Here is a 72,089-nt window from a genome sequence, read left to right as displayed (position 1 = left end):
ATCTGCAGTGTCAGCTCGCGTTAACGCCGCACCGCCAAATCTGAGGGCGCACAGGGCCGTGGAATATTAAAAACCCCACCGGCAGAATTCCTCCGGAGGAGGGCGGGGCAGGGGACACCAGGGGTCAGCTAAGGTTGAGAGCAGGCTCTACTGTAACGATCTGATCCACTGGACAGCAGGCGGGGGGGGGCCAGGCTAGGCAGGAGAGAACACATCAAAGAAAATGTCTTCCTTGTCTCGACTCACTTGCACTGGACTAAATGAGCATTGTTGGGGGGTTTTTCTCCTCCAGTCAGTCAACACAGAGAATCGAGGGATGACGCTGCTTGGGACAGCAGGTGATGCGGACGGTTAATTACCCCAATCTGTCTCTGTAGACTACCCCAAATAACCTCTGTCTTAGTTACAAGGGATAAACAGTATCCAGGTAAATGTTATGGAATGTTTCGGGGCATGTTAGTTCAGCTCAATACCTCTCATACACTACCATGTATTACATGTATTACTCATACACTACAATGTAGTACATTGTAGTATTACCGATACACTACCACCCCCCCTCTCTCTGGTTACCACTAGCCCACTGGGCCACAGGGTGAGTATGCGGTGACAGACTGAGTGACTCATCGTCAGGTTAGTGTCACCATTTACAAAAGGTGGCATCCTGCTTAGTGGTTCAACCACACCAGGTTCATCCAACTATCTGTGTATCTGTAAGATGTCTGTCTGTCTGTAAGATGTCTGTCTGTCTGTAAGATGTCTGTCTGCGTACAGGTTGTTTGTTTTCCACAGGGACCATATATACTGAAACATGTTATGCACTCACTGCAATGTAAGTCACTTTGGAAAAAAGCGTCAGCTACATGGCATATATAATATATAATTGTTTCTTCCCCTTACCGCCAAACTATACGCTGTCATGCCACCATAACGTCTCCGTACCGCGAGCTGCAGTTTACCAACACAGTGATCTATGAGACATTCTTAAACTCATGCAAAAACAGCATGCCTGCGAAGCGAGGCTTGCTTGAAGCAGTGTAGATTTAAGCTTTGAGTCTATTTTCCTCAGCAATGAGAGTGTTGCAGAGTCATAGATGCAGAGAAATAAGCACATAATATCAAATATAAATTTGGAATAATCTCAATCCTAAAAGTAAGTAGACAAAATGCTAAAATCACCCCGCACATTGAAAGGTCCTGTATCGCATTTTAGGCTTGTATTAAAACAACAACATGACAACAAGTTCAACAGTGTTGAAGCAATTGTCCTGCAAGTATAAGCTGCAGATTAGTTGTTGAGGTTTCAAGAATATAGCCCTGTTATGAAGTTTAGCCTAAATAATATAATTTTAATTTACAAAAGAAAAATAAGGTTTCCTTTGTGAAATATAGCTGATGTTGTTATCAGATTAATGTTTGTGGCAGCGCACTTCATCTCGCTCTTGGTGCAGCATCCTGAAAACTGTACTCTAAATTAAGATGTACTGTATAACTGAAATAAAATGGTAAACTCTCATTTTGATGTTGGTGTAGTTTCAGCGTTAGTGTCTCTCTGACATATGAGAGAACCAAGGATTGAACCTCACAGTCTGAACATACTATGCTTTATGAGAGGGTGATCATGTTTGCTCAACACATGCAATTGATCCTCCTTGTTCAGGGTGTATTCCAGATCTAGGAATACTAACTGATTTAAGTAGGTATTATCAAAAAGTGATAAACAAAAGCCCAGTTACAGTATAAGCCTTTTTCAGAAAAGGTCTGTAAGACGTCACTACCATGGAGACTCAATGCATTCTTTGGCTCTGAGGCATCATCATTGACACTGAGGCCCAGAGCTCAGCAATCACCTGGCTCTCACCAAATGTTAGGCCCTTTCACCAAGCAGAAATAGTATACACAACATACTGTATTTAACACAAGATAGGGCCAGCTGATAAGACAAATCAGTGCCACAAACCAAAAGCAACAGCAAAGATCCCATCAGGAGAGTAGCCATTCCCCCCCCCCCCCCCCCCCCCCCCCACCAGTGCGTAGGATGAGTGATAGCTTGTCTCTAGGCCTGTGGTATGTTTGGCAGCACACACAGTATCTAGCACATGGAAGTACAGTACATAGAAGATAGCTTCACACACACACTGACACACATTATAAAAGAGGTGAAAAGGACCTGCTGACACACTAACAGGGATCCATATTGGTGTGGACTTGATTTACCAGCCAAAACACATGAACACATGACAGGGGCCCATGGTACAGTATGCCAAGGCAGGCTTCCAGCAAGTGTCCTTGTCTCCCAACTCACAGTGGGAAACGACATGCAGGCAGAGTTGTGGGGCCAATTTACCATGATGAAAGTCATCTGCTGTAGCCTGGCAACAGGTGCTGTAGAATAGCTTTAGCCATGTTGTGGATGCCGGGACACCCAGCAGTCAGCAGTGAGCAGTGGTACTACCCTTTTGGGTTTTGTCCATATGTTTCTTAATTGAATATTTCCAGAGGCAATCATTATAGTTGCCAAGTGGGTGCTATCAGCAGTTCAAGAACACTTTAAAAGCAAGCATTAAAAAGCAGGAATAAGGGGTTAAATCAGAAGGCCCTCGCAGAGTTATTTCTATTTTATTTTATTCACTGGGGCATATTTTTTGGGGGCCAGATGTTACAAACCAAAAATGAAACACCAAGTGAGCTGCAAACGTAACCTGCGTAGTGAAAGAGAGAGAGGTCTCAAACTGTACAAGGTTGGCCGCGTCTCGGGGAAGTGATAGCCCTGTGCCGGAGCATTCCTCCTGCTTCCTCAGAGGGGCCCCGCCAAGCAGCTCTCTGTGAGGTCAACGAGTTTAGACCATTACCCACAATTCCCCCGTGCAGCCTAGATTTAAATATGTAGGGCTGCTCCTTTAAGACGATGAAACAAGAGTCGAGTGAATGCACTGGGAGACAGAGACCAGGGAGGGAGAGAAAGAGAGAGAGAGAGGGACCATCTAGTGGGGAGGGAGGGAGGAAAAATAAAAACTCATTGCTTCCCTGCCCCCCACTACAAAGCTGTTAAGTTGCCATTATTCATGTCGTAATATTATGGGTGTCGGTTTGCTCACTGCACCGCTTAGAGAGAAAAGGAGTCTTGTTGCTAGGAGAGGCAAGGCACAGCGTTCTCTCATTGGCCACTAGGAAGCGTTAGATGGCCCAATGGAAGCCCTCCCCTAGCAGCAGTAGGACAGTAGAGCAGCCCGCACATGCAGACCTGATTAATATGTCAGACATGTTTTATGGGTTAAAGTGAATCAGAGAGATATTGGAAAGACTGCGGTAGGGACTGAGTGTGTGGGTGTTCGCACAAATGTGCATTATGATTGTATGTTTGACATGCATACGTGTGGGTACAGTATGTGTGTTTGCCTGTATATACTATGTGTGCCAGTGGAGAAAGTTTTCATACCACATGTGCCACTGGAGTGCCACACACACACACACACACGCACACACACACACACACACACACACACACACACACACACACACACACACACACACACACACACACACACACAGAGACTACTACTGTATAAGGACTCTTATAAGGCTGGAATCCTCACATGAGCTAAGTCATAAGGATCTAGTACACAAAGAGACACAGACGTCAACTTGAGCATTAGGAAGTCATGTGTCTCTTGGTAATTGAGTTAGTATTACCACACCGTGATGTTTGAGATTCCTCTGCCTGAAGGAGAAAGGATGAATATGGGGTCAAACTGCTTTGTAGGTTATTCATATGCCTAATTTAGAAAAGTTCAATTTATACTCAAAATTATTTCGGTTTGGCACCTTTCTCTTGGAGCCCACATCCGTCTGGGCTGCTCTGGTCTCTGTCCATTCCCTAGCTCAGAAGACGCCATATGGCCAGCTGGCTGCGTCTCTGGCCTAGCCCTCAGTACAGACTCTCTCTCACCCCCGTCATTCACTCTGTCCTGCAACAACACTAGTATAACTTTTGATCTTTTGCGATTCACAGTTTGGAAATATCAAAATCAATGTTACTTAATGGACATTTTTCTCTTTGTATATCCGCCCCCACCCAAGACACACACACATCGTTTTTAACATACACATGCATATATAGAGAGAGCACAGAGTCAGCCACTTTGCAGCACCCCTGGAGCACCAGGGATCAAACCAGCGACCTTCCAGTTACTATATGCAAGTGTGTATTAAGCACTATGTAGACATAGATGTACCGTATTTCATATCATATCGTCTCTCCTCAAGTTGATCCTTAGTCTGGCCAATTATCCCCCTCTAGATCACCACAGCAACGCCACCCCAGTCTGAGACCGCACTGACTGTTGGAAGGGTCAGGGTCAAGGTTAAAAGGTCATGAGATCACACAAAATTCTGGATACCATTCTAGGCTGGTACAGTACATTTTGCCTGTTTACTTTGTTGTGCCAGTAGTTTTTTTACTGACAATAGTCAGTCTTGTTAGTGTTGTGATACCACGATTGTATAACTGCAACATGACTGTATCATGGCAGTATAACAGCAATAGAATCACTCACAGACAAAACCTGGAATCCCATTATCGATAATCACACCTATAACAATGTGTATGTTCTGTTAAGCTGCAGTCTACGCACATGAACTCCAAAGCACTCCAAAAAGTTTGAATGCCTGATTTGGTTATTTGCTAGAAAAGATGCAGTCAGCGTTAATAGCTAGATTTAGAGCTTTCATCCTAAATAGCCGGTTCCTGGAGCTTACCAGAAATGAGAAAACGAGAGAAAGCACTCAATCCCTTCTCTGCCTCTTTTGTTCTCTCTTCTGTGGACATGCGCTTCCGCTCTGTGTGGCGGCGCGCGTTTGATGTGGTGGCAGGACAGCGGTAGGGGGCTCCGAGTGCAGGTGTTTGGCTGGGATTTAGAGGGCAGCAGGGCAATAACACACACAAGCACGCACACACACACACACACGCATGCACGCACGCACGCACACACACATACACGCACACACGCACGCACACACACGCACGCACACACACACACACACACACACATTCACATTCTATGTGAAATGGCCACACAGCTATTTGTCTCCCACTTCAATTCATCAGTGGTTCTAGCTATTTCCTTTTTGACTCATTCCTTCATTCTTTCATTTATGTTTTGTTACTCTCTCATTCATCTTCAGTGTCATCATCCCCGTCCATCAATTACCTGCATACACTGGTAAGTGTATCTTAAAGGTAGACTCAGTTAGATGGAAGGGGCAACTTCTTGTTTGCAGACATCAACAATAACAGAATTTTCAAATCTGCCTAGACTTCCATCATTGGTTCTTCTAATTTCAGGAACGCCCACATTGTGAAGACGAGGGCGTGCCTCGGCACATTTGGATGCTGCTGTTGTTGACTTGACCTTTTACTTTGAAGGCTACTGTTCTTTGATATGTGTCCTCACTCCACATTCCAAATATTGAAAGTTTTGGTTTCATACTGTTCAGACTTTCAGTCACTAACTGATCCCCTCCAACAGGTGCAGTACTCCACTTCAGTCCTGCAGATCTGCCCTCCCACCCTGACCTCTAGTGGCTGATCTGTGAATCACTCTGTGGAGAGGAACATGATGTTTGATTCAGGTTTTGATTGTGGTCTTCTTACCCAATTAGTTCATGAGCAACCCACAGCCGGATCAGAGCGAATAGGATATTTGATATGCTGATGATATCTAATAAGGCAAGAGAGAGGCAAAGTGTGACTGTGTACATTAGTATCTAACTAGTCACTATCTAGCAACAAAACCAGTTTCTGAACTGGGCGTCCAAGCACTGACTGCTTTGTGAGACGTTCACCCTTCTTGCCTAGTTTCCTATCACCTAGACATATCTTCACTTTCTTAACCAGACCATCTCTATCCACTGTAGTTTCCGAAACTCTACCCAACCTCCACTCATTTCTAGGCAGATTATCATCTTTCATCATCACTATATCCCCTATCTGCAGGTTTCTCTTTGGGATGATCGCAGGGTGTTTGACTGAGTGAGGAAGATTTGAATCACAGAGCCTTCCTCCCACCTTGATTACACCATCTTTGTCTAGAAAGGCATTGAGGCGATGTAACTTGTTATGGAGTGGCAGCCGAGAGCCTTTCTTCAGTAAATTCAGCTCATCTGGATATGTCAGTCTCTGTACATCTTTGATTATGTGGCGCTCCGCGTCCTCCCGTTCCCTTACTGTGGAGAGACCATTTGATTTGTCCTTGTTAATTCGTCGAAGGATGCGCGCTACTGCTCTAACAGCCCGAGACCAGGATGAGAGCACAGACAGCCGATCTGCCAGGGAGTGTTGCTCTGTGGTTTCTGTGTTAAGTGTCTGAGCCCCTTTCACTTCCGGGTCTCCTACTGGCAGCCCTGGGATCTTCTCTTTAAAGGGTAAGGGCATTTCGTAATGTCCTTGACCGTTTCTCTTAATGTGGCTCCCTAGTTTGTCTAGGAACAGTATGTCTTCTTGGGACACTGTTATTCCATCTTCCTTGGCATCCTTGAAGTCGGACTCCAGAATGCGAATGGCATCTGCTGGAGTGACTGGTGGGAGTTCCTTGACAGCGACCCTGAAACACCGTCTCGCTACACTTGGAGTGTCGAGGCATGGCGAGGAACACCCTACAATGCTCCATCCTAAGTCGGTTCGAACCGCGTACGGTTCATCATTTCCTCCTGCTATAACTTGTCTTGGTGCCATTGCCCTTGAACAGTTGTATCCTATCAAAAGACCAACCTCACAATCCTTCAGTGGTGGAATCTCGTCTACGACTGTGGAGAGATGATTCCATTGTCTGGCCGTTTCACTTGTGGGAATGTGGGTGCGGTTCACCGGTATACAATCCTTAGTATAGGTAGGGGGAAGGTCAATGTGGAGGGAGGAGCTGTAACCTCGCACACAAAGCCCTGATACTCTTTCACTTTTTATGACTGTGTCGCGTCCGGTCATAGTGGTTAACTTCAGTTTAACTGGACAGGAGTCTGCTTTTAGAGTGCTGCTCACTTCCTGGTCGATGAATGTGGTGTCACTTTGTGTGTCCAGCAGGGCGTAGACTAGTTTTTCTGTTCCTGCATTGTTCTTTGACGACACCCATACTGGCACAATCACTGACGTGTTAGTAGATTGTTCTTCTCCTGCAGTAGTGACTGACATTGAAGTTACAGCAGTTTCTGTCTCCTCTACATTGCTTTGAGAGGTATTTTCCCGAGGTGTAGCCCTCTCCCTTTTGACATATTTGTCATCATGAAGACAAGTGGGATGTTTACCTTTACAGGTGTTGCATGAATGTCGATGGCGGCAGTCCTTTGCACTATGACCAGGTTTGGTGCAGCCATAGCAAAGCTTGTTTTCTTTCACGTATTCCCGTCACTCCTCCAGAGCCTTAGCCATGAACTTGGGACAGCCATGTAGCATATGCTGATTGTCTTGACAGAATGCACAAGGAGGCCTTGCATTTCCCTTGGCTGGCCTTTGCTTGTCACTAGTGGCTTCAGTTTGAGTGCTAAGAACACTGGCCTTGTTCCTCTTGAGGTCCCTGTTATTTGGTTTTTCTGTGCTGGACTCTGAGGGACGGAGAGCATGGAATGAGGTGATCGGATTGCAAGCTATCTCTGACTCCATCGTCATGAAAGTAGCAAAGTTCTGGAAGCTAGGGAACTCTTGACTCTTGTTCAAGGCTTTTGTAGCCTTTCTGTTCCAACGAGAGGCTACCCAGTCTGGCAGCTTTTGGACTAGCTTCCTATTCTCTTTACAGTCATTCAGTATTTCGAGACTCTTCACGTGTGACATCGCATCTTGACAGGCGTTCAAGAAATCTGAAAGGTCTCTAAGTCCCACGGCGTCCTTTGGTTGGATTTTTGGCCAATCTGCGAGCCTGTCTCTAAAGGCTCTCTGTATGACGAATAGGGCTGCAACGATCAGTCGACTAGCCACGACTAATCGACAACGAAAATTCGTCGACGTGAACTGTTGTTGTCGACTAATCGCATAAAAAATGTTATTTAAAAAAACTTTTTTTTTTTTTTTTTTTTTTTTTTTAGGGAGCCATGCAAGAATCAGCTGGGTAAGTTTTAGCTAACGTTGTTAGCCAACTGGCTAACGTTATATTGTTAGGGTCGTAATGTTTATGTTAGCTTTACTGTTACATGTTGGAAAACAACGTCTCATGGACAGGGCTGTACATGCTATGAGCGTTTGTGCTATTAATTTATTTGCCCTGTGCGCATGTGACAGACAGAGGCGCTTGTATGTAACGTTACGTAGCAGGGGTTTTCCATGTTGAAGCCAGGAGAACGCGAGATGAAATGAAGTGAGGGGTGGTCGCTATTAAAATACCAGGTAGTCATGGTGGATGATCATGAATGATGCTTGATAAGTGAATGCTATTTCAATTATGTTGAGTCCACCAGCGAGCTGTCTGTAAGATAAACAGCGCCAAGCGTAGCCTACTAACGTGAGCTGTCTGTAGTCTAGCCAGCAATGCTAGCTAGCCAGTCAACTAGCTCTGTGAGCAGCTGTAGCTTGGCGTAACGTTAGGTTAGATAGCTAGTTAAGCCGGCTTTATGCTTCTGCGTCGCCATTTACGCGCAGCGAAAAGCCACACGACTAATCGCGACTAATCGAAAAAATAATCGACAGATTAGTCGACTACCAAAATAATCGTTAGTTGCAGCCCTAATGACGAAGGCCTGGCCATATCTGTGATCCAGTTTGTTCCATGCGTCCTTGTAAGCCTCGTCGTCATTTCTATAGAATGTTCCTTCCAGAGTCTTACGAGCAGGGCCTCCTACATACCTTCTCAAATAATAGAGTTTGTCAGCTGAGGAGATGGCTCTTGTGTCAATGAGAGACATAAATGAGGATTTCCATTCGAGGAACTGGATTGGATCGCCGTTAAATACCGATGGCTCTGGTACTGGTAGTCTATTAAGAGCCATACTAATTTGGAAGGCCTGGGCTAGGGACGACACATTTACCTCAGTTGATGATGCTGGAACATTGGGGGGTTGTCTGCTAGTAGCTGGGGGAGCATGGTGCTCTTCCTTGGGAATGACGGAGGTAGGGGGGCTAGCTTCCTGTTTGTAGACCTGCAGCCTGGCCCGAGCTGTCCTTACTTCCTTCTCTGCCTGTAGGCGGTCCAGTTCGCGCTTCTCATCTCCAAGCTGCTTCTCCATATCTTGCACCCTTTCCCTTTGTTTCCCCTCCTCCAGCAACGCTTCGTACCCAGCTTCCTTTGCTGCTAGCTCTGCTGCAGCGTCCACGTGTTTGTTTGTCATACTGTTACATGAGCCGCTGTGATGACTGGTGACTGAGTCACGACTCATTCTTGAGACCGTAGACCCATAGATGGAGCGAGCATAGCTCCTTTGAAGTAGCTCCTTGAGAGGACTTTGTGCTTGCTCTGCATCATAATCTCCATCGATCCCTGTAAGCCTCTCGTAGGCAATTTTCCTGATATCTGTTGTAACTGCCTCACATGCATCGACACAACGTCTCAATTCAGTTGACGGTGTGATGTGACCTCGTAGTTCCTCGTACCTGCTCATCACAGCCTCTTTCTCTTCTTCCAGAGTATCGACTAGAGATGCCAGCTCACTTTCTTTAAGGTCAGACTTGAGCTGCTCTCTTGACTTACGGTCTTGAACCTTCCACTGTTCGTACATTGAGCTAAGCCTTCTTTCCTTCCTCTGTGCCTCTTCCCTTTGCAGTTCAAGCATCTTGGTAGTCGGGTTCTTTGGCCGGGTTGAGCGTCGGAGGCCTTCCCCTCTGTACTCCTGAAGTTGACTATGGAGGCTATTTAGAGTTTCTTCTTTGAGTTGAATATCCTTCTCTATGTGTTCTATCTCAGTAGTCTCTAATGTTTCTGAGAGAGCCTCTTTAAGACTTTGAATGTTATGCTGCAATTTAGTTATCTGCTTCTCTAGCTCTAATTCAGGAGGAGGGTTACTTGGCTCTGTCATTTTTAAATTTAATTTAATTTAATTTATTAAATTTGGCTTAAAAAACCTGATCTAATGAATCTGACCCTCAATAGCATTGGAAAACAAACATATATATGACATCTAAGCAGCAAAATATCAAGATGATAATGCATCAACATTCAGTATGTTAAATCCCAGTATATAGACCTACTGTATATCTTAACTGTATAACTGTAATATTAAATAAACAAATGGCAATATACAGCAAACATAGGCTACTTAAGAAAATAAAAGATACCTTTTGTTGTCCAGTTGTTGACGTCCGTTTCTTCTTAAACCGTAAATGAAGATGAAGACATTAATGTTCTTGATGAAGATGAATTGTTCCTTTCGAGTGAATGTCCACCGTATCTGACCGTTGCATCAAATCCTTTGGCCAGCTGCCCGTTGACCGTAGTCCTTGTCTAGACCCACAAGATGGCGTCGCACTGTAGTAGCAACGTTGCCCCGCGGTTTGTCGTCGTAGACACTCCTTAATGCAGCGTGGCGGCAGGATAGATGAGGGGGACGCGCTCTTACTGTAGCATTCCAGCCGGACTTAGTATAGACGGTGACTCCTTATTAATAACTGATGGTCAATGATGCAGTTTAACCTTTTATTTACACGCACCAAATGCACCATAGACACACCGTAAGAGCTGAAAGTAGAACAACACACAGCTACAATCAGCATCCATCCGCTAGCATTCAGTATACTTTGCTAATTCCAGAGCGTTTTCCACAGCATTGAATCAATACATTCAAATCATACACAACAATGAAATTAAATTGACAGTCAATACAAACATACCTCTTCGCCTTCCAGCTAGTTGCTATAAAACGATAATGAGACGATAATTCTTCACAAATCCGTATACCAATTTAACCGTCTTTCTTAACCACCTTGCCTTCTTCTCCGTTCTCTCGCGCATGCGCAGTAACACAGGGAGAATATACTTGTGTTCTTCAAATTAAAGGCGGTAGGCTATAATAACATGTTGATATTCAAATAATATGTGGTATACAAAGCACCATCAATAAAAGTCCTTATCTTAACTTGTTATAAAATATATGGGTCATTTACAGGCAGAGTTCCTGGAGTTGGTCATGGCTCAGACTGTTGGAAAATATCCTTTTATGTATATGTTCTTCATGAATGTTTTAATGACAACAAGCAATAATCAACATAATCATACTTGTTGGGGATTTGTATTAACATAACTGAAAGTGATAAATCAGGTACTATGTGTTCATTTTAATAAATATGTGACTGAAGTCAGTGGAGAGAAATGAGAAGGTCAGATAAGAGGTTCTGTGTTTGACGACAAGGAGAAGCAAAAGCTCCTGACTTAAAGAAAGAATGATGCTTTAAACTGCTTATTATAAATGCCTTTATTACATTGGAAGATGCTCATTTCTGCAGATGAAGACGGGTGTGTTTCGGGAATGCATGGTGTGTGAGATGTGGCAGGATGCGCAAAGGTCACAGGCTCGAGCTGAGAGGAGCAGGTGCTTCACCTCAGCTTCAACTCAGACATACAAGCGCAGGAAACCGTCTGAGTTCGTTTCCTGCATAGATGCTAGCTGTTTATGGTGTGTGTGTGTCAACCAAGATTAACCCCTTGTCAAGGCAGATAACCCCAAGATGAAGACACGACTCGGAACCTGCACGACGACCAGGAGCCAATCAGTGAAGATGATACATTCTTGTAGAAAACCTCTGTCTAGATTGTATAAATATGGGATCAAGGCAAAGACAGGTTGTCAGACTGTGGACTGACCCCGAGTTGTTGATTGCTAGGGCAAGATACAATCTGATCCAGAATTCTGTAATACTGCTTAATGCTTGGCTAATTTTACTATATAACTAAAAGACATTAATTTGAACTTGATCTGACGTGTGGACAATCGACTTCTTTCTAAAGGGATCTCTTGACCATTCTGAAGTACGCATTCACCCACAGGGGTGGGTGAGAGTTAATTGAAATAATATAACTTCCTTCAAGACACAGCTCCTCTCTCTGTCTATGCTCTAGAACGGCAGTGTGTGACCAATGCTTTCTCACTCATCCCAGTGCATTGTGTTCTGCCTGCCACCTGCAGTTGGCTGATGGATGAGAATTCTAAATAACTCAAAAGACTCTCTCTCTCTCTCTCTCACACACACACACACACACACACACACACACACACACACACACACACACACACACACACACACACACACACACACACACACTAGGGCTGCACGATTTGGGGGGGGAAATCGAATTGCGATTATTTGGACAGATATTGCGATTGCGATTTAATTTGCGATTATTATTTTTTTAAATAGAAGAAGAAAAAAAAGAAGAAAAAAAGAGTAAGTTTTTGTAAAGTGTGGCCATATCTCCGGCTAGGAAGGTCGTATCAACGTGCAGTTTGTTTGTACGTCTTCAGGGGACTTAGAGGCTCCCTCCTCTAGCACCCCCACAGCCCGAGCTACGAGTGAAAGAACTAAACTTACGTTGGGTTGCTTTAAAATCAAGCTTCAGATTAAAACATGTGATGGAGCATTACTAACCTGACTCAGGTGGTTTGTTTCACACAACCATCTAGGAAAGCTTAATTGGGAGCTGTTTGGAAAAGGGCAGGTACTTTCAAAAAATACTTGGCAGGTGATTGGATGAATCTGTCTATCACCTATTTTCAGAGAGCATTACCACATGATACCATCAAACTATTAACTGCTCTAATTCTAATGCAAGGATGAGAACTTAAAAGATATGAATTGTATATATGATAACCTCATCTCATCTAGACAGGTGGCTACTTTCTAAGATGATCCAGCTATTAAAATGATCATTTGGGGATACACTGTGACTATAACTGAAAGGACCACATCTAGATGACTCGGTCAACAGTCGAACTGATGAATGATAGAATGGTGGTCTCTGACTATGGAGCACAGACACACGTCACCTTGACTTAGGAATCTGTGACATACTTCAGCCCAAGGCTAGGCTAGGCTAACCTCTGCGTCTTTAAAGCCGGCTGGTATGAACGAATGGTATGAGGTTATGCATACAGGACACATTCATGTTTGACAACAGTTAACTTCCATGTATCCATAAGCCTGCTATACTATATAAACACCAACCCGCAGGTTGCTGAGACTGTCAACTCTGTGTCTGTACTTTAACGCCGGGTTAGCATGAGTAGCTAAGCTAAGCTACCGTCTCGAAGACTACAAGTTAGCTAAGCTAAGTTTAAGGCTGGACTAACAGCACCGACATGCACTTGGCTGGTACAGTTAGTATAGTGAAATTGTACACTTACCTGTCGCAATTATAACATACTAACGTTTATCATACGTCCAGTAAGCCATGTGGTGTCTAATTGTCTCCGTTACGTTAGCCCAAAGTCTCATAATAATTGGACTGACTGTCGTGAAACAACCTATGCCTGCGTTCGTAAATTCGCTCTGAGAGCGCCGGGTTCAAAGTCATAAAGAGACCAAGTAATTTGATTGGACAAGAGGCATTCCATGAGTGCTGATCAAATTTCCAGAGCAAGTTTACGAACGCAGCCTATGACGGTTCTACGGAAGACCGACACGCTTTATTCATGAATATTCATATGTTACCGAACTCGCTTCTTCCATTGGGACATCAGTCGTCCTAAACCCGAAATACTTCCATACAACAGAAGTGCTGCTTTTCTTCGGGACTAAATCGTCCAACGTTGCTTCTGGTTCTGCTGAAGCCATTTATCCACCATGAATGTTGCTAGCTACCGAAACGTGGGCGTTTCACGTGCGATGTTGTTGTTGTGCTGTGCGTTCATTGACATTGACGTTCATTGACGTTGACGTTCATTGACATTGACGTTCATTGACGTTGAATCCGACGCGCTGTATGACGTATCCCAAATAAGTATTTCACAATTGGATTATGGTGATACAGTATATAGGTTTGCTTCTCTGTCCACTTTATCCAAGCTAGACCCCCTGTATCATTCGGTTCTAAGATACATCACCAATATAGTGCCTTCAGGACCCATCACTGTACACTATAGTCTGGTTGGATGGCCATCTCTTTCTGTCAGAAGGCTCCAACACTGGTACACTCTTGTGTTTAAAATCATCTCTGGCTTCTTACCGAATTATCTGGGCCGGAAGTTCATCCCTATACCGAGTGGCTCGGGTCTCAGGTCTCGTAGATGGCTACAATACAAGGTGCCACTTATCATGAACAATGTTGGAAGGGCAAGCTTGTCTTATTATGGCCCTTGGTCTTGGAATGACCTACAGACTACTTTTAAATTAGAGGCCCTTATTTCCATAAGTATCTTCAAGCGTAGATTAAAGGATGTGGTCACCGCTCGCTGTACCTGCTTTGGTTAGACTTCTCAATGTTTTAATCACCTTGTAAATACCCCTACCATTGTTTGTCTATTGTATTGTTGCCACTGTCTTATGTCCTGCCTTGTTATCTGAACTGTTTTTTAAGCTACTATTTTGACCCTGTCTTGGCCAGGTCTCTCTTGTAAAAGAGGTTTTAATCTCAATGTGACTTCCTGGTAAAATAAAGTTTTTTTTTTTGTTTTTTTTAAATCGCAGGCAAATCGCAGGCTTTGCGATTAGCTAATCGCATCATTTCAAATCGCGATTTCGATTTAAAATCGATTAATCGTGCAGCCCTAACACACACACACACACACACACACACACACACACACACACACACTGCGGTGTCCTGAGATGTTTATAATAGAGATGTAGACAAAGATTGTGATAGTAACAGACGCTGACACAATGACAGACACTATACAGTAGTAGAATAGTCAGACAGCCATGGACATCTAATAAATACTCAATGTACACTCACTCATTAACATTGACATAATCATCACATGTTCACTTGTATGCACTGCAGAGTTTAGCTATGGCTGACAGTGATATAAATAGCAAAAGTTTCCCCTGGACAGAATACATAAATGTTTTAATGGTTTCTGTACTTTGCAGTGCCTTAATCTGAATCAATGTGTCGCCCTGTCAAGTAAAAGAAATGGGAATACAATATAATGTATTAATTATGGTAGTAACTGTTTAGAGCCAATTGGTGTACTGTACACTCTCACTAGATGTGCTGTGGGTATACTGCCCTCTAGGGTGCATTTAATCTCTAATCTGTCTCTCTGCCCAGTAGTAAGTAAGCTTTTATCTAGCTTTTTTATTTAGCTTGTGATGTTTATTTTGTTGTAGTTTTCATGAAGTAATCCAGTTTACTCTTCATCATTATGAGTGTCTAAGCTAGACACTCTTGCAGCCGACCTGTTGGAAATTCATTTTCTATTGTAATGTGTTAATTGGGGTGCCCACACTTTTTTGAACCAAGATCTACTTTTCAAGTAGCCAGTCTGCCAAGATCTACCAGTCTAGTTTCAACATCGCAAACGTACACGCACGTACTACAAACACACACACACACACACACACACACACACACACACACACAGTTCCCAGCCTGCATAGTAAACTCACAATACACTTTCTCTCTCTCTCTGTCACACAGCCACACAAACCCTCCCTCTTTGCTATTCACACACACACACACACACACACACACACACACACACACACACACACACACACACACACACACACACACACACACACACACACACACATTTGCCAGTCTGCATAGGGAGCCATAGCACAAACCCCCCCCCCCTCTCTCTCTCTCTCTCTCTCTCTCTCTCTCTCTCTCTCTCTCTCTCTCTCTCTCTCTCTCTCTCTCTCTCTCTCTCTCTCTCTCTCTCTCTCTCTCTCTCTCTCTCTCACTCACTCACTCACTCACTCACTCACACACTGACAGCCAGTCTGCAGTACCATAGCCAACTACTGATCCAACAAACAGAAAAGTAAACCAGATACAATACAAAACAGGTAGTTCCCTAGTTTGAAAGGAGGAAATAAATGCATTTCTCTACCTTAGTGGGAGACCTGGCACTGGGAGGAGGCAGCTAGTCTCTAGTAGTCAGGGCTGTAGGAGCTGGTTGCAAGGTGTCGGCAGGCTTGCAAGGTGTCATCAGCCACTGTGGATCTGTCATCGAAAAGGCAATCTGCAACCTCGAGAAACGCTTTTTTCACAATTTCGCCGTCTTTGAATGACTTCTTGTGTTTAACAAGAACGTGACTGACGCGATAAGAAGCTATCATTGCAGCTGTACGCTCTTTTGCCACATTTCCCTTCTTCGAAATAGCCTTCGTAGATTTGCAGATCAGACAGACGCATTTCCAATATCACATCGTGTAAAAAAGTCCTCCTACCATTCTGGATGGAAGTTGTACGTTATTGGTTTCTTACTTGGTCCAGCTTCCCCACTCATTTGTATACCCTTTCTTTAGTATTATATAGTAAATAGTAGAAATTGGAAGGCTAACTAGTTAATTAGTCTCGCCGGTATTTTGTAGTTGGCGCTGTTGACTGCGCATGCGTGGTGAACCTGTGTTAGGTGTTAGGTGAAAAGATCAGATCTCAGACTGGCTCACCTGTACGTCAATCAAGTGGCAAAAGCCATAGTGAGGATGGATGATAGGCGAACTTTTTTTTTCTTTTTCTTTTCAATGCCATGCGATCTATCCATACTACCTTTGCGATCGACGTATTGAGCACCCCTGGTACTAGGCCAACAGGTCTCTCCCATCGATGTCGATGTTGTATATTGAAAAACAGCAATAAATGCATTATTTGAGTTTTTCGGGTTAAGCACCAACCCCTGTGTGTCCAGACCAGGATACACATAGCATTAAACACATGGTTAAACTTTCATTAGTTTACTGCAGTTTGTTTATTTTGTATGTTTCTTTGAAACTATTAAACTGGTTCATTTTTTAATACTCATTATTTCTATTCTCATTCTCATCCTATGTGTGTCAATATGATGATGTGTGCTAGATAACGGTTCTGTTAAAACAGCACGACATAGTCATGACCAGATTATCACAGAGTTCACCATTAATGTCTAATGGTCACATGCATAGTTAACAACACGTAGACTGATTTACTAGCATTAGGTGTCGTACCATGTGTAAACACGACAATTTTTTACTTATGCATGGTCATAGCATATTGGGATTCTTACTGTAACACACTGGATCTAGTATGATCGAGTGTCAATCATTATCAATAATTATTCATCATAAAATATGTCTTGGAGTCAGATATAATGTAATGTTAACCTGTGTTAGTTGGTCATGTCCACTTGCCCACTCTCAAAATGTATAGACTGACAGTCTGGCGTTGCTTTTGTAGGAATACTGTTTAATTCAACAATTGTTATGCAATGAATCACATTACAAAATAAACAATGATTTATATTGTATATCAAATATAAGAAAAGTACATGTATCAAAAGATTGTTAGTGGTTAAAGTCCCAGTACCGGTATGTAGATTTCAGTGTATGATTGAGAAGAAGAATTCTCAATTTGAAGTCATTATGTCTGGCCATGAAAACATTGGTCGCGATCAAGGAATAAGATCATATGATAAAGAATGGTCAGTGAAGAGCACCTTTTTTTGGAAAAATAGCATTTTCAGTGTGTAATATGTGCAAAATGACATGCTTCAGTTTAGGTTAAAATGAAGGGCAGAATCCTACGTTGAGATATATTCCCTTGTAGGCTACTTTAATGTAAGTCATGCATTAAAGTTAAATGGGGATTTGCACCCACTCAGGCCACAGTAATAAGTTGTATATAATACAATGTCATCAGAAAGGTTATATTGAAGGAAGCAACAATTGGATAGTTCTTATTGATGTGATACTGCAGTAGCAGTACAGTATGTAATCTCCCTTCTAACACATTCAGTTAATGCAACCAGTGGAGACATTGTGAGTTCTGACTGCTTGGCACATGGTTTGCAAATTGTAGGCATATTATGTGAATAAGTATTGTTCTGTCCTATCTGTGAATACTCAGTATGTCAGACCATCGAGGTGTCAGAAGGGGAGGCTGTGGCTCATGATCACAAGGTCGGCAGTTCTGCGGTTCGATCTCGGGTCGCCACGTGTCGAGGTGTCCTTGGACAAGACACTGAATCCCAAATTGCTCCCAATGAGCAGGCTGGCGCCTTGCATGGTGGAATTTTGGACTAAGGCGCTATATAAGTGCATTCCATTAGGAGTGAGCGACAGTCATGTTGGTAATGGCATTGAAGGCTCCATGGAAGCCGTAGGGAATGTTCACAGGCACCTCCGCTCTTCCAAGCTCCTCAAATGTCTTTGCATCCAGAACCAGGAGAAATGTGCTCTTGTCCTGTTAGGGGAAGATATTATAAATGAATCTCCATGTCAGTCTGGCAAGGCTATGAGACTGTAACTGGTTACTAAGTTGTTGATAGAATCAACACCCTAGAGAAGTGTGAAACTGTCAATACATTTCTCAGAGGGGAGAATAACCAGGCAGGTGTGAGTGATACTGACACTGATAGTGTTGTTGTTTCAACATTTTGGGTATTATTTTTTACTTCAAATGCCAAATTTCAAAGCAAATGTAAAACATTTTGGAAAACCTGCATTTCGTTGTATTGTACTTGTACTCTGCGATGACAATAACGTTGAATTGAATCTAATCTAATCTAATCTAATCTGTAGTGACTTACCTCTGTGGGATTGATCACTACAGAGAGAATGACCCCACTGTCTTCGTCAACTGCGTCTGGTGACGGGACAAACACAGGCTCTGACGGGTACAGGCCCTTCTGGTACCAAACCTGGGGTCAGACACACCACAGTCACAGTCTATGGTGGAGAACTTCCTCCCTTGTTATGGTACACCTTTAAAATGTGATAATATAGGACCCTCATGCAGTTGATTAGTAACTTCTCTAAGCAGTGTGACCAGCCTTGACAGAATCAAATAATCTGTTCTTGTAATCCACTGTGTATGTGCGTGTGAGTGTGAGTGTGCATGCGTGCATACAAGTGAAATGTAGCTCAGTTCCAGAGAGGTATTCAACCCACCTTGAGTTTCTTGCCCTCCAGGTCCATCTTTAGGAGCGAGTCTCCCACCAGATGCTTGAACCCACAGCCGTAGAAGTAGCGGTAGGGACGTGTGTTGTACTTGCCATAGTTGATCTGAGGAAACTCCAAACCACCATACTCATGAAGGTCGTCTCCATGGAGATCCTCATGTTGGCAGAACACCTGATGACACAAAGGGAAGGTGACAGACTCTTTACTGTCATCAATCAACCACCACCTCCATGTCTCTGACAAACATGTCATGTCATAACGTTTTGACTTTACAGTTCTTTACAGTAACCCCTCCCTAATGTTCTCACACTAAACAGAGAAAAAACAAGACAGTACATTTCCAACGTACCTGATCTTTATCAGTTTTCACACAAGTGGCCAGGCTTGAGGGACGTGTGTTCAAGTTCACACCTGTTGGTGTCTCATTAGTCACATTAAGGGGCAACACAAAACGTCTAGGGAACGCTCTGCTTACGCCGTTGTATACCTAGGGAAGGGAGAGCATGTGCACATTTAATACTAATCCTATCTAATCCTAAAGGATATGCATGTTATGTGTTAATGAATGTGTTTTGGACAGTATGCCTGTGTGTTTTGAGTATCCGTGTGTGCTCATGGACATGTGTTTAGATATCTGTTGATTGAAGTTTGTTATTTAAACCAATTTCTGGGTAAACAAACAAATATATTATTTTGTAATTTGGGTGAAATATCCCTAACTATCCCGAATTTAGATCTAGTCTATCAGGGCAACATGTGCCTGTGTTTATTTGCAGTATGTGTGTTTATGTGCGTGCGTGCATGCGTGTGCGTGTGTGTGTATGTTTGTGTCTGTCTGTGTGTGTGTGTGTGTGTGTGTGTGTGTGTGTGTGTGTGTGTGTGTGTGTGTGTGTGTGTGTGTGTGTGTGTGTGTGTGTGTGTGTGTGCTTGCATGTGTGCATCTGTTTGTATGAATGATTGCATGCTGACCTCATCCAGTGCCTCCCCTGACTTGCGTAAGTTCTGGATGAGGAAGTTGTTGATGGCTTCTCCGTTGTCTGAGGCGCACATGTCTAGCACCAGGAAGCCGTCCTCCTCAAAGGCATTGATCTGATGGAAGGTGGACAGAGGCTTTGTGTGGAACTTCACTGAGCTGACCTAGAGTACAGATGAGGGAGAGAGTACACCATGTTACATAAAAGCAAGATCAAATTAAATGCAGAATGTAGTTACCATTATTGCATATGGGTGATTTTTGCAAATTAACACTATTTACTCCAAAATACCCCCACCCACTCATGAGAAATTTTAAGTTAGATTCTTCAAGAATCAATGTAATATAGAATTTATTTAAAGTGCCAAATTGAAGTATTTTCACGTTGCATTATAACCAGAGTTAGAGCAGGTCGTCAGTTAGGATCAAGACCCCCTCCCCACCAGTCACATCCCCTGCCCTACCCACATCTCACCTTTCCGGTGCGCTTGTCAACAAGGTGGAAGAATGTCTCCTGGGTGGGGTCCCAGTAGATGCCCTCACTCAGAGCTCTCCCCCTCAGCTTAGCTGTGACTATCTTCAACAGGTCCATCTTTATGGGCTGCTCAATGAACACCACATAGTTCTGTGACATAGCTATAGGAAGAAAAACATTTGAAAATCACATCTACAGCCATTCTCCTGCAATACTGAAATAACCTTCAACATTGTGTAGTGGTTGGGGGGGTGGGGGGTATGACTACAGTGGTGGTGCAGGTGTGGGGGGGGGGTGTTTGGTTTACCGAAGCTGTGGTAGTAGGAGGGCCTGGCCTTGTCCATCGGTACAATGGAACACAGCACTTTGGCCCCCTGCAGAGTGTCATTGGGTCCTGTCTTCTCAGGGGGCACGCTGATGATGTTATACAGGGCTCCTGGAAACACAAACTATGATCATACTGTGGCCCAATCATTTAACACAACTTTTTAAACACAAAAACATGCATGTCATTACATTCTGATTACATACAACATATACTGTATATCCTGTCATAAAGATTGTATACAAGCTGGTGTACAAGCTATATATATATATATATATATATATATATATATATATATATATAAGATCTATATAAGCACTTTGAGATGCAACATTTGCAGGAAAAGTGCTATACAATTAAAAGGTACCGGTATTATTATTATTATTGTTATTATTATTATTATTATTATTATTATTATTATATTGTATGTGTTTTATGTTGCCATTGGTCAGCATTAACAGAACCAGTCAACATGAGCAAACAGAACATCTGTTATGTAAGGGGTTGTCATGCCATTTTACCCTGTTTCGAGAAAATGGAATTTGTCCCCTAAATGAACCTCCCCCTATGAACAAGGGTAACAGCTAACCCTAGAATTATCTGAGCTCACTGCACAGCAAAACATTCATTTTGTAGATTATGATTATAAATATCTCTTTGCTGTCAATAGCACACTTGGCTTGTTTGGCTTTCACTTGTGTCAGAGAGGTTTGAGATTACATTTACATTTTTGGCATTTAGCAGACACCTTTATCCAAAGTGACTTACAACAAATACATTTGTGTAAGTAAGTGAATCATCTATCCATAAGCCATCATAAGAAAAACAAATCTATGCTAGGACCAGGGGCCATTGGCATGCACAATGCTAGAAGAAGGAACAATATTACAGGGGGGTAGTGGGGATGAAGAGGTCAGTAAACAGTGATTTTTTCTTTTGTTTGTTTTACATATGTACTGTTTGTCTGACCTTTGACTCCATAAGAGTTGCCCATGTTATATGATGTGCCATCAGGGTCAGTGTGGGGGTGGGCAGTGGCCCCATTCACAGCAATGAACTTGCTCCAGTCCACCTAAAATACAGAGAACATTCCAGGTACACAATTGTCATTGTCAGCTGACTGGGGGCAACCACCAAGTGTCATGTCATGACTGTATGCTCTAATTCCCCTTAATTCAGCAATAAAAAAAGAAAAGAAAAAGCAATTAAAATGAGATCAACAAAGGGTTTTATGGGATTGCGTAAATCACAAGACTTGTGAAAGTGGTTTTGGAGCTTTTTGTTTTGTTTGTTTCTCTTCTACCTTTTCCATGCTCTCTAGACTCTCTGGGTCCACTCTGTGCATGAAGTTGGTCTCTGTGCTGACGTAGTAGTCACCCTTGTATTTGACAAAGTTGACATTTGCATTGTCTGTTGGCTCTGTAGTGGAAAAAAGTGGAAAATAAGGAATGAATGCAAACTGTTTATATGCATTAGTAATTGACTACATGGCTTCTGGCTTACACTCTTATTTGAAAGTCGCGGTTGTTTACAAAAACGCAAGAGGAAATGACTACTCATCTCTTGTTTTCGCCAACCGATGATATTATACAGCCCAGGACCGTCATCAATCATTACGGGCATCTATTCCCCTGCTGCTCGGACTGCAGCTTTACAACCCAAAGTATGAAGACAGGCGCGGCTCATTTACTGCAGAACTTTAATTTAATTTGAATGACTTGGTTTAAAATAGTGCTCCCGTTGTCAGATTTGTTTAAACTATCTCATAAGAATCTGAAAACCACACTGCAACGCAACCATGGAAATTACAGTGGAATTAGAATGAACTGATTCTCAGGTCATAAACTTTGCCAGGCTGGCAAATATTGTCACAATATATAATTTGTATATTTTTGGAATAGATAGTCAGAAACATACCGTCTGTGTTTTTTAATTTTATTTTTTAACCTCTGCTTCAGAAAGGAGCACAAATACTGTTCAGTAACAGCTACATGACTTGCATGACCTGCTATCTGCAGACTGCAGCTTGTACTGTACAATAGAAGCCTATACAGTAGATCATTATATAACAATAGTAGCCTACTACTGTATGCCTATAGACCATTACGCTATACCCAAATTCAATATGGGATGAAGAGACTATTAAAATACCATTAGATAACTACGTAGGCTACTATTTGTATGTTTTGTGGATATGCACATTTGCCACTATTAGAAAACAAACATAGCACATTTTAATTTTTCAGACAGTGTCGCCAAAGACACACAAAACTACATGCTACAACTTTAAGAATAAATTATTTAAACAAGTTTAACCTGAGTGTTAAAGGCGCACTGATGCGCACAAAGTAATCACATTTCCCCTATCCCTATCTCTCAACTTTGTACCAAAACAACAACACAAATTAAGGATTTAAGGAATTGAGTCTATGCTAAAACCAGTAAGGAGAATTGGGAATTTGAATGCTAGCATGTTACATGAACTGCACAGCTGCTTGCCTCATTAACCCCTCCCTCTACATGACTTACGTTGCATCTCAAAGCGAGAGAGGAAGCGTTGGAAGAAGTTTTTGCAGGGGTCGGGCATGGCTAAAGTGCCAAATTCTGAAACCATGATACGGTCCCTCTCGCTGTTCTTCTTGTAGGAGTCACTTTGCAGGAAGCGGCTCTTGTATGTCACCTGTCCATCCTCGATCTTAAACTGATGCAGCATGGCCATTCCATCAAACCAGTGGTTGAATCTGAGAGGCGTACAGTGGGAATATTATTAGTCTATTAAGTGGAGATAGATTAATGCAAAAAGAATTGAAACCTGTGAACTGTAGAGGTAATGGATCTTTCATCAACTTGTTGTTTTAGTTTGACTCACTGTTGGTTTCCAAACTCAAACTTTCCTGGCCCATTTCGGAGAAGACTGCCATGGATCCAGGAGGGGATGGTCCCACGCACCTCGGTGGCGATGGCCTCGGGGGTCTCATTCACAGAGCGTACCAGAGGGGCAATACTCTGTAGCCCCTTCATCTCTGTGAAGCAGGGCTTCTCGTGCTTAGAACCATCAGACGGAATGGTCTCATCTGCAGAAACACAACAATCTGAATCACATTGACCTGCAGACTTCTCATTCAGGGCAATCATTTTCAGATTTAAATGCAGCTGGCAACAGTGTTGTAGTACTCAAGTCCAGGACTCAGACTCGAGTCCTGATTTTCGGGACTCGTGACTCGACTCAGGCTCGAGCATGGAGGACTCGGACTTGACTCGGACTCGAGCATTATCTTCTTTGGTGACTCGTGACTCGACTTGGACTTGAACACTGGGGACTCGGACTCGACTCTGACTCGAGATTTACGGACTCGACTACAACACTGCCTGCCAGTCTCTGGCATTTAGTTCACAGGGTCACTATGATGAATACTGTTGTAGTTTCTTACATTATGGTTTATAATTGTCTATAAGAAATAGACAAGCTATATGAAGATGATGAGCAGCAGAAAATTCATGTTATGAAACTAAAACCAAGGTTGCCCCACTTCTTATTATGAAAGAGTATTCAAGAGGATCTATTTACACAGATAACAACAATTATGATGTCATACGTGAAGTTTCATATCGAATTAATTGAAAAATACCAAAACTTAATGGATAGACCTACATTTATGTTAAGCGTTCCCATGACACCCCCTATGCTGCATCATACAAGATCCTACCCACAAATGTGAGTAAAAGATTTAAAAACAAAAGGTAACAATAGACTGAAGTTGCATTGCAATGCAAAGTCTATATTGAATAAAGGAACTTACCCATATAGACAGGACATAAAGCCAGCGCTGCAAACCAAGTCCAGCTAACAAAAAAACCCATGTTGAGTTTACAGGATGTTAAACCTTTACGCTGTCGTAAAAAGTGAAATGATTCTACTAATGGGTGCATATTTATACAAAGAGGGGAGGAACTTCCAGGTCATACTGTCACTGTTTAACCTCAAGTCAAATAAAAGGAGTTGAATGACCAACTCAATGACAAAGATTAAACACAATCACAACTTCTACTAATTTGCCATAGGCCTGCTCATATTTATGTACTTTTTTTTTATACTCTGGAGCGTGTGTCTCACAAATAGATTTGTTGACCTAACAGTCACATTAGGCTATATTGAAGATGAATAGACAATATCAATATCAATACTTGTCTTACATAAATTAACTCTAATAATCGAACTAATTAAATTTCTCTTCAGAAGCACAAGTACTTCAAGTACTATGTGTGTCAATGTCGATACCGTGTATCAGAAGGATGACATTTCTGATGGTGGATATTTATGTAATCTACACAGCACAGTGTGCACTGTGCTATGTGATGACAGTCCATCTATCTACATGCTATCCTATTCTTATCCTCTTTAAATTATTGTGTCTGTCTTGGATGGTTCAGGCAGAGGACAGGTTCATATTAGTGCCAGGATTATGGAAATACATATTTATGTTAAGTGCAGTTATATTGTCTACTATTCTTTCTTTGTTTGTTTTCCTGTACACTCACGGTGTAGTCTATCCTGTACACGCAACTGTATTCTACTGTACACGACAGGGTGGCTCAAATGTGTATTATATTTGTGCATTTCTGCACAGTGTGGCAAATTAGAATTAGAGGGTTTAGAGTGTACTTTACACTTTAGATTATACTGTAGACTTCAACTATGAAAGTCTTACAAACTACAAAATATAAACATAATTAGAGTCAATTCATTTTTGGAATCATAATCACTGTTATGATTGCTAGAAAAAGTAAATCTGATTGGTTGCTAACACACTGTAAATATGTTCTGATTTGGCCCAAGGTTTACTCAGCTTACGGGTAAGGTAAATTGAGGAATTTACTGTTAATTTGCTACTGCACTGACAAAATCTTGCTAATCATAACAATGATGCATGTCTCCAAAAATGATGTCTCCAGTTCATTTTCTGAAGTTTATACTTTCATAGTGTATTAGAGGGGTCAGTTGTGCAAGGGAGGTTCTATGATACATTAATCATGTAGTCTTATGAACGCTGTTAAGTTGGCAAAAGATGAATCCAATTAACCTTATTAAAAGTATTCTATAGTTCTCTCTAGATGCTCCTCACAGTGAACTTGAAGATCGCTGTTCATACAGTACATCCGACAGCTGCATGTAATTACTAACAGAGAACAGTACTTTTACACGTCCTGACGGGACATCTTTCACAATATTTAAATGAAAGCCAAAGCTAGACAAAGTTAGGCCTGCAAAATTATTCGGGAGGGAATGTTGACTTGTTTGTCTCCTAAACACGTTTGCCAAAACATCAAATTTATTTAGCAAAATGCCTTACAGTACAACTCTGCAAAATTAGAATACAGTACATGACCACAAAAAGCAAATCAGTGCAACATAGTATAATTTGTAATCTAATGAAAAATGTATTCCACCATTAATTTCATAATGATACTAAACAGTAGCCTAACTATAACGATCTATATACATTGTGCAGGTTGACCAACTTTCAACTGAAAACAAAGGTAAATTCATTTGACATGTTCACTTGAATATGAATGATTGCTATATTGAATAAAATGTATCTAAAATATTCAGAAAGAAGCAGCTCGCTAGATAAAAAAGGTGCTTACATTAGCATTTTGTGTGATATCAATGAGAACTATTTAGCAACAACAAAAAAGGACTGTTTTTGTAGGTTTTATATGTTATTGTGGTTGGAATGTGGTGGTAATGTGAAATGGTTGAAGCAAGCATTCAAGAAAAACTGTAACTTAGATTCCTCTTGAATAAACTAACAAAAATGTTTTCCTGCTGGTAACCTTTGATACATCACTGGTTGTCTCTGCAAGCATTTGGTGTAAAGGAAACATTTATATATATAACCTTACCTTGGATCTGAAGCTTCACAGGTGACATGATCCAAATAGTGTTGAGTATTCAAACGCACAAGTCACTCGCTTCCTTTTATTTCAACAGGGTTCTTCTGTAATGTAGTGTAAACAGTCTGTAAACAGTCCACTGCACACTAGTGTGAGCTCTACACTTAACTGCTTCTCATCATCATGGAGGCGGGGCGTTATAGAATGCTAGAGGGGTTGGGGAGCAGTGGAAGAGAAAGACAGCATAATTGTTCTTGATGTAGCTTGTGATGTTTTTATCTTGTAATAAAGCAGACACACTGATTACATCAGGGGGTGGGATCACACCTGCCCCTTTGTTCCCTTTTCCCCCGCCTTCTTGCAATCAAAAAAATCTAAATCATCTTATACCCGGCTGTGCAGGTTCCCACCCAGAAGAGCAGGTTCCCTGTCTGCTGTGTGTATCATAATCTAAATTACAGTGTAGTACTGAAATAATTATAATATTGCTGGTATTAATTGGTAATTGGTACCAAAATACAAATAAAATACAGCTAAATAATAATAATAATAATAATAACAATAACAATAACAATAACAATAATAATAACAATAATAATTATAATAATAAAAGCATAGGATACTTGTGTAATAAGGAGTTTTAAAACGAGTAGAGAATAACATCATGGTGAGCTGAAAGATGTAGCCTACTCTAGACTATCTATGGAACATTTCATTTGTTTTAAAATACTTTTACAAGATACAAATATGGGCTTGTGTTTTAAAGAATAGTCTGAGTGTTCATGAGAACGCCATGGCGGGAGTCAGCAGTGAACACTGAGTCAGCAAGTTAATAATATGGTCATAATGATGAGCTATATTATTGTCTTGTACTGTGACTGTAGCCTAGAAAAGTAGCTTTCTCCAAATGCTGTCAGGATCTTCTGTCTTGATAAAATAATACTCACAGGAGGCGAAGGACATGCACGACAACTCGTTGTTCTGTTTATCTCCAGTTTACTGATAATAACAACTTGTACCACCATACAACAAGGCTGCTAGCTCCAACACTAACACATTAGGGGTCGTATCCACCGCAATGTAAGCAGCACTTGGAAAGTTTGCTTAAAAGTGGCACACCTTCTTTTGTGCGAACGCAATGTTTACAAATGAGGCTCGTGACAAAGACCTCTGCTGCCCCCTACTGTGTGGTTTGTTCTCTGCTCCAACTGTTCCAAACGTACCTGTGCTCGAACTTTCACATTCTAGCTCCATTGCGACTTCCAGTTTCGTTTTTGCGGATTCAAAATAAAGGTTAACATAAAAAAAAAAACAGAAACTATATACAATTTTGAAAAAGTATTTTAGATTTTATAAATGTATAGGTTGGTGCCATGTCATTTTACACATTATATTTGTATAAACTGGACAAAGATTTCAATTAATGTCTGGTACCACTCTACCCGGCAACACTTCTAGAATATGGATCAAATGAGTTTGAGTCTGATGTCTTAGCAAACGTTTTTGGCTATTTACTCTGGCCACACACTTAAGTGACCTGTTTGCACTGCATAGGACACACATAATGGTCTATACACAAAGTTGCGGTTCTTTATCCATATTTAATCAATCTAAATGCTTAAACAAGTTTATTGGGCGCTATTATTTTGAAGACATCACAATTGACATACAGTTACAGTGATCGGAAGTAGGTGGGCGGATTCAACTATTGGAACACAGATAAGTAATAAGACGTGGTAGCGAGGTTTAGGAAAGAAACGAAAGTGAAGGTTTCGAAAGTGGAAGACCGCACACGGGTAACAATCGTTTACTATTACATGTTTTATATGTAAAACTGTTACGTTTTAAGTGATACTTATATTAAGTATATGCATAATGTAACTGAGTCCTTGGACAATTGAGGATGTTGAATATTATGGGACTGAGGATGTTGAATATTATGAGCCAGAAAGAAGCCTATGCGATTTGAATAGTCTAAAATGTCCTGCATTTTCCACAGATTCATTTGCACTTATTAAGATGGAAATCACGTTCTCTGGTTGGAATGCAATGGAAGAGAGAAAGCCACTCCATGCAGGTGAGGAGCCCAGGACAGGACGCGTCTATACCATGTTCCATGGCACACACCTGAAACTTGCCCGGGCTATAATCTCCAAAGGGTTTCAGTGCTCCAGCAGTGGATTGTTGGGACCTGGGGTGTATGTGAGCCGCAACATCGATAAAGCAAAGTGTTACCCTCAAAATACTGACAAGAAGGACTCAATAGTATTTAAATTAAAGGTGCGGGTAGGAAAAGTCAAGAAGATCGACTGTGACAACCACCAGTTTCAGAAAACTTGGCACCAGAACGGTTATGACAGTGCCTGGGTGCCACCAAACTGCGGCATGACCTCTATTAAGTCTGGCCGTGAAGAGGACTGCGTGTGGGATCCCACCCGGATAGAAGTCGTGGATGTGGCCCTCTGCATGGATGCCAAAACGCGTAAAGAGCTCCGACAGCTGATACGCAGCAAGAGGGGCCCCAACGGCGGGTGCAACCATTGCCACCAGGACACCATCTCTGAGCCTCACCCTCTGCAAAGTTGCTGGACCTGTAATGAGCAGATTTGCCCCTTTCAGAAAAAACATGTATGCAAGGCTGAATAACAACATCTGTAGGCCTGTGCCATTTTTGCGTTGAAGCAGTCTGTCCATCTCCATGGGATCAATCAAATATAACCATAATCAAGGCTTAGGGTGATTTGTGAAACTCTTTTCACTAGGCTACATTACAAGGAAGAACAGGCTAATAACAGGCAGCACAACTCTTGACCCAGTCACTGGTCCTCTTCCGCCTTGACTCCTGCAACGCACTCCTGGCCGGGCTCCCCGCCTCCGCCATCAGACCTCTGCAGCTCATCCAGAATGCTGCTGCCCATCTGTGTTCAATCTCCCCAAATGTTTTCATGTTACCCCCCATTCTTCATCTTCTATCATGACGACTGCCAATGGCCCCTGGCCTGAACTAAATTACTCTTCCTGCTACGACTGGTGAATTGATGATTCACTTGCTTAGTCAAATGTATCGATTGTAAGTCGCTTTGGAATATGGTGTCTGCTAAATGCTTTAATGTAAATGTATATGGTCCGGTGGCCACTTGCCAGCACGGAAGGCTATGCATGTTAATACTTTCATATTTTTAAATAAAGAGATGTCATGTGATGACACATGTGTTTGTCTTTATTTCATGTGGCTGGCTCATGCCATTCCTTAGACAGGATGATGGCCTATAGGGGAGAGTGGGGTAACAGGAGCCAGTGGGTAAGTTGACCCACCCCCTGTATCTAGGCAACTGTACCCATTTGTTGTCATGTGTCCATAAATTCAGGAAGGCCCCATCATTTCTATCTGGCTGTGATGGAGAGAAGCACATGGTAAAATGTCAGGTATAATGACTGTTATGTCAAAGCAAAGTTATCCAAGTCCAGTTTTTCCTCTATATGCATTTATTCGTGGCAGGCCGCCAAACTCAAAGGTAAGAGTTTGTTTTCTTTAACTCAACTGATAGCATTACCTTGCTGTTGTTGTTTACCGAATGCTCCATCTGACTGTCACACTGTGATTTTACTTGTGTAAACAGTTAATGAGTAACGTTAGCCGGTTTTGTGTGTGTACTCTCATGTAGGCCTACTTCGTATTGATCTGTGTGTGTGTGTGTGTGTGTGTGTGTGTGTGTGTGTGTGTGTGTGTGTGTGTGTGTGTGTGTGTGTGTGTGTGTGTGTGTGTGTGTGTGTGTAATGCGCATTCCGCATGTTCCGCTGCAGCTGTAGGATATATTGGTATTTGATCACCTTCTATATAAAATCAACTGCTCGGCTTTAATGACTAATGATTTAAGAAATTATAATTGTTGCCACCCTCTAGTATTTGGTGAAATTACGTCTTTGTTTTGAGCGCCAGTGCGCGTTTTATGCGCATGCACGCGAAAACAAATCGCGTGCAGAGAAAAATGAGCGCTCCGCCACTAATGTGAAAAATCCTGGAGGAAACACTGAAGTCTAAAAGTATATATCATACATGTTGGTGGTTTTGCCAGTGTATAAAACCATGTGAATCATTTAGCTAAAGATTAGCCTGAATTGCTACGCTTTTTTCTTTTTTGGTCATTTGCGCGATTTGAGAATTAACGACATGCAGACCTTTTCACCAGACCGTGTGATTGTGTGATGTATGTGACAGCAGCTGGTGAAACCGACGCGGGAAGCGGCAACCGGGAACAGGTCATACCAGGGTGACATGTTTTTCCTTGCCTAGAGGACAACACAAGTCAATTCTTACCCCACTCTCCATAGGTCTCAGTCAGTCCTAGTCTGGACTGGCAAAGTCATGAAAGCAAATTGACATGCGTCAACACCTTTATTTTCCAGTTGTCATGCAGGAGGATAGAATGAACATGTCGAAAATAAAGTCTAATTTCCCTCTGGTTGGTTTCAGCCACTGTTAATACCATGGCATAGAGAGTACGTTTGATAAGGTTTCAGCACATGCACGATTGGTGATTGGAATGCCATCTACCGTTGGTGAACGTTAGGTGGCAGTAGGTAGCAATATTGACGTTTCACGGAGTCGAGCTCGTAGACGAGGAAGTGGGTACCATGGGAACCAGGAAGTAAACAGATGTCATTGACGTATAAACTTCTTCCTCTTTGACAGCAGCTAGAAACGTTGAAAACAAAAGCTATTTCTTCCACATGAACATGTGCGGTTGAGGCCTTTCTTGTGCATATTCATCACGTTTCTGGTACGTCTATTGTCATCGTTTCATACATTGAACAAGATCAATTCAAGACCAGTTTGAAAGGATGTAGCTATGCAGTGATTTATCTAACGAGCTAGCTAAACACAGCTAACTAATAGGATTACCAGGTAGATAAATAGACTGGCTACCCCAAACCCTAAGTAACCCCTACCTTAACCTCAGCAGGTCAACCCCGTTTGGACGATTCCTGGACATAGCATTTAAACTGTAAAACCATTATATATGTGTTGTATTTAACAATAGTAGCATCAGTAAACAAATATCAATCACACATTGATTGAACACTGCGCTTTAATTCCCGATATCCGCGTCTGTTGCCCATTGTCAATACCACGGTTTTTGATATTCAACTGTTCAGTCGACAATAGATCTCTCTCTCTCTCTCTCTCTCTCTCTCTCTCTCTCTCTCTCTCTCTCTCTCTCTCTCTCTCTCTCTCTCTCTCTCTCTCTCTCTCTCTCTCTCTCTCTCTCTCTCTCTCTCTCTCTCTCTATTATCACCTTAATAATCAATATAAGCCACTATATACTGAGTCACTGTGCTCGCTGTAACTTCACAGGGTATCCGCGGTGTCTTGAAAAGTATTAAAAGTTGATAAATAAATTTTGGGAAAATCAAGACCCTTAATAAGTCCTAAAAAGTCTTATCACGATTTTATGAGGTCTTGAATTGTGTAGGTCTTTTTCAGAATTAGACTCTGTCCAAAGAGTTTGAGTCCTAAAAACTTTAAGCAAAAGTTCGTGAATGTATTAGTTTTATTAAAAAACAAAGATGAACCGGAAATTGTGTTGTATGATAGTGGTCTAGTCTGTTGCAAACTAAAACTGTTAAGTTAAAGGTGTCACTGATGTAAACGGTTACAGCTCCAAGTGGCGGTGAAGTCTGGAAAAATATTGACAAGGTCTTTAAAAGGTCTTAGAGGTATTGAAATTAACCTCAAGATTCCTGTATATACCCTGCTCCCTCTTATTACCTTAATAGTCAATATAAGCCACTATATACTACACTGAGTCATTGTGCTCGCTGTAACTTCAGTCACTAATACAAGTCGGTGGGGGTTGAGGAGGAGATGAAGTTACTCATGTGTATTCCGCATCACTATCGACTGTCGGCTAACTGGTAGTCAACCATGAGATATATTTTCCATGTAGCTTCATAGGAACATTCACAGAATGAATTGGTGGCTATACCATTAATAAGAACTAAATAACCTGTATGTTATTGTTAATGTTCATCCATAATGTAAATGGGTACATTTTGAGTGATTTCTTGCTATCCGTTACTCATTCAGGTCTCAGCACTGAGGAACATGCCTCCCACAGAGAGTCCAGGTCCTAACCCTTGGGCCCTATCAGAGCTCCTTGGGCAGCGAAGACTTTTAGGTTGTGTAGCGCTGTTGACATGGTTGGTCCTCTTCCATCTGTTGGTGAATGTGTGGCTGCTCTGCCTCTTCACGAGTCTCCTGGTGGTTCTTGGAGGTTGGCTCGGGTCCCGTGCTGTGCTCGATGCTAACAGCCTCCTCCACCTAGAGCACTTTGTTCCTCTTGGTAGAGTGCAGCCGGCCCTCCACTCCGCTGAGAGTGAATGGAGGTTGGACCATGAAATCCACAGTGCTGTCTACAAGGCGGTCCGTGACTTTGTGTCCTCCTGGTACCGCACCTTGCTGTCCGAGGAGGGAGGGGAGTTTGAGCGTGAGGTGCGGGACGCCATGCTGGAGTCAGTCATGGAGCTGAAGAAGCGGGCGCAGCGGGTAGACAGGAGAGTGCTGGTGCAGAGGGCTCTGGAGCTCTGCGGCTGCCACCTGCAGAGCTACCTGATGGCCAAGGAGGCGAAAACAGAGGCAGGGTTGCAACAGAGAGACAGTGCCAGCCTTTGGACGTTGTACAGTGAAGAAGATGCTCCCCACTCAGCTCTGAGTAGTGAAGCCACTGAGCTCAGTTACGCCAGGGCTCTGGTGGATATTCTTCTACACGCGCTTGTCCCATACCCTCACCTGGAGACCAGAACAGGACGCTATGTGGTCGGGGAACTCGTCACATGCAACGTGCTACTCCCCCTTGTAAGCCGAGTGTCCGACCCTGACTGGCTCAACCTGACAATTATTGATGTATTTACAAAATCCAGAGAACAGCCAGAGGCCCTTCAGGATGAGCTCCGTCCTCTGTACAGAAGTCAGACGCTGTATGAGTCCTGGACCACATGCCGTTCCAACTCCTCGGTTGAAGACCACTCCAGCAATAGTTCAACTGACCAGACAGCTGCGCCAGATAGCATTGTTTTGACTGAGCCATACCAACAGATGCCAGATTTGAAGGAGGATGCACAACTGGACAGTTGGGCAAGCCTGTCATGTGTTGGTAAAGTTGACAGTTCCTCTCTGGATCTCCTTGGACCTTTCAGAGCCAACTGTTTATATCAGGGTACAGACTCAGACCAGGAGTCTCCCTCATCAGAAACAAAAAAGCTCTCAGTTGAGTCCCTAATCCAGACAGACTCTGAGGAAGACCAGGCAGATAGTTTCTGTGACTGTGCTACTCCGGCTGCCGTCTGTGGTGTGGTTGGCTTTGAGGATGGGGAGTATGGATGCTTTGGTCCCCTCAAGTCTCTTGGGCCGAGGGTGCTGGTGTCAGAGGAGCCCCACTGGCCAGCCGGCATATCCCAGGAGCTCCCCCAGGCGTGTGCCCCAGGGGGGCTGTGTCTAACCCCTTTCACCTTTGAACCCCTCAGCAACCCAGATGGACCAGCCATCATTCAGAATCTGCGTGTAACTGGCAGTGTCACAGCGAAGGAGCACCGTGGCACAGGCTCACACCCCTACACTCTTTACACTGTGAAGGTAACACGTCCAGATACATTCAACATGGCTCACACCCCTACACTCTTTACACTGTGATGGTAACACGTCAAGATACATTCAACATGCCCAACACAATGTTCAGTGCCTGAATGCTTACAGTTATAAAGTCATCTTCAATGGCAAGAATCACAGTAATATCATATAGGCCTGCAGTGGTCCTTTAATCAGTAGAACATTATACCTAATCACTTACAGTGTAATATTAAACTCATATGGTCTAAATTTAAGAAGTAAAGCTATAATAATTTCTGCTCCATTTCTACAGTATGAGACAATTGTTGACTCAGAAAACCTGGCCAATTTGCAACATGTTGCTTATCACACTGTGAACCGTCGATACAGCGAGTTCCTCAATCTGCAAACTCGCCTGGAAGAGAGGCCAGATCTTAAGAAGATGATAAAGAGTAAGAGGCCCATCCTCAGCACCAACAGAACATTTTTCTGCAGTGCACACTATGTAATAGTCTCTATCCTCACTAAAGGATCGACAATTTCTGCATTTCAGATGTCAAGGGACCCAAGAAACTTTTTCCCGATCTTCCGTTTGGAAATGCAGATATTGACTGGTTGAAGGTGGAGGCTCGGAGAGGCCAGCTGGATACATTTATTAAAGTATGTTTTTTTTTCTTTAAAATAATAGTGTCCTGATTCGTATGTTCCTGTAATTTTACTGTTGCATTGTATTCTGATATTTGCTATTTTGTTTTTCTCCAGCAATTGTCCACAATCCCTGAAACAGCCCAAAGTGGGGAGATGCAGGAGTTTCTGGCACTTCATACAGATGCCAGAATGGCCTTTGAGAAAAAGCCATTTGTTATGTCAAGGATTGATAAGGTGAACTACAACATTCAAATAGTGTATACTGGAAGTTGTGGTTACTGATGAGCATTTTGGAGATATTTGTATGCAAATGCTTTTAGTAAAGCTAACAATGTTTTTTCTTTGATCTTTGTGTCCCCTGACCTGGATATTGACCATGACTGAAGATGATGAATGCTTTAGACACGCTGAAGACAGCCTTCCCACGCTCAGAGCCTCCGAGCCCCACTGAGGACCTGGAGGGAGACTCTGATGCGAGGGCTCATCCAGATGGCAGGAAAAGGTGAGTTCTGGCACTGTCAGTCACAAATGAGTACAGGCTGGTCAGTGGCCACGTGTCTTACATGTTTTATATATTACTCAAGGGAAATCCAAATCCAAACATCTGAAAACCACTCTAGTAATTCATTAGAGGGTGATAAAGTAACTACTTTCCTCGAAGAAGTTCACATAACCCTCCTGGCTTGGCAGACAGGTTGTCATACTGTAATGTGACAATAAAATGTCTCGTTTTGCCTATGATGGTTGTTTGTTTTCATTTGATGTGTCAGGTCACGGCTGAGGTTCTCCAGTAAAATTGCCCCCTCACTCAACATACCGGACATGCAGCCCAAAGTGACATACTGCTTCAGTAAAGGTAGCACTGTAAGTTACCCCACCTTCTCCCCCATGGGATCATTTGTGTCGCTTCACATGGCTGAAGCAAGTATATATTCTGGTGCAAGGCCATCAAAAACGTAAGAATGTAATTTAAATGTTGTCACAGGTCTGTTTAAGTTGAGCATATTCATAAATATTTTGTAATGATTTACGGCTATGTTTTGCCATTGCCGTTTCCGAAGGTGTTTCATGGCCTGTCCTTGTCTGGACTGGAGAGCTTTATTAAGGAGCAGGAGGACCTTCAGATGGGACCCTCTGTGAGGGACTCTGAGCAGGGCAAGGGGTCCTGTGAACAGAGTGGGAGTCGGGAGAGAAAACCACGTGGGACAGGTACGATTATTCTACTAAGGCATCAGCCCATTCCTACAGGACACTTGATGCAGTGTTGTGAATCGCGGCTGATCTCTACTCTACAGTAAGTCTTGTGTGAGGACTGTCTCAGTGTAAATGTTACAGAGATATCATAACCCTCTGTCTCTTCAAGACATTGTGTATATGCAGTGTATAACCGAGGCTTCCAGGGAGAAAGTGCCAGGTTAGGTTGTATCTTAGTCTATACGTTTGCAGCACCAGACAGTTGGGATTTTCGATCCAGTTGGGATTTTGTAAACGAGTGTAATCAACTCAGAGTTGTGTTTTAAGCATGGATGTAATGCTGCACAGCCACTGGAGGGCAGTATAACATCACTGGTCTAAGGGAGAACTGTGTAGGCCTGAAGGCCTTTTATTCTTGTTAGTGTTCTTACTACTACTACTACGTAGTAGGAACAGTATTGTTATTGGTGGTATACTTCTTATTATTCTTTTCCCCCCTTTGGTCAAATAGCTCAAAAAGTCCTTGACCAAAAATGCTATAAATTGGCATGCCACAACTAGAGAGCATCAGTAACTATGACAGAAAGAATGACCATGATTAGACCATAGGTGGCGCTATAATAACCAAAAGTAAATAATTAACTTCAGAATGCTGGCATTTCCACTCAGTTGGATGTTGAAGTATTTCCAGATATCTCAAAAAACAGGCCTTTGAAATTTGACCATTTTGGCTAAAAGCTAAGGCTAATGCTAATATAGAATATAGAATAATATAAAAACTCATCTTCTCATGACCGCTTTACCTGATTCAGTCAGATGGGGCTGGCATACTATGCTAGGCTTGCAGAATAGTGTAAGCACATTATAAGTAATGAAATGCTTGACATAAACTATACAACATGGTCATTAACCTGGGAAGGTTAATCCACAATGCATTTTCGTATTTACGCTTAGTGTATATTATCATCATAGCATAGTAGCCTATGTATATCAGGCTATAATTAGATGAATGGTACCTTACAGGCCCGTGGTCCTAGGGTACTTCATCATAGCTTAGTATGAGTTCAACTTGGCCCATATTAGGTGAGTGGTCTACCCCGCTGTCTGTAGGTCTACCCCCTATCTGTTAATCTATAACCTGTCTGTAGGTCTACCTCGTGTCTGTCAATCTCACCCCATTTATGGTTATGGGGGCATATCTGTAGGAACACGCCCCATTGCCGCTTGCAGTTATATTTCAAAACTGTTAGCCTATGTGTTTGCTCTGTGTGTTTTGAGGATCCCAAGTCATAGTCCAGTATGTGATAATGTACACTTACTGTGTGTCTGTGTGTGTGTGTGTGTGTGTGTGTGTGTGTGTGTGTGTGTGTGTGTGTGTGTGTGTGTGCGCGCGCCTGTGCTTTAGACACCGCCGTTGCAGACGTAGCTCTGAACATATTGTGTCTGCTGATGAAGGACCAGTGGAGTTGGTTGTGCACTGAGAACATCCAGAAGACCATCAGACTGCTGTTTGGCACCTTTATAGAGAGGTAGTGTACCCGCCACACTGACTAGAACAGCATCTACGGAATAGTGTTATGCCTTATACATGTCTTCTACATCTTTTACATATGGGGCATCAGTAATTCAGTGCACCTTTCCCCCCCACACTTGTTATATAACTGTACACGCTGTATAAGCTGCCCTTGACAGATTTTTCGAATTTCAGATGTCATATGACTCATAAAAAGCCTGTGTCTTTTTTAAAGACATTTATTTTGAGTGTTTGAGTGTGTTTGAGTGTTCTAGAAGACACTGTCATGACCCATACAACAATTAAGGTTAGTTAATTGGCTATCACATTTGTGTTGTTGGGTGAGATTTCCTACAACTTTACGATTTTGACAGCTTCAATTATTCTTGCATGCCACTGAACATCCAGACACTGAGTCTTTTCTTCATATTTCCAGGAACAGTTCCCTGGAGTACTAAGTAAGAGGTTTGCTGCAGTTAAATAATGCAGGATAAGTGTCTGTCTTTTCCATCAGGGACAGTGCAGGTCTGAATGGCTTGGAGAGGGAAGCTCTGATCGGAGGTGGAATATGAGGTTTTTCATCAGTGGAAGTGTCTCCCTGCACATGGAGGTAGTCCAATTCTACCCTTGTAGCGCCACGGCTAATATTTGTTTGCACGCACAGTGAGCAATTTTTCCCTCAGCCACACTTGCGCTTGAAGCTTTATTCTGCCGCACTCACACTAACAGCGGCTCTGGTCTTGGCTGTGCATGGAAAACTTCTGCCTCTGTTAAAGCTTCTTAATTACCTGGATACAATAATAATACTTTGTTAGCATGAGAAGCCATAAAAAGAGGCAATTTGTTTGAGAAACATACATATTTTATATGCTCACCTCGGGTAATAGTGAAATGTTTATTTTTAATGACAGAAATGCTTGCGCCGTAAAAGTATTATTATTTCTTTTTTTTAAATGTAATCCCCATTTTGCCAGTAGTGTTTTAATGACCATAATTGTGAACAGTATTTGGGGCCCTGCTTGTTATGAAGCACAGACCAGGAGAGGTGCCATGGATGGTTTAAAAGGTGGTGCCATGGGGGGGAGCCGAGACAGATGTCATGGGGCTTTCTATCTCTGTCTGCGTCCACAGCCAGGAGCAGCCTAGAGCAGCAGGGGGACACGCACATGTCTGGGAGGTGTTTGGGACGACTGTGTTGACAGTAGATTCATAGGCCAGAAAATGGCGCTAAATGCTATTTTCTCTTCATGACATAGACATTTGTTTTCTAAATAGAATAATTATAGAAAACCTATTTTCTGCCTAATCTGTCTGGGGAATGGGAACATAACATAGAGTTATGGGAGTAATTGATAGTGAGTACAGTTGATGACCAAGGCTTTAAAAAGCCTCCAGGGTTCTGCCTATAAAATGGTGTCTGGGCACATACTGTTCTGGATTTGTGCTCTACCTCTTAGTTGGGGTTGGACTGGGCCATGAAGTGTGTCCAGCACACTTTGAATGAAGGACCACATTTGGTGATATACGTAATGCGGTTTTGAAGGAAGCACTCCATCACCAAGAGTTTGTGACAAGATCTGCACCTGTGTCTGATATCTAGATTCTGCCAATAGAACTGATGGTCACGACCACAATCTATATCAGCCCAATGTCATTGCATTAAGTTTTGAATCATTGACTACGGTAATCAAATAAACCAAAAAAGACTAAAAGTCTCTTGTGTACCCAGATATGGTGATGGCCAGGCACTTCTCCTAAATAAGTACTGTACTAGCTCCTTATTTGCCTTTCAACCTGTCTATTGACACTCTGCAAGTATCCATGTTTGTAATAGATTTGATTTATTAATCACACAAGAAGGCAACACTATACACATGTATACTATGGTGTTACTGAAATATAATTACTAGCCAAGTGCACAGGAGAAAAGAGAAGGAGCTCTGTCTTTCCTGCACATTCTTTGGGGGAAGCATCTCAGCATCCAGCATTAGGGATATCAACATCTGGGGAATGTTCAATGATATGGCATGGAAAGAGAACTATGCACCACCAGCCCTAGCCCCCTCCCGGTGATTTTAAGAGCCATGACTTTAGTTGGCCAGACACACTGAAACGACGGAATTACATGTTAAAAGATTTAGACAGGCAGAAGGATCCCTCATGTACCTAAGATTGAAAGACATTTCATAGCAGACAGATTTCAGGGATGTTTTATTTTGACTGAGTGTATTAATCAACGGTATTCAATCCCATGTTGTTGTGAAAGGCACACACACACACACAAACACACACACACACACACACACACACACACACACACTCACACACTCTCTCTCTCTCTCTCTCTCTCTCTCTCTCTCACTCTCTCTCTCTCTCTCTCTCTCTCTCTCTCTCTCTCTCTCTCTCACTCTCTCTCTCTCTCTCTGAGTTATTGCTCCCAAAACAGAGATTCTCCCGGCCTGGGAACAGAGTAGAGAATTCAGCCTGGTCTGTAGACTTTGGCTTCTGTTCCCCATGATGCACCAGTCAGGAGAGTCTCCCTCTACAAAGGAAGCCTCAGCAGGTGCTTGGTCTGAGCCATCCAGAACTCTCACAGTTTGATCCGTGCTTTGGCATAGTGGCAATGGAATGGTTTTAAACAGACTTGTTACACAATGGTACAGATACATGTTATGTCTCCACAGACTGTGAGGAGTTTCATCTCTCAGTACAGTACACACTGTACTGTGGCTAAATGGAACAAGCTTTTGACCGAACAAGGCCAGGGCACGCACTCTTCGTCCTCACCCTACTTGGTCTCATGAAAAAAAGCATCCTGTAACAACCTGTTTCTCAAATTGGTTATATGAATAAGATGCTTTGAGGTTTGAGGAGGATATACAGTACTGTAACCTCAGAACGGTTGTTAATTGATAAGGTGGGACCTTGTTGGTCTTGATTACTAATGTTCTTCTTTAATAAGATGGAGACAAAGAGTGAATAACAGAGTGCCATGTTTTTGAGTGTCAGTTTTTCAGTCTGCCCTAATATGACCAACACACACACACACACACACACACACACACACACACACACACACACACACACACACACCACAGCCCATGATAGTAAACATCAAACACATGATGTCAGAGTCCCAGTAAACACAGTGGTCCTCAGTGAATATCGTTAAAGTATGCTCCTAAAAAAGTGCCTAAGTGGAAACCCGATTCTAGGGGAGTAATATTAGCCGTGTCTGTGGTAAACACTCTCATCATAAACTGGGACAGGGTGGGTATTTCTGCCCTGACCTCTATCTCCCAATGAGCCGCTTGGCAGGCTGGTTCAGATGGAGGGCAGCACGGTGAGGTTCTCTGACCTAACATGGTAGCTGTGCAGCAATGGCCTGAGCAGCAATGTTGTCCTGTCGACTAGTTGTGGGTTGCTCTCCTGTGTTAATGATAGCTTGTTTCTCAAGAAGTGAGGGATTCCTGAACGGTTTTAACAAGGCTGCGGTTCCTGTGACCCATGTCTGTATTATCAGAGTACAGGACTGCAGAGTACAGAATGTTTGTAGCTAGACTAAGCTGCATCTAAGCGCAGTGCGTCTGTGTTTGTTCATTACAGCCTGTACAGTGACATGTGCTGAACAGGTGTGTTATTGTCTGGCTGAGGGAACTCTGCTCCCACTACAGAGAGAATCTTGTGCACTGAGACGAGAAGCGCTCTCGTGCATGCTAGAAAGGGCTATTGTACTCCTCTACACCTTATGCAGTCATCTCATTAAACTGTTACCTGCAGAAGACACAGTGTATAGGCTTCGGCATGATGATTGAGGTCGTAGGTATTGAAAATGGCAAATCGACATGGCTAATTTCTCAGCCGTTTGACCACCGATTTTGAGGCCATTTCATATGTCTGCTCACCGTGCCAATGTCTACACAAACCCTGAACAAATTAGTTCAGCCGTTTTCGTTCACCAAGTACCATAAAATGAAGAGGTTTCTCTAGTCTCTGAAGAGTGTGAATTAGGCTGAAGCTTTGAATCCTAAGCAACCTGCCCAGTCGTGAGTACATTGTTTGAGGTATCAAAGCTGTGTGCTTGCTAGTGCATAGGTGAAGTTATGGGTGGTGGTGCTCATTTTCCAAATTCCTGTCTTTTGTGGCAAGCCATAACTTCTCACTTAAAACATAATTTTTGGTAATTAATGCAATGCTAAAGAACACATCTAATGAACCAAGTTGTAAGATCTCAAATCCCTATTGTTGTCAGCAGGGGGCAGAGCACAACCTGAGATGTCCTGGTGTTGCCAGTGGTAGTAATCTTGCTGGATAGGCCATAAAGCTGTTTGGAGAATCCAGACCCCTGGAAAATCTCCTTTATATGGCCGCACGTAAATCATGTGTAAAACTTGAGAAGATTTGTTTGGAGTTGTATGTCCTGTAGGAGTGTGTTTTATTAGATGTAGAGTATTTGGATGGGCAGCCTGGGTCAAAGGAGCTGTCATCATTGCAGCAGCTATACCCTCTGCAGTCTGGCCTAGCACTGAAAGCTGGCTTAAGTTGGCTAGACTTAAGTCTCCCCCGCAACATCGTTATCTACCACCAGGAGGCAGCATACACCAGTAATCTCGACCACAACACACAGCTGAATGGCTTTGACATTTCCATATTGGAATAGAATGGCTCTACATTTTGATTGAAATGTTTATATTTTTTATTTTAAAAGTATTACTCTTATAGAACAATTCAGATTACCGTACTTCTGAGTCAAAATGGCTCAAAATGGCTTCTGACCTCATGTTCTAGTCACCAACACATGGTAAATACACATTACCGGTATATTGTCTACATGTAAATAAAATAAAAAGGTACAATACATATGTGTTGGATATGACAACAGTGGCCAAGCCATTTGATCCGTTAGCATTGGCAGCTGATTAGCAGGTGTAATGTGAGCGGGTTGTTTGAGTCAACCTGTAAAGTGGGTTTTTGTAATGGTAACGTAGAGCCCTATTTGATCAGGTGTTGAATGTATCCCCTCGTCATAGCTGGGGTGACCCTGTGGTACCAAAGGGCACTGCACACAATGGGCCACTCAGGTTGCTCTGACTTTTCCATAAATGTGTTGTGTCTCTATCCACCCACTCCCCACTGTGTGCGGGCAGCCCGTGCAGGGGCCAGACATTACCTTGAGGCCAGACCACAGTGTTGTTGGGAAAGTCCTGTGATCCGGAACGGTGAGCTGTGTCTATTCACACACCCAGCAGGAGGGAGGCAGGCAGGCAGGCAGGCAGAGGAGAGAGGAGACGGCACAGAGACATTAACCAATCTACTGGTTGTCAGCCAGCACTCACCCACCCAACAGTGTTTTATCACACAGCTGCAACAACCGTGCTGACCTCTGTAGTCACAGTCAACGACTTCACCTGTACAGAGTGGACAAACACATGTTTGGAAAGTTGTAATAAAGTATTTTTCTGTAAATGTTTCCTTCCCAGCCCTAGGTAAGACAGCACATTCCTAACATAACCATGCGATTGACCGCCCGTGATCTTGGGAGAGAACTACTTGAACATCGTTGCTTGAGCAGCTGGTGTGAAAAGACTGAGCAAAGATGTACATCACGTTGAGTTCTTGTCTTGCATTCAATTGGCTGATGTACTGTACACTGGCAGGTTTTGAGTCGCATAGTTCATCTGTGATGGGGGACATTTATTATCTGACCACTATTTGTAAGAACCTCTTAAAATGTACTCATGTGACTTGTGTCTTAGAAAGAAATTGGACTGTGTGTTTTCCAGATTATTATTTGTTTAATATGATTGGCAATATGTATCTTAATATGGGTCGAAATGCATAAAACATTTATTGTTTACGTCTAGAGGCCTCCTGTTTTATGGTCAGTGCTGGCATGATCAGTCATGCAAAACACTACCAATCTCCTGCTCAGAAGTCCAGTATATCACTGAGGATTTAGCTCACCTATTAGATCAATACTGGAGATAAGGGCATATGGGGACACACTTGATCAAATTCATATTGATGCATAAACTATGTAAAGAGGCCTTGGATGGCCCTCGGTGCTTAAAGCGGTTGAACTTGAATACTTGAAAATTCTCATACTTTACTGCTTCAGAATTGGTCTTTGTGCTGCAGCTTGTGCTACAGATGTTCATACCTTGGGTCAGGGTGGACAGTTAAAATGCCATGGGGATGACTAGCATAAGTTAGTAGTCCTCTCTCCCCTGAGTGTCTGAGAGAAAATGACAGTAAGAGCACAGCCACAGGACTGCAGGTGCAGCTCTGTAACGGGATGGAGATGTTTGTTGTATGTATGTCTGTCTGTCTGTCTGTTGGAGGGTGTTCTGTTTCTCTGCTTGGTGCTACGCTACATCCCCCAGACCAAGCAGCAGGCCCCCAAGCGCACCACACCCAAACTCTGGGTCACAAAAATAAATAACCATCGTCAATGGCTGTGATCCTGCAGTTATTGAAAAGTACAATTACAGCAGCCAATGAAGCACCCCTTTCACTGTCAGCATAACAGTTTATGCATGTGATGTACAACTGAATTTTACACTGATTCACGGTTTGGCCTTCCTATTGAAGATTTAGAGGTGAGATTAGGGCTTCTTCAGGGTCTGCACCACTACAGTACGTTAACTGGGGCATTGTTCTCTAAGCGTTGGACTGTGTCTCTTTCAGAACTGACGTGGGTGTGTGGATCAAACGTCCGCACGGCAGAGTATACCGTAACTGCTTGGATGAGCCATATAGGCTGCATAACATTGACGAACAAACCATGGAAACAAAAGCAAAGAGCAGAGCAAGGTCCTCTCCCCTCCAGTAGACCTCTAGGAGCAGCTGCAGCCTGTAGCTCGTGTTACGACCCAAAGACCAGGAAGTCAAAACAGCTGAAACACGTAATTAGATCAGACACTCAGAAACAAGAACAATAGGCAGCTAGTGTGGGGAAAACATGATTGAAGGAGACGGAGGCTTTTTTTTTTATCATTCAAATGATTTTTAGTGGAATTTTGGAGCGTTGCGTAACAGCATCTGCAATACGTTATTTTAATGCTCATTGGTCTTGTCTTGCCTCTATCAAATATGATGGATTGTGAATGTTAAGTCTTGCGTAATCCTTTATTGAAGAAAAAAATAAGACTTATAAATAAAATGAGTGCACTATGCTTTATTTGCAAATGTATTTTTGTGGCACTAAATTGGATTTATGAGTCTAATGTGATCTTAGTGCTTTGTTCTAGTCTGGCCCTCTACTAACATGTCTGTCCACGTTCTTGGATGTGAGCCTCATACACATTCTTCTTCTGGGGCTTCTGAGGTTCACTTTTCCCTGCCATGGTTTATGGAGGCTTAATCCTTGTAAAGTGTACCGTTCTGTGTGTGTGGGTTGAGGTCAACTTGTTGGTGTTTTATGTATCATCACCTTTATACTCACCGTTATAGTGTATGTGTTACGGTACATGTGGGAATACAGTACATGTGGGAAAACTAGGGTTAGGATTAGGTGCTAGGGTCAGGGTTAGGGTTAGGGTTAGACATGTTAGCATGTACCAAGTCGACCTTTTATGCTGCCAAGTCCCCGGAAATGCCAACATAAACCGTTTTTTAAATATTTTTCCCACTGTATATTTGCATGGATTATTTCATGCCTGCGTCCTCACAATGTGTTTTTGAACCACACCTGTGTGTTTGTGTGTTTTGAGTCACAGCTCTGTTCCTGTCACAGTGTTTCCATTGACTTAACTTTGTTCCTCTTGGCCACCCTCAGATGGCTGGATGTGGGTGTGGCACACCTCACTACTGCTCCATGCTGGGTGATCTACCTGCAGGTGATGCAGGAGGCAGTGTGGCCAGGGGGCATGCTGCCTGCCGAGCCCCGGCCTGAGCGCAGCCCTGCACAAAGGGAGGAGACCAGGCAACAGTGTCTGCAATGCCTCATGCAACTGCTCCCAGGTCAGTGCATCAGGCCACCTTCCTATCCTAATGTCAACAAGTGTATCATATCGTATGTTCCTTAATGACCTTTTTCAATTATTGTGTATCAGCCAATGCTTTTCTCTGTGTGTGTGTGTGTGTGTGTGTGTGTGTGTGCACTTGTGTGTGTGGGTGTAGATCTCATCCCTGACATGCTTGGCTCTGAGAAGTACAGACTGAGCTGGGAGACTTTGCTGGAGTCTTTACAGGACCCCCACATCAACAAGTGAGTCATCCTCACACGGAAGACGTGTGTATGTGTGTGTGTGTGTGTGTGTGTGTGTGTGTGTGTGTGTGTTAGGGTTGGGCGGTATCCAATTTTTTATACCGTTAAACCGTCCCCATATTTAACCGTGGTATACAGTATTACTGTAGGATTCCAAATCACATTGTAGGGCTTTGAGGGAGCCGCCAATTTCAAATGATGAATTTGTTACAGCGGCTGGTGAAAGGTGGACCAAAGCCCTAGCCTTGCAGCGAACCTGCTCCAACACTTTCCACTAGCAGTGATGAAAAATGCACTTAAAATTAAAAAGTAAAAACAGTGCTAAAAATACTTTCGGTTCGTAATGACACTATGGCGGGACAAATTCGACTATGTATGGGAAATACTGCACTTAAAAAAAGTACAAAGGGCAGAGTGTGGTACAGCAGATGAGCACTGTGAATCACCTATCCTTTTTCTGAGGAGAAGTGGTCACGTGACACGCGATTATGATCGCTTCTAAATAATATTTTTTGACAGGTAATTCATTTGACTAATTACATTTTTTACAAACGGTTCTGTCATCACTTTCAATAGCGTCTTCAACCACACAGACAGTGTGTGTGTGTGTGTGTGTGTGTGTGTGTGTGTGTGTGTGTGTGTGTTTAGATTAGATTCGATTCGATTCGATTTAACTTTATTGTCATTGCAGAGTACACGTACTAGACAACGAAATGCAGTTTATACTGGTATATTTAAATTAGAATTCTATAATTTTTGCATAGGCACCTGGTATACTGCATCTGTGACCTGCTGCTGGAGTTCATGGTTCCAGAGTCTTCTGAGGAGGGGTTCCAGAGCTCCCTGATGCACAGTCTGTCTGGGGATGGAGAGAGGGTGTCTGCCTCAGCTTGACAACACATGGACATGAAACAGAACCAAAGAGTTTCCCTGTGACTCTCACCCACTACTGTAACCATCTCCCTCCTCCCCATCTTCTCTCTATTGCTTTCATCCTCTTCCCCATTCAAGTCTCCCTCTCTGTCTGACTTTCTTTCATAAGCAGCACTAGGTGTGAGAACGGTCCCATAACCCGCCCCCCTCCTCACCCTGGCTCTGAGTGGCTTGTTACCCTGGTGACTAGGGCCCTGCTGGGTCTATGATAATGGGACCAGTGCTTTACTGGAAGTGCTGATGTTAGTCTTAGGGGTGGGATTGGGCACTTGAACTCCATGCACTTTTCCCTGTGAGCTTTATGAGTGTCATTAAACCATTCTGGTGTCATGAGATGATGAAGAGAAACCCAGTGACATTAACAGATAGAAATAAGATGACTAAAAAATGGGAGATGCTTACATAGAAGTGAATGATAGATAGTGTTGAATGTAATCTGATGTCATGGTTGTACTTAAGTACATGGTTGTACTTAAGAGAAATACATGTAGTTCATATTTTCCTTGAAATACATAGTATTTATACACATAGTTCACGTTTGTATATACTGTATGTATGCATGTATTTTATTTATTTATTTATCTATTTATCTATTTATTTATTGGATCACTGATAGCACTTTATTGTTAGTTAGCACAAAATGTTGTTCCGCAGTGTAAATTAAGACTATTTTTTGTTTATACCGGTCACTGACCATAGCTTGTATGTTAAAGTACTGATGGTTTGTTTAAATTCTTGACTAAAGATTAACTAAATATAAGCAAGAGTAAAGCTACATGCAAACCTTTAATCATCTTGGTTTTTCCATATGTGAAATGGCTTACATTTATCCTGAATAGGAGCTTACTTATCAGTCTAACTGGTGGCATTTCTTGCTGAGCATCAAGTGCTTATCCAACGTCCACCCAACCCATGGACCACAGCAATAGTGGGAAAGACTCGACCCAACCTGACTCGTATTTGTTACTTATTGTACTAGCACTGTATGTTTGACGTACTTTCAGCAACCCCTATGTTGATAGTATAGGCCGATGATGCTGCACCCTCCATGATTCACCAACAACTCACAGAGGCCAAAGTCTTCCTCTAGTAAGTATGAGCAGTGTCGCATACAGTGACCTAGATCTAGCATACAAATGGTCAGAAGGTATAGGTTTGTGTAGACGTAACGGAATCTCTTCTTAGGTTCTTTTTCACGTGTTGTGTGATTTGTTTTGGCCTTTGCTTGTGGCTTCTCTTTTTGTGGCTCAGTTTCTCCTGGATGAACATGACTCCCTAAGCTAATGCTTCTGATCATACCACTTAGCTAAAACTGTACTTATACCTTGCCAAAGCTGTGAGTTTCTTTCACCGTAAGTAATTTCCTGTCATCGTTAATGCTGCTTTGATTACCTGTCCTTATGTTGAGGACTGATTTGGCGGATCAATGACAAGGTAAATGAGACATTTAACCGTTCCTTTTATGTCTCTGTAAGAAAAACACAATGTTACAGCAACTTGTGACTTCTAATAGGCCTCAATGTCCCCATAACGTTGGTCCTCCACTGAGACCCAAAAGTCTATTGTGGCTACTCAGTTTCCATGTTGTCAGGCTGTAGCGCTTTGGACCCTGAATTGGATGCAGCTTCAGCTGTCTGTCAAATGGGGAAACCTGAGCCAACACTATGAGTGAATCAAATGGAATTGAATTGAATGAAGTTGTATTGTTATTTTCTATTATTTTATGGATGATCCTCAAATGTCTTGGGCGAAAATCAAATCCGTCTGTCGCCAGTCATTTGCTTTCTGTACAAACAGTTACAGATATGCTTCAATGTCTGTACAAACACTTTGATTCTTACAACGTCTTTATAGTAGACAGTGTGTTGCATTTGACTATTAAGTCATTAAGTAGTCATAGAAAACAAAAACCACATCAGCTTGATTTCTTTCTTCCTGTGAACTTTCCAGACAATTATCATATGTCATATCATATTTCTTGAGTTATGCGTAAAAGTATACGATTGGATGAAAGGTGCTGATACAATCAGTTAACTACTATAGCCCTGCGATCAGGCCAGGTTTGATGGGGATAACTGTGTGGCCTCTCTCACTGCAGTTGGCAGGAAACTTAAGAGGTAATGCTTTGTTTTAGGAGATACTGACAGGTCAAAAACGTTATCACGTTTCTATCTGCCTGACTGCTACAATGCCTGTGTCATTTGATTTGATTGAGTCGTTGTGAATGTGCTTGTTAGGAATGTTGAGAGTTCAATGTTGGCTCATGGTTTTGAGTCATTATATGATTTAATCTCTGGCAGTTAATGAAGGGAAATGAGTTTCCAATGCTGTTAGTGCCTCCAAATAATAAATATCATGTCTTATTCAAAATAACAGTACACAGCCATTTACATGCTACATTCATCAAAAGAGACTATAGCCTGTCATTACTCTCTGTCTATCTTTCTCTCTCTCCCTCTCTCTGTATCATCACCTCATAATTCTGTGGGCCTGTAGTACAGTATGTTGTGAGTTGCTCTGCCTATACTGGGTCTATGTGACATTGTGAGGTGAGTGCTGAATCCCTGTGGTCTGGGCATCACTACTGTAGACTTTGGCAGACTCTTGGGTCTGGACTGTCAGGGGCTAATCAGGGTTAAGGTAATTGGCTGAGTAGGAATGTCATGCTTCCCTGACTGCAGACAGACTTCCCAGATTCTGCAGAGAGCAGTAGCAGATTCCGGGAGGACCTTTTCCATACAATTAGTTTTAATCAAGAATGGGGACAGTGATGGCTTTATTGTCTCCACAAGGCTGCTGCTGATGATAATGATGATTACAATAAGGATTACCGTCAGCTGTGGTGCAATGATGCTATGATGGTGTGTACAGTATGTCCAGTAGAAAATGATGTCAGTCCTTGAAGCACAGATAACAGTGAGAAAGAATGGCTGTTTGAATGAGGTGACAAGGTTCAGTTCAGTTTCAAGATTGTTTGGTTTTGAAGTGATGGAAATCATCCTTGGGGCTCCTCAAGCCACAGGAATAGGCATGTTGTACTGTATGGGTATTGACACGATGCCTTAGTATTAGCCTGGTCCTCAGCACGAGGGCTATTTGGGAGGAAGAGAGCTAATGCAGTCAGATTGCTTCCAGGTTCCCAATAGACCAGAGGAAAAACGAGGCCTCAGCCAACATCAACAGAACTATGGATTGAGAGAGAGAACTCCAGAGAGATCTGGAATAATTAAGATCAGGTCCAAATCCGAGGGCCATCTGTCAGCGAGGGGATGACGGAGCGGCCAGTTCTGGCTGGTCGACTGTTTGCATTAGCATGAAGGATAACGTGCTAAAGATAAAAAAGAGAGCGCGCCAAGCCCTGTCTGAGTGGTAATACCCATATCTTTCACTGTCCACGACACCTTGGTTATAACGTAAAAAATATGCCCAACTCTGGTCCAGAGAGAACATCTAAACATGTCGCTTCCTTATGTAAGAGATGTAGGAATGGTATGCACATTCAATTGATCTCAGATGAGGAAAAGATTCAAAATATTTACTCTCCTCACGTGCCCTCTGTGTTTTCAACACACACCAGAGAGCAGCACAGAGATTATGACCAAATTAGGACATGTGATGAATGCTTTTCTCTGGTTTCTCACTTCTGCGATCAACCCACTGTTGAAACAGTGTAGTTGAACCAATAATAGTACTGTTGAAATATTACCCCTTTAGCTTCACCAATATTGATAAACAGTACTTGTAATTAGATTAGATTCAACGTTATTGTCATTACAGAGTATGAGTACCAGACAATGAAATGCAGTAATATTATATGAATGTGCTCAGGGTGAATCATGAACAGCTATCAGGTGTGTGAAACCACGCACCTTGTGAAGAGCACTTAAAGGCTGCACTACGCAAAACAAGCTCACAACTTACTATTGGTCTTTTTATTCAGGAAAACAGTAACAACATCTGTCAAAACATTACAACCTACCACGAAGACCAACCCTCCAAGAGAGCTTGTGAGTGTTCACACACCTGCCAAGAGGTAACCTAAACCTCCCCACAGTCTCTGTCCCCAGTGTCTTTCCGGCTATGACAGCAAAGATGGACGTTCTGTGGTGAGGTCAGTCTGGTCAGAATGGAGGGGGTGGGGGGGATATATTCTCTTTTTAATTTGACTGAATTGACTTCAACCATGAAACAATTACATCTTAAACATTATCTTTTCAAGGCTTGTGTTGCTAAGACACAAGTTGTATTCTTATCAAACATCCTTTATGTTTACCCCAGTCCCCCATTTCATAATGACTAGCTGGGGGGTTGGGGGGTGGGGGGCTATGGGAGACATGCATGGTGGTGGTCAGGCTGAAGCCCTTAGTTACACTGCAGGTGGGAATATTGAGAATCTCATTCACTGCCAGAGGGGGGTTCCTCAGTGGAGTCATAATTTCCAGTAAGACCATCACTGGAGCTGGCACTGTCTGCCAACAGGGTCTTTCTGCCCAGTAGTTTTCCTAAAGGCCTGTGGTTATCTGACTCCAACATAAGATAGTCTACATGAAAGTGCGTCATGGTGCGACCATTTACTGTAAGCGGCCGAGTTTACCCTCCATCACCATGACTTCATTACCCAGACACTCTGAAGATTTTGACATGGGACATTTGTCATAGGTAAACAAATGAGCTAAACTGATTTGCTGTATGTCTCTGTTAAGTCTATTGGATTAACTATGATTCACTTTATATTAAATGATATGGAAATTTAATCTGAATTATATTTTGATTTGTTCATAGACCATGAAATCTTCCAGCAGTTTGCAGCCCTTCAAAAGTAAGGTAAAGTCAGGCATTTCAATTGGATAAAGCCTTGGTGACAGTTATTGCTTTTGTGGTGCTTCCAAAGGTCGCATGTCAATGTCTTTTTAAACGGGCCACACAAGACGAGCAGACATTGTAGTGACATCAATTACAAGGAATGAGTCCAGATTCTACCGATCCTTCCCTCTCCCAGCCCTTGTGTACACAGAAAACACACGTCTGGCCGTGTATGGTTGCGTAATGGCCACGGTAAACGCTGATCCTCCAAAGCTATTCTGACACGCTTGGCTTTTTGGCATTGGCAAGCTGAAATGTTCAGATTCAAATCTTTATTTATTTATTTTTGGTCTCTTTGGCTGTCCATTTTTGAACGTCTATTTTTCTCATGTCATTTTGCATAATCCACAGAAAGAGCACACAGGGACGGAGGCACGAGCGTGGCTCTCCTCCACTACTGTCATCCACTCAGACCAAGAGCACTTCTGCATTTTGCATAATAAGATCATCCATCTCCAGTGTTACCTCACGCGTCATATTCCCTTGTGGCACACATACATATTGATACACACAGACGCCCCCTTGCCCCCTTATTTTCTTTCGTTGCCTTTGATTATTTTCGTTCCAGTGTGCATGTTCTCAGCGCTTGTTCCACGCCTGCGGAGGCCAGTCTGATCTTTTGGACGAGGGGTCCCAAATGGCCCCGTTAAGTTACGCTTGTGTGTGTTCTGTATTTTTCAGGAAATTAGAGAGCAAGATGCGGTCAGCAGAATTTATGATGCGATGTTGAGCCGCATGTCTTTGACCCAGGCAGGGGAACACGGGGCGTTCAACGGGACAGTCCTCTGGGACTGATGAACTTGCTCTCACTGTAGTTGATGTTGTTACCTGCCAATAACCCACCGGCCAGGCAGACACACTACGCAGACAAGATCTGATTTCCTTGAGGATGTGCTCTATGATCCATCGTCATGGTCTATGACCTGATAAAGCTGGACAGAACAGTGACTGTGAAATGTGTTGATATTAGATAATCCACAGAACATTTATGGGTCACCTTTTTGTCACTTTATACTTTGTGGTTGTCGTCCATGAGCTGTGGTTTGTAGCGAGTTTAGACCGATGACCCTTCTTCTTCTGCAGTGAGAGCCTGATACATAATGCTACTATGTTCAAGACAATAAAATCACTAATATAATTATATTAAACTAATATAAGATTTTAAGAGGTAAAATTGAGAAGCCTTATATTCACTGTAGGCCTACTGCACAGAGAGAAGTGACACGGAGAGTGCAAAATCCAAAGACCCTTCAGAGGGTTCATGCATAAATTGTACATGAATGATATTGTCATAGTAGAGAAATAAGAGAGATTCGCACACTGGTTGCTGTTCTCGAAATATGTAGCTTATTAGGACAATACTTCGACCCAAACTAGATTGTGATCAGGACAAAGGGTAAAACATGAAGTGCATATACATACTGTATTCGTTTCAATCAGTGAGGTGCTAGTCGCACATGGACAGACGATACGCTGCGCTCTCCGGCGCCTCAGTGCGCACAGAATGAAATCCAGATCCAGAACTATTTACAAAACATATTGACAAATTGGGACATGTTAAATGCCCTTGTAATCTAATATTTATCACATCTTTTGTTGTAATCACATTGATTACGTGAAGTCACACTTCCAGTAGTAAGAAAACGAAGTCCTGTGGCTGCAGTGTCATCTGCAATACTACAGAGGGCAATGTAGACTAATTTTTCTTTCAAACGGTTATCAGTGAGGTAGGACTGCTTACCAGGAGATGGCAGTACAAGCCAATATGAGGACAACCACCTGTTTCCACTGGAAACATTCATACACAACAGCCACTTTTAGAGTAATAACCTATTAAAGAGTCACTGATTTACGCAACCCGATCATATCTCCAACCCCTTTCTAAACTGTAACCCAGGCGTCATCTGATCCTACTCCCAGTTGATTAGAACTACAACCACAACCAGGTGAAGTGTTGATAGAACATGGTTGGTGCCTAGCCTGGGGATATGTGTCTCTTTATTCACCAGAGTAGGGCTGTTTATGAACATAATGCCATTGGAGGCATGTCTGGGTGCAACAGGGAGCTGCCAAAGCCAAGAGTTGGAGTCAAGTCTTATTTTCTATCAAACTGTTGGCTCTCTAGAAAGAAGTTTGCTTTGTGCCATATCACTGATACTGATATGAACTTTAAAAAACACTACTACTGAAAAACAAACTGACATGCACGCAATGGATATACAACGATAAGAGAAACGGAATTGAGTCTGCAATGTTTTGATGTCAAATATTTACATTCTCGTAGCCTGGGGTGGTCCAGTGGTCTAGTGGTCTAGCACCGCGGTCCATAGCGCACACATTATGCACATGTCGGTATGGGTTCGAATCTAGCCCATGCCCTGCTGATATACCGTCTCCTCCTTACTTTCCTGTCTGTCTACACTACCTCTATCCAATAAAATGAACAATATGAGTGGGACTATCCCACTCAGAAAAAAATAACCAACACATTTATATTCTCCCTGTATTGTTCCCATTGATGAGAGAACTGCCCACAGTGGAGATGTGGAATGTTGACTGGTCATTAGATTGAGAATGAGGCTGCACCAGGGCGAACGCACAATCTGTGTTGGATATGGTTTTGCATGTTTACATTCATGAGGGATTTCACAAAATGACAAATGGTGAGCTAATGCCAACAAATGTTACACAAAAATGTAGCTTAGTGGTTTGGGAAATGGACTAACCAGAGATGTTGCAGTGTTAGATTCCAATGTAAGAGGAATGTCCCACCTCTAGTGGGAGTGTGCCACTCTTCCTACACCACAATGTCCGCTACATTATATTGCTTCTGCTAACACGATCTGATCTGCACTATCTTTTTCTCCAGGGTTCTGTCAGCACTTTGCGGATAGAGGTTAGTGTTGAAAAACAAGGATGACGTAGTTTAGTAAAGACGACACATGCCTTCTGACAGGATGATTGAAGAGGAGGCCAAGAACAAAGTTACTGAGGATTGTCTTTGTGTGTTCTCCATGGTGAAGACGGTGGATTAGACAGAGCGTGCAAAGCTTTGAATGTTTCTTGTATTTATGGGAAGAAGATGGTCTTCCAGTTCTAGAGAAAAAAAAGGTCTATGTTCTAAACAACATTGGTTGTCCATTTTGGAGATCGGCCCAAGATATTTTCTCCAGTGAGATGTTATCCTTTAATATTACATGAGACAGAACAATGTCTGGTTTTCCTGTGAGCAGGGGGGAGAGGTCAGGCGTGAGAGGTCAGGGATCAGGAAACAGCCCCCTGTCACTGTGGAGCGTGGTCCAGTGTGCTCCTTTTAATACTGTCCACGTCATGAACTCTGGTCATCATCCCCTTTTCTCTATTTTACTGTCTTTCCCTTCTTTCTCTTGACCCAGTGAGTCATGTCTGGAGGATGATGGCTGTGGGAACCTGTCTTTTCCATTGTGGAGGATACCGTAGGTGGATATCCTGTCCACTACTCCACTACTTCATACTCCCTAAAATAGCTGAGTCATCCTTCGGAAAAGTGTGCCATCATGGCCTTCTTATACATAGTATACAGTCCATCGCAAAGAAGAAACAGAAGAACATGAAACAGTCAAACTTCACATACAGTAATCCAGTTGGCTGGTACAGTATGTAATTCACTTTAACTTGTTTTCAAAGGCAGCCTATTTTGCTGCTGCCAGCACCTTTTTTTTGTTTTGTCAGCTTATCTTTAATAAAAACCTAATGATTTATCTCCATTTTGCCCATGGCCAACTAACTGTAAGAGATACTTACAAGCAACTTATTAGAAGTGAATAAAGTGCTCTTTTTATAACAACACATAAGTGCACTATCCATTTGAGTTACAGAAGAAAAACATTTGACATATTTACGTCTGAAAGGATGTGCGTTGCTAAACATAATTTATGGTGTAAGCCCTAATGGTGGACGACTGCATATGTAAGAGAGATCTTGGGTGACCTTTGGTGAACTCAACCCTGTCTGGCTTGCTGTCAGTCAGAGATCATCAGCGAGAGGTCAAGGGTCAGCTGAAGGAGACAGTGACCAGACCTGAGGATCCCTGTTTGGGATCTAGAGAAGGGGTGAGTAAGAGGTTAACATCATCCTAATGTGCCTAATGTTAACCACTCCACCACACCACAACCCCACGGTAAAGAGCCTCAGGCTCAGTAAGATGTAGGATATGGAAGCTTGACTGACCATCAGACATACCTGTGTTTTCGGGGGAGATGTGTCCAGTGGTGGACAAGAGAAGCCATTGACTTCTGTAACCTTAGAATAGTTGGACCTTACTTCGTTGTGTGATTTAAAGGCCAGATGGTTTTGTCTCATAGTCACAACTTTGCCCTCTATCACATTGTCACCCTGATCAGCTTTTCCAGCCCTTTATGTCCCTGCTATTAAAGAGGACACATGAATCATAACAGCTGCTGTCCAAACCAGTGAGTGAAAAGGAAAACAGAAAAGTGATATTTGGATAACAGCATTTGTAATTAAATAAAGGCAATTAAATGTGTCCTTGTTTTCCAGACATCCTGGCCATCTCCAATGTAAGCAGCTGAAAGTAGGGCAATGAGTAGGAGTCTCCAGGGCTCCTTGAGGGCCTCTTATCCTTGCACGTCTACACAGTCCAACACAGGACACCGCTAACAGGAACCGGTACTGGTTTATCTACCATAGATGCAATACTTTTTGTCACACTCTTATTACTGTATGTGTTTGTGGTGTGATGGCAAACTTAGTAGTTGATGTGAGCAAGCTTCTTTGGTTTCAGAGCTGTTGACTTTCACCCTTGGATTTTGGCATCATCTACCAATTAAGGGTACAGGTCATAAAAGCCAATGGATGGTAGGGCCTAAGAAATCATTTCAACCATCAAGTAATTAGGAGGGTAGAGGGTCAATTTTAGCCTTTACTTTCCAAGTCTAAATACTGTCTATGACTCAAAGAGACAACAAATGAGAGGTTTACCTCAAAACCTGCTGGTGTCCACGCCAATATGATCTTAGCTCCAGATGTAATAGCCGCATGCACACGTGGGCATACAACCCTGCCTTGGATGTCCTTGAACTGAGAGCGATCCTTACATCTGGAGTGCTGTGTGTTTGTGTGTGTGTGCGTATGCGTGCGCTTATGTGTCTGTGCGCATGCATGTGAGTGTTAATGGAATTCCCCGATCTTTACTTACCCCACTTCTCTGAGCTGCAGCTTTTGTCTGACAGGGGCTGGTCTGGCCCTGAAGTGTACATAGTTGTAGCCACTGAGCAGCACCCTCACTATACTGACCATTTCCATACTTCATTATATTGACCAGTGCCTCTCAGATACTGTATCATGACACACTTTTGAAAAATCGATCATATTGAGAGCAGTAGCTTGTTTTGTCTACACACCAATATATTGGACCAATACTTGTTGGGGGAGGCTGGGTCAGTGGGGTCAGTTTGGCCTGGTCATGGAGGACGGATGTGTCCTACATGCCAGCCCAGCTGGTTCATATTTACAGTACTGTTAATCTCCAGGTCCAGCAATCCAGATTGCTTCGTCAGAACTATTCTCATCAGTGTTTTCTCCAGTTCTCTGTCCAGCCCCTTGGCAGACAGTAAGCAGCTGTCTTACAAACTGTTGGTGAGCCTCAGCTACACTGGCCTTCAGCACATGGAAACACCAGAAACCACAGAGAGCTCAGAAAACCTCAATGCCAGATCATTAGCACATTCATGATGGGCGGCTGTGGCGCAGTAGGTAGAACCCGCGTCTAATGAATGCACGGTCGGCATATCGGCAGTTTGAACCCCGGCTGGCCACATGTCGAGGTGTCCTTGGGCAGGACACTGAACCCCAAATTGCTCCCAATGAGCGGGGCGGTGCCTTGCATGGTAGCTTGCCGCCATTGGTGTGTGAATGAGAGGCCATTGTAAAGCGCTTTGGAATAAGGCGCTATATAAGTCAGTCCATTTACATTCATCCATGACCAATCTACTGCATTGTAATCAAATGATCTAAATTATTTTCCATTCTCCACAAGCCCTCACCACTGGCGCCCCCCAGGGCTCTGTCCTAGGCCCCTTACTTTTCTCCCTCAAAACCCAATCTCTTGGCTCGGTAATTTCTTCACATGGTTTTTCCGACCACTGCTATGCAGATGACACTCATCTCTTTTTCTCTCCCCTCCCCTCTGACGTGTCTCTGCGTGTTTCTGCTTGGATGTCAGCCCACCATCTCAAGCTCAACCTTAACAAGACTGAGATTTTCTTCCTCCCTGGGAAAGCATGCCCTCTCCAAGACTTCTCCATAACAGTAGAGAACTCTACTGTGACCTCCTCCCAGACAGCCAATAACCTTGGGTGTTCCTTGACAACCACTTATCCTATGCGGTGAACATTACAGCGACAGCACGTAATGTAGATACTTCCTCTACAACTTCAGGAGGATACGTCCATTCCTCACCAGGGAAGCAGCACAACTCTTCAGACACTTGTGATCCAGACACTTGTTGATCGCCCACCTTGACTACTACAACGCACTCCTGGCCGGGCTCCCCGCATCCACCATCAAACCTCCCGTTTGGTGTTCAATCTCCCCGAATTCTCCCATGTCACAGCCCTCCATCACACCGTTCACTGGCTCCCGGTAGCAGCTCGCATCAGATTCAAGACACTGATGCTCACCTAGCAGGCAGCAACGGGAACAGCCCCTTCCTACTTGCAAGCAATGGTCAGCCCCAAAACCCTGCCCAGTCACTCCGCTCTTCCACCTTGGCTGGCAGCCTGGCATCACCACCTCAACACCTCTATGTCTGCAGCAGTCACGCTCAGTCACAACGTTTCACTGTCTTGGCTCCCCACTGGTGGAACAAGCTGCCCACTACTGTCAGAACTGCAGAGTCAGTACCTATCTTCCACCGTAGATTGAGGACCCATCTCTTCAGGCTACATCTTAACTGTCCCTTCTAAAGACCCCTCTACAGTTTCTGTACTATAAAAAAAAAAAAACGTTTTCATCTAGCATTGTAACTGCCATTGGCCCCTGGTCATAGCATGACTTTTTCTTATGATGACTGATGGATAGATCATTCAAATACTTACATATTTGTTGTAAGTCGCTTTTGGATAAAGGCGTCTGCTAAATGCCAAAAATGTAAATGTAATGTATTGTAATGAAGTTTCTTCATGCTAGGTAGGCCTAAGTGAAACAACAATAAAGTATAGCCTCCATATTAAGCAGGAGATCCCCTGAACACCTTGTATTTGTCCTATAGTCTCAAAACCCTGCCTGATTATAATCAACTGTCCCTGAAGAGATGGCTGAGAAACATTTGGGAATAAGTGTAGTCCACTACCTTGGACAGAAGCAGTATTTAGTGTATTCATAGACCAGTGAGTCTTTGGCGTGAGCCAGGTCAGAAGCATATGATTAGTGAGCTGGTTTGGGCTGGGTCAAGGCTTTGGTTTAGTCTCAAGCATACTTCTCCATATGTGGTGCGCCAGGATGAAACCACCTAATAGCCACTTACCACGGTAGAAATGATGGTCCTGTTGTAATTATAGATGCTTTACTCCCACAAACTGAAGATATTTACATTCTTTCTTGCATCAGTTAACCCTAGAGAAGACCCTGGGGCGTAACCATTCAAATGCATACTTATGGACCGGGTGTTTAAGGAATTATAATCAAGTGTAGAACCTGAGGAGTAGTAGCATGTTAAAGGTATTCAGCATCTCTGGAAACCTGATTTAGATCTTAAAGCAAGGCTAGGAGTTTTTCTACTTGTTTGGACTGAGGGGACTTTCACCAACTACCTCCCACATAGCATTATTCCTGTACTCCCTCTGTCATGGTTATTCTCATGCGAAAGGAGTGTACGTTTATTGTGAAATCTTTACAGTTTTGAGTTTGAGCCCTATGGGCCACCTTCAGCACAGCCGGTACTTTTGGACTCGTCTCCTCTCCAGTGAAATCCCACGGTGTGAGGCGGGAGGGAGGGAGTCTGCCAGTATCAGCCCATGATATCATGGGAAAGGAAGCGAGCCGTGCTAAACGTTCCTGAGATCCAATTTATGGAGGTTTATGTTTAGGTTGGATTTCCACTGTTCCTAACTGCAAGTGGGAAGAAAGGGAAGGCGCTTGATGACCAGACAATTGATGAGGTATTCTATTGTTGCTGCGAGGGTACAGGGGTAATGTCCCAAAAGAGGATAATAAAGTCATTGCTCACACAGAACAGCTCAACAGCTCACACTGCTCACACTTTACAGGCCGGTCAATGTCATGTCACTGAGCTAGTTCTATCATGTGCTTAGCAGCTTGTAAGTAGTCACTTGTCTTTCCAGTCAGTTCAGTTAAAAACACAGACTCTCTGACATCATAAGAGAAGGAACATACCTTTTTTTCAGGAGGGTCAGGAGGAGCCTTGATTTGTTCTGTACAGTGTGTGTTTTTGGAGCAACTGACTTCTAGAGCTCTCATGATCGAATGAGCTCTCATGATCGAATGAGCTCTCATGATCTAATGAGCTCTCATGATCTAATGAGCTCTCATGATCTAATGAGCTCTTATGATCTCTAAACTCATGATCTCATGATCGACAGTAATCTGTGAAAAAAAGTGATGCACATCACGCTTCAGGTACAGTACATCTGAGTGGCTGACTGTGCTAATTATTAGTTATTAAGTTATTTTGAAAAGGATGAGAATTGGAAACATAACTGATTCTAACATTACTATAGTATCCCCTAGGTGTATATGAATTTATAGTGAAGCAAAACACTGTGTGGAGTTGTCTGTCAGGGACAGTGTAGTCAACAGGTGTATGTCCCAGCTGTTGCTATATCCCACTGTAGGAGGATGTCTGTTTTTGTTTTGTTTTTTTGTCATAGTTGAGTTAATGCCCTTCATTTTGTCCATAGCCAACAGTATACTTAAGAGAACACAGCTGATCATCTTTTATGTTATCCTCTGTTTGCTATTTCGAGAGGATTTTCTTGGCTACCTAAATTAACAGGTGTGTGTGTGTGTGTGTGTGTGTGTGTGTGTGTGTGTGTGTGTGTGTGTGTGTGTGTGTGTGTGTGTGTGTGTGTGTGTGTGCAGGCTTTGATGGAATTGTGCAACTGGTAAAAACATTTCTTATTGTCTAGACTTTATTTGTCCAATTCTGAGCCTCTTCTGTATAAAAAAAAGGAAAATCCCTATCATGCATCTGTGTGGATAGGAAACAGTGTGAGTAGAAAGTGGGCCAGTCGGTGGTCAGCCCAAACCACAGGAGAGACAGAGCAGAGTAATCACTCCCTAACACACAGACCAGCTGAGCCCTCCACGCCTTCAGCAGTCCAGCCAAGAAGCCAAGTGAAAAAACTCAGAGAGAGAGAGAGAGAGAGACCGGAGGAGGTAATGACTCCAGAGGGGATCAAGAGGGCCTTAACCTCAGTGCGAAGTGTGTTCCCCCTCTCCTTCACAGCGATCCTGAGGAGGGTGGGACTAATGGACTGCACCTGCCTCACGCTCCACTGGGAGAAGGCTCACAGAGCCTGGACGAGTGTCTCCCTGTGGGGAACAGAGGGGCAGTGTGAGGGGTCAGTGGCGCTTAGTCCTGCATGTCTCGCAGTCTATTACAGGAAGACATTTTCTTAGGCAGAGTATTACACAGCTCTGGTCCAAGAGGGGGTTGTAATTGGCTGGCTTTGGTACAGATTCGTGCAACATCCAAATCAAGCTACTAATTGGCTCAGAGAGCCAATAGCAGAGGCACCTGCTTGCCCACAGTGAGGGGAACTGTTCAGGCAGCATACTCATGACTCATTCTCTAATACTTTACTGTCCGCTAGTCCTTACTGACCACATCACTTCATTCATCATTGTGCTAATTATTTGAACAAATTAGTTTAATGTGCACCAATTGTAAATTAATAGTCATATATATTTTTTATTAATGTATCTTCATTGCAGCAAACTCCTCTCCAACATTTTGCTCCCAATAAGGACATCCATCAAAGCTCAACGGTCATGTCCAGGCAGCTTTGTTTTCATAGCTGTCTGCAGGCTGCTCCAGACCTACTCTATGGACTACAGTATGTTCCACACACCAGGCCAGCTCACAACTCAGAAATACCTCTTGTCTTGTCTATGAATACATTTGAACAGACGTCCTGGAGTCATCCTGAAAATGTTCAGAGATGACCCATTCACTGGAGGAGCAGCCTTCAAAAATACTGACACCCAAGTGTCCATACACTGCAAAAAATAAAATCGAAGAAATATCAAATATCTTACCAAGCAGGTTTTATGTTAGACCATTTCACTTGTTTCAAGCTTTTGTGTCCTTAATTATCATAATAAGATATTATAATTTGTTACTGAGACTTTATTACTGGTTCAACACTGACAAGTACAAAACTGCTGTGTCAAAGTCAGAATTTCTTATTTCAAGCATCTTATCCTTTTCATCTCTTCACATAAGAACAGATAATGACCCAATGGAATTAATTGTTTTATTGTCAGTTTTATACACAGCACAGCAATCATTTAGACAATCATTTAGCCATCATCTTGAAGGCTACAGTATATGTTTAGGAAATATATCTTAAAATGAGTGCAGCCAGAAAAAACAAGTATATTTGTCTGGATACAAAGAAAAGATTTAAGAATTATTTCTCAATATGTAAGAAGATTTTGAAATGTTCCTATTCTGTTGGCAGATAATTTTATTTTAAGTAATATTTCCCCTCATTTCAGTGCTTTTTTGAGAGTTGAGTTTTTGCAGTGTATGTCCACATGGTTCAGAATTTATGTTCACTGAGATTAACATCTAGTCAGGAAAACAAAACATAATTTCAGTGTTGTGCAATTCCTGTTTGACCTTACATGGGAAGGTCCGTATTGTGGTCCTTCATTGTCGGGTGTGCATAAAGTCTCTTGTTTACTCTTTAAAGGCCAGAGAAAATTCAGAGAAAAAAACATTTGTTGTCTTTGTGTCCAGCATCAGAGGTGCATCATCAACCAATATTGGATGTAACAAAAACAACCACTCAACTTCTATAATCCTTTTACGAACAATGAAAAGCCTTTCAACATAGTTGGTGGACACCAAAGACCTTCCTAGAGTTGCATCTCAAGGGTTTTTTCTCTAGATTATTTAGGAAGGAAAGATGTGCACAAGCTCACAATGAACAGCAGTGAATCCCATTCCCTAACCCCTGTGTCTCTCCTGCCACCATATCAGCCAGTGTTACTCCATCTGTACCAAATATTTTTTTTTCTGGAATATCTTACATGCATGATACCCAGACATATATTGCATGTATGAATCCCCCAGTAATGGCCTGGGTTGGTCCAGTGGTCTAGCACCATGGCCTACACAGCACACATGATGTGTTCGAATCCAGCCCATGCCCTGCTAGCATACCCTCTCCTCCTTACTTCCCAGTCTTTCTTCATTATCTCTATCCAATAAAAATGTAAGAGTAGGAGTGCTCCAATCCCCCAAAAATAAACCTTTAAAAAAGGTTGTGAGCTGAGGAGAGTAGAGAAGAGTACCCTGAGACAGCTCAACATTATGCAATACCCCAGCAAAGTACTTCCTCCCTCGAGTACCCCTTTCAACATGACAGCAGTTATGGGCTGCATCTCAAAGGGAAGTGTAAAAGTGACACTGTCTGTCATCGTTAATAACTAGCCACTGTTCGCCTGCAGGCGGAGAGGGAGGGACCAGTTCAGGCCTGAAGTCTCCACATCTCACATGGAGTAGGTCTAAGGTGTTATTAGCCCTGACAAATGAAGGAACAGCCTGCATTTAGAGTAAGGGAGCATTTAAGTCACACACACACACACACACACACACACACGCACACACACACGCACACACACATGCACACACACATTCACACACACGTGCACGCACACACACACACACACACACACACACACACACACACACACGCACACACACATGCACACACACATTCACACACACATTCACACACACACACACACACACACACACACACACACACACACACACACACACACACACGTGTCCTTGCCTTTCTGAAGTGTGAAAGAAGGGATGCAGGAGAGAACAAAGAGTTGCTGGTCTATGCGTGGTATAAGCCTAACTCTAACCCTAACCCGTTACATTTGAGAGGACTCTAAAGGATAACGGAGCAAAGTGTTTGTAGCAGAGGAAAACCACAGCAATTATGTTCTCATAGCATCTGGGCCACTCCATGGCTAATTTATCATCCATGATCCACATCTGACATAGAGCAGGTACTGGGGGTTCTACACTGCAAATCAGCATTTCATACAGAACAGGCAGAGAAATGGTCAGTGGTCAGTGGCTTGGGACGTGGGCATGTTTAATCCTGTACTGAGATGTACAGTGGTACAGTCAAATTAAGTGAGGAAGGTCAGATTCCCAAAGTGGGTGGTGTGAGGCTGGCCTGAGGGAAGGGAACTGTGTAGTAGAGCATTAGTAGTAGAGACAAACCTAGTGCCCTGGCTTGTGGGGACTGGACTGCCTTGTTTGGCTTGGCACTGCCAACCATAGATGATTAATGAGCAACACCCTTTGGCCCCCATGTTTAATGGCAGTGTCTTTTCAGAAGGAAACCAGTGATGTGTTCTCTATGCTCTGTTACCTGTATGACCAGAGACTACCCTCATGACCCTCGTCCTCTCAAGATTAGATATTTATCCTCGGCAAATTTCATCATTCATCACATAAAACAGGAGGTATGGAAAATAGAAGGTCACCAGCTATACCCCTCTCCCCCTAGGGAATGTTCTCCGCCACCCTCATTCATCAGCTGTTTCACAAGAGAACCATCTGTTCAGCACCGCCTCCCCTGCCTCTTATGTTCACCTTCTACACGGGCAAAACATGAATTCTCTCATACCTCCACACTGGGATGCCAATGAGTAAACATCCTGTGATCCATCATTGAGACTACACCGCTGGTCATGCTTATTATTTTGATTGTTAGTGGATGATTAATGAAAGTCAGACATGGTGTTGCGAAGTCATACCTCCACCAGAGATATTGGAGCAATAACAACAACAACAGCAGAGCTAGTCGGTGGACCATGTGGACCAGCCCAGCATGTCTTCGCTTCATATGTGGGTCCACTCAGAGGGACAAAGGGTGGGTTATTACTCTCTCCTCAAAGCAACACTGTCATTAATGTCACTGTCCCATACAAAGGCAAAGGACGTGGTTACTGTAGCTATGCTACTTATGCTAATGTGTCTTATGCGTTAATCAGCCTTTCCATGCCCCGCTGAGGTTTGGCAAAAAATCAAAGCCACGGTGAGCCAAAAATCTCCCACAGAAGTTTCTGAGTAAAGGATGTGGTATACCACCACAGCAGACTACAGTTATTTCAAATGGCAGGATTGGATATATGCATCAGTTAGTGTATGTTATCTCATAATATTCCCCTTGTTTCTAATTTGTGACAGGGTCTGGTGAAAAAGTCCCCAAGTGGGGCAAAGTATGCTTATTTTAATGTTGGTACACCTATCAAACATACCAAATACCTGAGAAAATCACTCTGAATCAAAACAGACGTGTTTGCTACCATCATCTTGGTAGCTAGAACATCACTATGAACATCTAACTGCATGTTTAGCACATCACAACATGCTGATAGAACATCAAAATGCTAAAAACACATATCTACACATAATTAGACGATCACCCAGTCCTTGCTTTTGAACACCTCCTAAAACGTATCTTCGTTTATAAGCCATGTATCACTAACCCAGTAGCTTACGAAGCAGGACGGCATACTATACAGTGAATCCAATTCACAAATTGTAAGTATTTAGTGATCCTAAAACTGGCTTTTCAACACTTAAACTTTCAAAATATGAAAGAAAACTGAAAACCTTTTTAAAAAGGAGCTTTTTGGTCTTTTGCGTGACTTGAGAATTGTCAACATGCAGACCTTTTCACCAGACCATATCACATTGTGATAAATGGAGAAAAGATTATTGTTTCATTTTTAATAAACAATGTTGTTCAAATTAAATTCATACACAAGGGAGTGTGATACAATGACAGTAACAGTTTCTCTTACAGTCTCATAATTATCTAGAAATGAATAACTTTTACGTAACTTTTTCTGTAAGAGTGTAAATCCATAATTATTACTTAATTATGTCTTCTCGGTTACTTAATACCAGGCAAGATGGTTACATAGTCATTATATTGTAATACATACCAGGAGCCATAGGACTGTAAAATAATAATAATAATGTGTTACAGAAAGAAAAAAAAATATTCTGGTTGGCTGTGAGATTAAGAGCAGAGGGTACACCTGGCCTGACATAATGGTAGGTTTCATACAATATTTCAGGTTTCTTTGAGACCTTAAAGGCCCCAAAGTTTGAATGAAATGGCTGATTGTGAATCTATTGCTCCCAAGGTGCATGCCCGCCATATTTGCTGATCCCAGTGGAGGCAAGGTCTCAAGTAAAAGGCCCCTAGAAAACAAGGCCTATTAAGACTGAAACACGCATACCAGAAACAAGAGGTAATCTTGAAAAATGAAGAAAAATTCAGGAACATAGCTCCACAAAGCCTCCCAGTCGGTTTTATGTTTCCCATTAATCTGAGGGAAAAAAATAAGCTGCTTGATGGATTATGTCATGTGTTTTCATGATGATTAAGTATGCATGCACCTCTGAATGCTTAGAATGCACATCCACTTCATCTTTCTTTTAACACCTATGGTGAAAAGACATTCCTGTTTTGCTGAGATGATTGTGTTCAATCTCAAGAATCTTCATGGTACCTATTTAGGAGATGAAATACACGTATCACATTTTGACAGGTATACTGTATAATTTGAATCTTTAAGTCTAACACATAAACAACATCCTACTGCAGGGGTTCCCAAACGTAACCATGCCAAGGACCCCCAAATAGCCATAGCCTCTGGCTGCCTCCCCCCCAATTGTGAAACGGCTTTAAAAAAACAAAATAATAACATATGCATTACACTGGCAAATATAAAATCAAACATACAGTTTCTTATTTTTATTCATTCAAACATTCATATTTGTATTTTACAATATTCATTTATTATAATGTTATATCAGTTCTTTCTTTTAGTAGGCAACTCCTTTTCTTAATTATTATTCATTTAATTTCACCAAATTACTTATTGTAAACATTTAGTGTCTGTGTGTGTGTGTGTGTGTGTGTGTGTGTGTGTGTGTGTGTGTGTGTGTGTGTGTGTGTGTGTGTGTGTGTGTGCGTGCGTGTGTGTGTGTGTGTGTGTGTGTGTGTGTGTGTGTGTGTGTGTGTGTGTGTACCTCACTAGTGGGAAGGGTGGGCTTGGTGGCTCCTACACAGTTTGTCAAACCTGGGTTTTAGGTTTGTGAGTGCCATATGCATGTCATTGTCCACTTGCAAACTTGCTTTGTGCCTTGTTTTCAGGACTTTTAATGTTGAAAATCCTGACTCGCAAAGGTACAGTATGTGGTGGCAAATAGAAGAAGGGATATGAGAGCCCTCTTAGCCAGGATAAGAAAGTCCATTCTCACATACACTACAGCCAGTACTCAGGGAGTGAAAGAGCATCAAATGGCAACTGCATTGGGGGCCTTCTGCTTGATGAGTGCTGTGACTCCACCCTTTTTGCCGGTCATGGATGCTGCCCCATCAGAACACACCACCACACAACCCCATCAGAACACACCACCACACAACCCCATCAGAACACACCACCACACAACGAAACCAGTCAAGTCCATTTGACTGGCTGAGCTGCTGCCTCCAGTCTGCTAACTGATGTCTATCTGCTCGTCTGATGTCTATCTTTTCAAAAACGTTGAAAACCCCTGTACCTGTGAAGTGTCAGAGTATTATAGAGACAAGCAAATTAAAAGTAGAAATTAATGGATCAACAGACTTGATCTTCATGATTTGAGATTTAGGTTCGACTAAACCCTCATACTGTATCAAGCATTGCATAATGCCGTAATGATGTTACATTTGGTTGTAAATGTGATTTTATGATCTTGAGAGTCACTGCCAAGGCACTTGTGTGACAAATTAGATCCTCACATTTAATATATGAGTTCTTACATCGATTTGCAGTGTGTATCAAGTTGTCATGTAATACAACCTGTACTTGGATGTACTCTGTTTCTCTCTTGGCTTAGAGAAGTGTCTTCACTCTCTGTGGAATCATAGCCTTGTCGGTAACTTAGTTGTGACCGGTAATTGAGGCACAAACCTAAGCCAATGGTTAAACTGTTCCCTGCTTTTGTTCCCTGCTATTCTTCAGGCCATGGATATTCATAAAATCTCCGAAATTTAAATTGCTTTACCAGACAAAATGTTGTGCAATTTAGTCAAGTGGCAGTGGGTTGTAAAAGAGACTGATGAAAGTAACAAAATACCAAAAGGACGGTCATATTTCTCCCCAAGGCTTGGAATAGAACCATTTCTATGGATAACCTCATGCAGAAACACCAGAGATGACCTGTTGAACAATGTAAAAACTGTAACATTACTGTTGAGCTTACACTTATTTGTAAAAACCAAGTAAACCATGTAAACCAACCGAGTAAACCAACACTTCCCTCAAACACACAGACTCAGGTTGACATCTTGACCAATATTGTGTCCTAGCTGTCTTGTGGAAGTGAAAAGCAACAGGCTCATACAGGGGCCAGTGATTTAACCAACAATCGAAAACAAGCATGTTGGTGTTCATCACAGGAAGAAAAACCCTTTGCCTACAGGTATGTGCTAATTTGCACCCCATCATAAAGACTCGGTGATGCAAGATGTGTTCACTGCTCAAGTGGCCCTATCACCAGAGTAATAACAACAGCTAATCCCTCTGATGCCTTTCAGAGTCACGCACAAGGGGGATTACACCCCTCAATTGGCCTGTCGTGCTGGGACTGTGCGTGCACAACGCTAATGGAGCCTCCCTCGTTCACTCATCCGCAAGATTGGGAATGTTTCTTTAATGTTTTTACAACCTTTCCTTAGCCTTCCTGTGCTCCATGTGGGGACCTGATTGTAAGGTTGCCCAGAGTGAGTGGAATGAGATGTGATGGCCACGTGGGGGCTTTGAGACTCTGGGAAATCGCTGTAATTGGCATTAAAAGTAGCGACTTATTGCCTGTGGTTTGAGTTGATCAATGTCAATGACCCAAAAAAATAAAGTCATTGTCCAGTGTAAGACATTTGACTTCCAATTTCACAAGGAATGCTGATTGGTGTGTGTGTATGTGTGTGTGTGTGTGTGTGTGTGTTTGAGTACAGTACTGTAAATGTGTGAGGCAGAGGGATACATTTTCATGTTCATGGATGCTTTAACCACATGGCAGTAAAATACTGTAAGACCGAATTATGCAATATGTGTAATAAGAGACTACTGGCTTCATGTGGACATTTATGGATTGCTGTTTTGTGCCAGTGGTGCTGAATATCCCCCTCATTGAATACTCCCCTCACTAAACCAAACTCAAACTACAACAACCACAGCCATTCTCATCTTGTCACCAGGCACAGTCTTTCCAGAAACCAATTGAAGGGTTCAGCACAAGAGGACCACAAAGCCCTGAAATGCCCTGGAGAGACAGACAGAGAGTGCGAGACAGAGCGAGAGTGGGAACAGAGGGAGAGAGGGAACAGAGCGAGAGAGGGAACAGTGGGAGAGAGGGAACAGAGGGAGAGAGGGAACAGAGCGAGAGAGGGAACAGAGGGAGAGAGGGAACAGAGGGAGAGAGGGAACAGAGTGAGAGAGGGAACAGAGGGAGAGAGGGAACAGAGCGAGAGAGGGAACAGAGGGAGAGAGGGAACAGAGGGAGAGAGGGAACAGAGCGAGAGAGGGAACAGAGGGAGAGAGGGAACAGAGGGAGAGAGGGAACAGAGGGAGAGAGGGAACAGAGGGAGAGAGGGAACAGAGGGAGAGAGGGAACAGAGCGAGAGAGGGAACAGAGGGAGAGAGGGAACAGAGGGAGAGAGGGAACAGAGGGAGAGAGGGAACAGAGGGAGAGAGGGAACAGAGGGAGAGAGGGAACAGAGCGAGAGAGGGAACAGAGGGAGAGAGGGAACAGAGCGAGAGAGGGAACAGAGGGAGAGAGGGAACAGAGCGAGAGAGGGAACAGAGGGAGAGAGGGAACAGAGCGAGAGAGGGAACAGAGCGAGAGAGGGAACAGAGCGAGAGAGGGAACAGAGCGAGAGAGGGAACAGAGCGAGAGAGGGAACAGAGGGAGAGAGGGAACAGAGGGAGAGAGGGAACAGAGGGAGAGAGGGAACAGAGCGAGAGAGGGAACAGAGGGAGAGAGGGAACAGAGCGAGAGAGGGAACAGAGCGAGAGAGGGAACAGAGGGAGAGAGGGAACAGAGCGAGAGAGGGAACAGAGGGAGAGAGGGAACAGAGCGAGAGAGGGAACAGAGGGAGAGAGGGAACAGAGCGAGAGAGGGAACAGAGCGAGAGAGGGAACAGAGGGAGAGAGGGAACAGAGTGAGAGAGGGAACAGAGGGAGAGAGGGAACAGAGCGAGAGAGGGAACAGAGCGAGAGAGGGAACAGAGCGAGAGAGGGAACAGAGGGAGAGAGGGAACAGAGCAAGAGAGGGAACAGAGGGAGGTAGAGCCACACAAATTAATCACTCCTCTCCCTCTCACCAGGTTCATGTTAGATGGCCAACAACACCAGTGTGTTGTTGCTAAAAAATGTTTGTTTTGGAGAGGGGCATGCCATAAATCTGCAGATATGTTCTAGACAGGGCCGAAAATAACACAGAGGAGCTCAACATGACATGTAGAATGAAGCTTGTTATTACTTTTGCTCTTTTTCTAAGACACTGGGGTGGTATCCAGGGATAGGAAACATTGTTTAATTTGGCTGACTAACAGGATTTTTACCCTTTAGACTAGTTCTGTTTTCATCCTGTGGAAGTGATTCATTAAAAACAAATGGAACAACTTTGTGAATAAACCATTCTACTTGCAGACATGATACACAGCCCATAACTGTGATTGTAAGTACAGTAACTTTTTTCCCAAACATCTCTCCTTCCTCCTTTCTCCTTCCTCCCCATAGGAAACCAATCTGGCAACTTCTTTGTGGCGCAGTGTGTCTTGTTACAGGTTTAAAGCACCTGATAGGCCCCTGGCGGCCATGGACTCACGGTACACTGTTTCCCAGCACGAGTCTGGTAATGTGAGGTTGAGTAGTTTACAATGCCAAAGTGAGGAATGAAAGATCGGAATGGAGTGAGATCAGCGGATTGCCTCAGTGCCTCTCCAGACTGCAGGTGAAACTGATTTTGTCGTTACATTGATCCCTTTGATGGTTTCCTTCTCCACAGGGTAGTAAAGATCATGCCATTGCCCCAGAAATGTTATAGGTTCCAGATCTGTTAGAGGCACTGCTGAGAGGGCTTAGTCAAATTTAAGGACACAATATTTGTTTGTTGGCTTACATGAAAGGTCATTAGGAGACACTTCCAGGAATTGACTTTAATTGTATGAACTTTAAACATGCTGTTTACCTCCCCTTGTTTTAATAGCCCATTTATGACATCAAATGGTTACCATTTGTTTCTCTCTCAGCTTGTATGATTTGCTTTGTACAGTACATCAAAGAGCAAAAATAATCCAAGAAGCAGATAATTTGTGTCAATATTAACGTCATTCTTGCCTTAGATTAAGCATCCATCTACTTTCAGAGTAATAAAAGGTGTGGGGTCCTTTTTCACATTTATTTTTATGCAACTATAAGCTGGGCTTTAGCCAGTTTGGCTGTTTGGAGTAAGATTATAGTTGAATTCTTCCCAATACACAGGATTTAGCTTGTTTAGAGATAATTTAGTGCACCAGGCTTTGGTCTCAGCTGTTGTTTTTGAGGGTTCATCACATTTAATATCATCATATTATGCCTATTTAACATTTCCATTGGGAAATGCAAAACAATATTTATGACTTGCAGAGTCTAAACAGTACATAATACCTTAAATCCTTGATTAGATGTTTTCCAACCCTCCCCTCCAGAGAATGTACACAGTGCTCTCTGTTAAATGGATGCAACAACAAATTAAATGGAGTGAGATGTGATAGAAAGCAAATGCATTGAACTAGATTCAACAAGTCTGGAAAGTGTTTAGATGTGTACAGTATACTGTAAGAAAGTCTGTGAAGCCATATAAGCTATGAGCAGTAAATATTGATCTCTCCTGACTAATGCCAGCATACTTTTATTACAACTGTCTTTAATTTAAAAGTGTTCATTTTGGCCATGTTTAGAGCTGACCACAGCTTGTTTCATATAATGTTATAATATTATATATTACTATGGAAACAAATGACTATTTTGATCAAATGAACAGTGCATTTCAACCCTATACCATTGTGTGTGTGCAAAGCAGTAGCCTTCATTGCTCAGCTATTTAACTTTGCGGCTG

At 42.8% G+C, this 72,089-nt stretch overlaps 3 protein-coding genes across 3 annotated transcripts; 2 read left to right on the top strand and 1 right to left on the bottom strand.

Annotated features, from left to right (window-relative positions):
- Positions 1–17,562: 17,562 nt before the first annotated feature.
- Positions 17,563–24,677, bottom strand: bco2a (beta-carotene oxygenase 2a). Its single transcript, XM_080528679.1, has 12 exons — positions 24,589–24,677; positions 23,658–23,862; positions 23,318–23,529; positions 22,092–22,207; positions 21,758–21,860; positions 20,771–20,899; positions 20,464–20,624; positions 19,985–20,152; positions 19,365–19,502; positions 19,004–19,186; positions 18,643–18,753; positions 17,563–18,296 (listed from the first exon to the last, which is right to left on the bottom strand). Exons 1-12 carry the CDS (start codon positions 24,647–24,649, stop codon positions 18,159–18,161), a joined length of 1,725 nt encoding a protein of 574 aa, XP_080384805.1. The 5' UTR covers positions 24,650–24,677; the 3' UTR covers positions 17,563–18,158.
- A 4,025-nt stretch (positions 24,678–28,702) lies between these two features.
- gig2o (grass carp reovirus (GCRV)-induced gene 2o) lies at positions 28,703–29,805 on the top strand (the record flags this gene model as incomplete). The annotated part of the gene is made up of 1 exon (XM_080529070.1): positions 28,703–29,805. One exon carries the CDS (start codon positions 28,703–28,705, stop codon positions 29,327–29,329), a length of 627 nt encoding a protein of 208 aa, XP_080385196.1. The 3' UTR covers positions 29,330–29,805.
- Positions 29,806–32,789: 2,984 nt separating this feature from the next.
- Positions 32,790–46,747, top strand: snx19a (sorting nexin 19a; the record flags this gene model as incomplete). Its single annotated transcript, XM_080529068.1, has 11 exons — positions 32,790–34,316; positions 34,603–34,741; positions 34,843–34,949; positions 35,052–35,171; positions 35,324–35,439; positions 35,708–35,801; positions 35,999–36,146; positions 37,537–37,660; positions 45,422–45,606; positions 45,766–45,853; positions 46,618–46,747. 11 exons carry the CDS (start codon positions 32,790–32,792, stop codon positions 46,745–46,747), a joined length of 2,778 nt encoding a protein of 925 aa, XP_080385194.1.
- Positions 46,748–72,089: the final 25,342 nt, after the last annotated feature.

The sequence above is a fragment of the Nansenia antarctica genome, assembly GCF_963989245.1.
Source record: "Nansenia antarctica genome assembly, chromosome: 4".
NCBI lineage: Eukaryota > Metazoa > Chordata > Actinopteri > Argentiniformes > Microstomatidae > Nansenia > Nansenia antarctica.
Note: the sequence above shows the minus strand (reverse complement) of the source record. Positions and strands in the feature narration are given on the sequence as shown.

Excerpts from the sequence above, each read along its gene's own strand:
- bco2a (XM_080528679.1), bottom strand. The coding sequence starts at position 24,649 with ATGGGTTTTTTTGTTAGCTGGACTTGGTTTGCAGCGCTGGCTTTATGT. Across the intron at positions 23,863-24,588 it reads TTTATGTCCTGTCTATATGG|ATGAGACCATTCCGTCTGAT; the intron begins GTAAGTTCCTTT and ends GTGTTTCTGCAG. Across the intron at positions 23,530-23,657 it reads TTTGAGTTTGGAAACCAACA|ATTCAACCACTGGTTTGATG; the intron begins GTGAGTCAAACT and ends TACGCCTCTCAG.